The sequence below is a fragment of the Ixodes scapularis genome, unplaced genomic scaffold (genome assembly GCF_016920785.2).
Source record: "Ixodes scapularis isolate PalLabHiFi unplaced genomic scaffold, ASM1692078v2 ptg001274l_1___fragment_3__unscaffolded, whole genome shotgun sequence".
In the NCBI taxonomy this organism is placed as follows: domain Eukaryota; kingdom Metazoa; phylum Arthropoda; class Arachnida; order Ixodida; family Ixodidae; genus Ixodes; species Ixodes scapularis.
The window spans coordinates 325559-397647 of NW_024610131.1; the positions used below are offsets into that span (position 1 = coordinate 325559).

General features: G+C 43.9%; 1 protein-coding gene across 3 annotated transcripts; it reads right to left on the reverse strand.

Annotated features, from left to right (window-relative positions):
- Positions 1-18491: 18491 nt before the first annotated feature.
- LOC121834528 (tensin-1) lies at positions 18492-59712 on the reverse strand. 3 transcript variants are annotated; one of them, XM_042288231.1, is made up of 32 exons: positions 59676-59712; positions 57351-57394; positions 57128-57189; positions 56906-57003; positions 56226-56276; positions 55221-55343; positions 54297-54361; positions 53426-53509; positions 50921-51033; positions 50196-50256; positions 48744-48946; positions 45550-45615; positions 44770-44880; positions 44479-44514; positions 41983-42213; positions 41188-41422; positions 39354-39668; positions 38263-38446; positions 36309-36436; positions 35736-36148; positions 33489-33559; positions 32645-32795; positions 29386-29428; positions 26679-26830; positions 25037-25123; positions 24784-24909; positions 24094-24186; positions 23618-23695; positions 22587-22688; positions 22352-22520; positions 21265-21378; positions 18492-20145 (listed from the first exon to the last, which is right to left on the reverse strand). In XM_042288231.1, the coding sequence occupies exons 3-32, from the start codon at positions 57159-57161 to the stop codon at positions 19983-19985; spliced, it is 3900 nt and encodes a 1299-aa protein (XP_042144165.1). In that variant the 5' UTR covers positions 57162-57189; positions 57351-57394; positions 59676-59712; the 3' UTR covers positions 18492-19982. The 3 variants fall into 3 exon arrangements, with proteins under 3 accessions (XP_042144165.1, XP_042144164.1, XP_042144163.1); XM_042288230.1 differs by having other exon boundaries at positions 41983-42255; XM_042288229.1 differs by having other exon boundaries at positions 41983-42267.
- Between the last annotated feature and the right edge of the window lie 12377 nt (positions 59713-72089).

The following is a 72089-nucleotide window of genomic DNA, read 5'->3' on the forward strand; positions in this document are numbered from 1 at the left end:
TGTGAAATACCCGGTCGTTTTCACCACGCGCAATCGAAGTCCCAGAAAATAATAAAGAAAAACGAGCAGAGTTCACCCCCTCAATTCGCAGCCAGAACAAGCGGCCCCGTGATCTGGAGCCGATTATATGCCGCCAATGTTGATCATAGCCATGCGCTGGGGTGGCAAGGAACAGGACACGCGCTGAGTTCCAGACATTGTTATGGTTCGGCTGTGGTCGTCACTGCAGCGATTGGACACAGGACACTACCCGAATGTTTTTCGAGCTATTGATTATCACGAGCCCAAATCGAGTGTCCACGCCATGCTCGGGTCCAATCTATGAGCCGTATTCTAATATCGTCACTGGGCGGTACTGCCACCGCCCAGCTACGTCATCAGGTTCTTCGAAGGAGAGACTGAATGAAAACACTCGGTTTTGTCCTCGAAATTACAGCGCAACAAAGGAGTTTCTTGGTCAGTGGCGTTGCGTGCGAGTATCCTTGAGTCCCACTAGTGCCAGTAAGCTCGTGTAAAGTGAAAAACATTCCAATTGAATATCGTTGCACCGCCCCTTTAAGCTCCCGAATGAGAGAAATGAGGAGACTGCGTTAAACAGAAGACGTTATTGTAGTGTGCACAACAGTGTATGCAAGGGGCTAAACGCGCCTCCTGGAAATTTAAGACAGCATAACAACCAAGGCTCTATCTGCAATGTTAGAGGTTCGTTCAACACCATCATCTGTAAACCCATGAACAATGTCGTGTGCAGGGTCGTAAGTTAAATTATTTTTTTAAAACAATCTCGTCGAAAATCAACATGCACACACGTTCAAGTGCAGCCAGACAGCCCGGCAGAAACAACAGCGTGAGAAGCTCGAACCGATCGGCTGCACGAATTCACGCCGAGCATGCGAGCACGCGGGCGGTCATGCGTCACCTTGGTTGATGCAAAGTCGACCAAACATGATGCAGCAGAAAGCACAGATGGGCGGCACGCACGGCACAGACGAAAGACGCAGGGACGAGCAGAGGCCATGCAGAATGATGCAGAGGCGACGGCGTGCAGGCAGGCAAGCCGGCAGGCCATGGCAGGCGCCATTCATCACGTGGTTTTTGTGACGTACTTGATTTAAACTATTTGGTCGTTTTAAGTACTTTAAACATTTTTAAAGCATTGCCATTTAAAAAATAAATACTTTTCACAGAAAGAGTTCTAATTAATTTAAACCAAATTGCAGAAAAGCGCCACGTAGCGGAGGGTATGAAACACACTATCTGGGCCGCGAATCGGCTCCTGTGTCCTCTCTTTACGTTTACTATATTACTCTATGCCCGAGCGTTGTGACGCAGCACTCGTTTCCAATATGCGTCCAACGTTGGCCTTCGCTGGTGAGGCAAAAGTTTCAGCACTGCGGCCTTGTCTTCTAAGCGGTGTTGAGGGAAGTCCCGCCTTCCCCCTCTTTGCGGCAAGAGGGGAGAGAAAAAGAGGTTTTTCCATTCTTCGCGCGCGGGACGACAACAACCTACAAAGACGAAATCTCTGAAAAGTGTCGCCCATAAAGCTATTGCTTTAAAAACTCGCAGCGGGCGTTACGGTGCAAGAAATGGCATCCTTGTACAAAGACTCAAACCGAAACTAAGCCGGCAAAAAGCGTCCATGACGCCAATGCCTTCATTCTGTGCCAAGTGTGCAAGCCACTTGCGCGCCGCGCTGCGGCTGGCGTCAACAGAGCGACGCAAGTGCAGAGAGGAGCGAAACGTGTGGAACCGCGTCTCTTTCGTGATCTTCGCAATTAGCGTGTCGCGGTCCTCGAACGGATTGGTCGCGACTACTTGTAGCAGCAGGATGTTATCCACCGCCACGGTCAAGCGCGATCGCGAAACGAGCACATACGGAGCGGCGGACATCTTGAATAGACTACCGATATCGGTTATAACCGAAGTCGGTTATAACCGACTTCGGCTATATCAAAGCGAAATAGCGGCTATATCGAAATAGCGGCTATATCGAAGCGATCACGATTTCTCTTTCCCTTTTGCACCTCGTTATAACCGAAGTCGGTTATAACGGAATAGCGGATATAGCGAAGTGATTTCCGATTCCAGTTGACCTCGTTATAGCCGGTCTCGACAGTACTATCATAAATGCGTCACCGCGCTCGTTGCATTCTCGAAACCTGTGGGCCAGGGGCGGAGAGCGCATGGATTTTGCGGCCCACTGATTCCCACAATGCATAACGTGCACCATTACGCCGCCATAAGGCTGTTCGAGTTTTGGAGTAAATCTATTGCGACTGTTGAAAGGCTGGCGGTTGGCTCTCCCACACTCCCTAATCTCGAAACGCCGGTCTACGTTCCTCGCAACTTTCGTAAAATGCGCGTCTCCGCCGGCTTCCGTACCTCCACGATTTCTCCGCTAACAACGCGCATGCGCAGTAGTGGTGCCGCCCTAGTCCAGGCAATAGGCTGTTTTCACGTGACGCCAATCCGCCATTTTTTTGTTAGACTACGGATTTGATGGTGCCAGATTATCTTTTCAAACGCTCGCCTTCGGCATGCACCAGGCGGCTCCCAACAAAATACAGACGTCAATGAAAGCCTTTATAGTGTAGCGGGAGTACCAAAACGATCTACTAAAGCTCTCTATAAATACTTTTTTTTTTACGTTCAGAAAAAACTTGCTTCATTTCGCTTGCGATTTTTTTCACTTCGTGTTTTCGCTATTGGGGGTATTCACTGGACGCCATATTTGAAGGCGATGTCTAGCGCGCATGCTCAGAACGAGCTCACATTAATAGACCGCTAAGACCGGCAATCTTGACGGTGCGGAATGCACGGTGCCGAAGAACTGCGGAAGTTCGCTGTCGACACGCGCTCATCAGGTGCGCACACAGCTGAAGCCCCTTCATGTTTCTAAAGTAGCGCAAACTGCGTCGATGCAGGAGGCACGTGCAACGTGCAGCCCTTGAGAAGATCATGGCGGCACAGCTGAGCGCTGCACTGAGCTAGATTTCAGACGCCATGCTTTTCCCAGAGGTGGCGCGCCGCACGTGTCTCGAGCATTTCTACAATGAATGGCGTTACTTTTCCCAGGATAGAGGAGCTTTACACACAGCTGGGGCCCCAGTGAATACTCCATTTTGTGACATGTTACAACAATCCGGATTGTTTGCTATTTTTACCACGTCCTTTTTGTGCATACTGTTATTTCTTTAACCATTCCTACTACGTTCACCCTTAAAGGCCGACCAACAAGCAGAAAGGAAACTCTCCCTCAATTCCGTCGTTCCATTTGAGAAGGAGGAAGACCCTCCTCCTCTCTACCGGGAGTAGTTCAGAGATTCGCTCCTGTGTGGAGAGGAGGGGAAAAGTGGGCGAGAGGGAATGGAGAGAAGGAAACTGGGAACCGGTTTCTTCCCGGTAGAAGACGATTCTGGCAGGAAGAAATATTATTTCGCCAATCCTGAGGAAACAAATAATAAAACTGAAAACAGTAAAAGGTAAAAAAAAGTTTTAGAACTGTTTTCTCAGTGCGGGACGCTTGTCTTATCCACACCCTCTCATGTGAGCAGGCATGGCTGTTTCCAGTATCATAAACAAGATTTTCGCCCAGAATTTAATTGAGAACACCTTTCAATCTGGTACCATAAATCTTTATTGAGATAAAGTTAAGTTGTCATCATGAACAAACAAACAAAAAGGCGCAAAACGTGAATGATGCTTATAAAGAGCAAACTTTTTCCGAGTCGTGATAGATTAACTAATCTACAAACACGTCAGATCAATAAATAACCGATGCCATAAACAAAAATAATTAGAACACAAACAGAATAATTGTTTAATTTTACAGTTTCTTGTCAGTTCAAACCTAGAGACAAGACGTGACGACCGACGCGACAGGGTGTCAAGTCAGGATTTGAGACCAACGACGTCCTCGCTGCTCAAGTGGCCTAGCAAGCAGCAAAATGACATGAGCGACCTGGGTTTCAAGTGTTACCATGCCATGCTGGTTGTCTCTTCCCGGCAATAACTGGCGTGTATCTCAACCTAACTCAAACACACACTCGATTTAGATGATTTAGAAACGATCGACTCACTCGACATGGTCGCACGCCATGCTGCTCACGAAAACGATTAGTGCAGCAAGTGTGAGCATTACTTTAACGTCATCTGCTTTCAGTGATGATGCTAAGAGCCGCTATCAGCTCAGAGGGCATCTTTAATTAGAAACAGCTGACCCACAGGAAATGTGTCGGTGTTACTATGACGTCATTTAAGGCCCGCTACGAAGCAAAAGCACTCTCCAACTCTCCAATTAAAAACGGCTGACCCACGGGACGTGGCCCTACGTCACGCCAACAAAAGCCGTCGGTACAGCGAGGCCTATGACGTCATCTCGTTCCCGTGGTACAACCGCATGTGCGCAGACATCTGCAACTTGTGGGAGAAGCCCATCGAACAGACGCGACACTTCCACGGCTTACGGTCCCCGTGAGTCCGCAGGTGACAGACCAGGTTGTAGCTAACCGCAAACGACAGCCGACAGTACGGGCACTGGAATGGCCGCTCCCCGGTGTGAGTTCGCATGTGTCTTTTGAGGGAGTCGTTGGAAGAGAAGGCAAACGGGCAACACTGGCATGTGAATGGACGCTCGCCCGTGTGACATCGCATGTGCCGGTTCAGGTGGTCACTCCTGGTGAACAGTGCGAAGCACTGCTGGCACTGGAAGCCCTTGTTGCCGGAGTTCGCCTCCACAGGTGCATTGGATTCTGCATGCTTGACGTGAGGTTCTCGTGGTTCGCGCTTCACAAAGAAATCCAAGGCTTCAAGTAGAAGGGGATGGTTCTCGTCTGCCGAAAAAAAAGAAAGGCGAATTTATAAATAAGACCGATATTCTAACGACTTGTAGTTCAGCATTTCCAAAGGGCATTCGTGTTCTTTCTCCGTTCGTGAGATACGCCTGCTTAGATCAGGGGTGCATCTTTTCATGGGAATTTTGTATTTCGGTTTTTACTGTACTTGCTATCTCCCCAATTTTTCCAATGTCTCACGAAGGAGAAAATAAGCATCTCCAAGCATGCTAACACATGCTCTCGTAAATAAACCTTTGAAAACTGAAGTTGTTCTTCTTATCGTGGTATATCCGAATATGCGACGTCGACAAACCACGATCAGAGAAAATATATATAAAGAATTAGTGTGGTTCAGAATGGCGGTGAAGGACCGGTGGGGAGCTGGAAGCTCGAGCCGGCACCTGCTCTTTCACGGGCTCTAAAGCACAGAAGAGTCAGTATCCTGCAACAAAATTGCCCGACTTCACAGCCAAGGAATAGCACCATTTCAAAAATAACAAATCGAGTACCTTTATGATCAATTAAAGGGAGAACGAAATATTTAGGGGCCCAGAATTTTCCAAAGGTCCACATAGTGGAATGTGACACAAGTACAATAAAGCATAAAGATAGGCAAAAAGTCTCTTCCCTATGCTGTTTTCCATGCGGATACTTACCTTCAAAACTTAGGAGAATACATATCCGAGACAAATCCTTGTCGCATTCTAGAACAAGGTAACCCGAAAGGCATACAGAGGCTAAAAATAAACTGGTTTCTTTGCAGAGTACGCCGCATACTTAATCAAACTCTCCAAGTCAAGATCACAATTAAGGCATCGGCAAAACATGACATTATGCAAAATAATCACAATGCATCCATTCTTCAGCTCCGCTACCTACTGAGGAGCCACGACGAGCAAGTTAGAATTGTTCACCAGTCTCCAACTGCAAAGAGGTAGAATTAACGTGCTATATTCTATTTCAGAAAACATTAACAAGTTCTGTTCCCACTTAAAACACAAAATGTCTCACACTTCAAAACCAAGTGTCTCTACACTTCAAAGCCAAGACCAAAACTGAAAGGTTACAGCAGCACACCATGGGATCCCGGACAAAATGGTCACAGTTAAATTTTGTGGCTTGTTTTAATCGCTCTTAAATACCCACGACCAGTTCGCGCTTTCGACTTTTCCCTCGCTCCCTCCTTCTTCCCTCTCCACCGTTGCACGTTTCCTTCTCTCCATGGTGAGGAGGATATTCTGCCTTGCAGAATCTCGAGTCTGGTCATCGGCCTTTAAGGGGTTAGCCAATTGCTTGTACTTGAGGCAAATGAAACATAGCAAAATAAATGTTTTATAAAATATTTGTTACAAAATGTTGGTTATTTATAAAGTTTATATATTCACTTTAAAACACAGTGCAAGCCAGTAGCTGGGTCAAGGAGCAGAACAGATATCCTAATAACAGACAAGTGCTAATATCAAATAGGCATGTGGCCTATTCTTGTTACGGCCTGTTACCGGTAGCTTACTTGGAAGACGTGGGAAGCACAATAATGCACTAAAGTTACAACACAAGGCTGGGGCTATGATTAGAGAAAAACCGCGCACACGCGTCATCGCACAGGTAGCCCTGCGCGTGCTGCACGAGCGGTAACTTTGGCGCTCCACCGTGCTTCCCACGTGCTCCAAGCCTTTCTAATACGATTTAGCGCTTTTCGATGATGCTCAGCAAATTTCTAATCAGAACCATGTTTATTTTTAATAATTAAGAAGTTAATGAACATATTTCAGTTAATTAGCCGACTGGTCGTTACGATTATCCCCCTATATTCTGTCCCCCTGGCCGTATAATTCACCGCACAAACCACATTAGTATAGCTTTCACGGCTTTTTTTTTTTTTAACAAATCTGGTAAGCTTATAAGAGACATTCTGTATAATTTTATAGTTATAGGCAATTTTCAGAAATTTTTAATGGGAGAGTAGCAGCTGACAAAGCCCACCAATGGAAAGACGAATGGAGTCCGCTACCCGGAACAGGCCCCATTCTTCCATTTAAAGTTTAAAAAATGCATTTAAACTTCTGGATAATGTTAAGTTCTGAAACCTTGGAAACTGGTCCAAACCCCTAGCACTATATTTGAATGTATGCTGGACGCTGTGCCATGCGTCGCTGCTTTTCGTGGTGAAAAGCAGTGCAAATGTTTTTCGGGAACAAAGTAGCACCAGAATATGGCAATTTTATAATATCCTAATTCAAATGCCACTGCTCATAGTCACAGTGCTGCAACAATATATACTCGGACAAGTTCACCTTCCACGCAAAGTTCAACGCACAAAAGCAACATCTCAAGGGAATCATGTCTCCACGAGTTCGCAGGTGGCACACTAAGCCGTGGTTGACAGCGAAGCGCACAGGACAGTGCGGACACAGAAAAGGCTGCTCTCCCTCGTGGCTCTTAGCATGCTTTGTGAGCATAACCTGGGAAGGAAAGCTCATCGGGCACAACTGGCACAAGAATGGATGTTCAACCTTGTGAAAATTCATGGGCTTGGTGAAGTAGTCAATCTACGAGAACCACGCGACATGCGATACACTGGAATCGTTTTTTTCCGGTACCAAATCTCCCGCCGGCACGGAATCGCTGCATTCTGACTTGACTGGTCATCACCTGGAAAGGATATGTCTTGTTTAGTTGGGGGATCTGAGAATTGAACAAGAAAAGTCTGAACCAGGGTTACTGAAAGTCTAATCTGTCCTAAAAAGCCTTTGGCATGATTGACTGCAAGGTTAGCCAGAATATTTAGGTGCTGTATATCAATCACCACATTCCCAACTGAATGCAAATCATGAAAGAGGTGCACTTTTGTTCATATTCTGCATTATCAGCTCAAAAGTCTTAACCTTACATTTACCAGATGCAACATCTGCAATAAGAAGCTGTACTGAATCTCAATGCTTTTGGCCTACTACCTCATTATTATATATAATGGTTCAATTTTGCATGTTTCAAAAAGACGTCACTTCACTCATACTAAACACAGTAACTTTTTATCACCATATAAAATTAATTGGGAAGTTATTACACACAGAATAGTCATGCAAATATGAGTCTTTCACATCTTAAACTCGCTAAAACGAATTCTGAAAGAAAGCACTGTATGAAGCCTGGAAACTAGGCAAATTAAAAACACAACACAAGAAACATTCCACTGATTTATTGATCAACTAGAATGTAACAGGCTCTGTGCCGTGTTGTCCGAGTTTCTCCTTTTAGGTAAATGGTCAGCTAGAACGATAGGGACAAAACACAGACAGGGAGAAACAGAGGCATACACACCACTGATGTGTATGTCTCTGTTTCTCCCTGTCTGTGTTTTGTCCCTATCGTTCTAGCTGACCATTTACCTAAATTATGTACCAACCAGGTCAACTTCAGCCTGTTACTGGGTTTACACAAGTATGCCATTTCGCAACCAGCTCACCTGAATTCTTTCACTTCACACAAAGGATAGCAAGTTGTAAATAAAATGCCCACAAAAATTGCGGAGAACACAATACTTTGTTGCAGGTTTACAATAGCAAGACAGGCCCATCCTGCGAAGTTCTTTGCTCTCAATGACCGGTAGTTTTTTCCTCTCCTCTCCAGCATTTGCTCTGCTGAACTGGAAAGGGTGGAGGGCTTTGCAGGAACTTGTCCTGCTATTCTAAACCTGGAGCAGACTATAGCAAACTTTTAGTGCACAAATCAGCACTGTACAACTTTAAAGGAAGAAACACCCTTTCAATTTTTCCACTTTATTGCACAATTGACAAACACAGAAGCTTTTCTTCCTTCCTGCAGATATTATTTCCCAGACCTGCAGCATTCACGTGAGGGAAGAGCAGAAGGAAAAAGAGAGATTTCCAGCCAGAAAGAAAATAGTTCTGAACTCTGGCTTTGACAGAACTTTTATCAGAGTTCTCAGGTCCACAAAAGAATGTCCGGCCTTGCAGCCAGAAGCTGACGTTTTTCGTCGTCTTTGTGGGATGGTGTCTGAAAAAGAAGACGAGCATCTTCACCAATCTCAATCTTCTCAAGTATGTTAAAGGGATGGTGAACCAAAATGTGGACATGTAGGCGGGATGCTACAATTCCTACAACACTACTCGTAAGGCGATATCTCGAATGGACGGTCATATTTTTGGAAAAAGAGGCAGAGATTGAACCAGGCCAACAAGGCGCATGACGTCAAGATGTCTCATTTCGTCATCTCTTCGCTTTGCCCCCTCAAGGCGGCGAGCCGGAGAAGTCGCGAGGCCGTTCCCTCTCCTTCTCCGAGAAACAAGACGTAAACATATCTGTCAAACGCGCCTCCTTTTTTTTTAAAATATGGTCAACCGTTCAAGATATCGCTGTATGAGTGATGATGTGGTGTTCGTAGCACCTCATTGCACGCTTTTGATGCATGTTTTGTGGAATCCAGATTTCGGTTCTGCATCCCTTTTAAAGGCTCCTGGGAAAAACACCAGAAGAAAAATAAAAGCATTCACTGTTGTTATAAAATATTTCAAAACCTAAAGTCATCGCAAACCACAAGTGAGCACAGGCGAACTAGTAAAGAAACACTGATACCCCCCCCCCCCCCCCCCCCAACGTTTTTAAATTATTTGCCAGACAATTTGAAGAGACACCGACAGCTTCCCAAATTTTTGTTTTATTTTTCTCCAGGCGATTTGCTATTGTGTCACAAGACTACCCAATCAATATTTTGCTACAGAGTCAAGTATCTTTTAATAAAGTAAAAAAATGCAACTGCTCAATACCCAAACTGGACTAGGGAGGAAGAAATATAGAGGAGGAGACAGTTCCGCAAGTCACGTGGCTGTGCCACTTTTTTTTTCCTTCAATCAACATATTTGCAGCTTTTTAGAGGCCCTGAAAGATTGGTATCATATCTAATTTCTATTTTTATTATTGAGTGTGTGCCTTCGATGACCCACGACGTTGATTATATTCGGTGGTTGCGTCTAAACCATACAAAACAGCACGTGACCAAAAAGAGGAGAGTGAGCGCGACTCACACTGACCAGCTTTTGATCGGCGGTTTTCGGGCGGAAAGAAAACAAATTTCAAACCCCAAATTGCGTTCTCGGTAGTTGGGCTCTCATACGTCACGTACAAATAAAAACCTTGGCGAGCATAAATACCCTGTCAGTACCCCGTTAATATGGTTTCAGGAGGCTACCTAATCAATATTTTGCTACAGAGTCAAGTATATTTTTAATAAAGGCAAAAAAACTGAACTGCTCAAAACCAAAAAACGAGCACGGAAGCTCATGGCCGAAAATCATGTGGCAACACCCAACCACAATTTTTTTTTTTGTCTGCACTTCTTAAGCGTGTGAAGCAGACCATGACAACGATTAATTTGCGTGCGCCATTTGTCGTGTGATTCTTTCACACTTATTTCCCTTCAGCTAGATGTTCTGCAATTAAAGATGGATCGGCCGGTACCACGAACGACAGTTCCGAAGTAGCATCTCTACGTCCGTCACAACTTTGGTTCGTCGTGCACAGCCATTGCGTCGTCCAGCCCACGGCACATTGCCATATTGCGAATAACCTTTACATGTACTTCCTGTAATCTGAGCAACATTTTTTTTATTTTTTTTATTTCAATGTATTTGCAGCTTTTTGGAGGCCACAAAAACGAGGTTCATATCCTTTTGTATTTTTAATATTGAATCTGTGTCTTGGGTGACCCGCGGCTTCGAATATATTTGCACGCATAGTTTGAACATCACGTGACCATGGAAACGAGAGTGAGATCGACTGAAACCGGCCAATACTCGACCGGCTGTTCTTGGGCACTAAGAAAACGAATTTCGAGTCCCAAATTATGTTCTGGTTAGTAGGAATCTTATAGGACATGCTCAAATAGAAACTTCGGCAAGCACAAATACCCTGTCAGTGTCCCTTTAATAATGATGTCACGGTTCAGGGATCCAAAAATAATAGAATGAAGAACTACACAAATTTAATTTAGAAATTGAGCAGGAAATTCAGCTCTCATTTGAACTGATCAAGCGTTCTTGGTTTATGCGAGTGTTGATAGATCATAGAAACACCGAAGCAAACAATATTTAGAGATGGCCAACAGCAAAGTATTTGAAGCATACATCAGAGCCTTTTCACAGCATTTCTCACAAGCCAACGAACACAACAAATTATTCCATAACATGCATAACCCCCAGAGAAGTGCTTCACTAACTGAAAATCTGTTTAACCTAACTGTTCTGTCTTTAGTGCAGAAGTATAACTCTCTACCAGACATTACAAAACGTATGGTGGGACTGTGAGTAGATTAGCACAACTGAACAATGGTTGGATTGGTGTGATCACCACAAGTGGTGCTGCAAATCCCCTGGATGCGTGATAGGCATCCAGGAGATGACTTTAGCAGAAGTTTATCAGTTGCAAAAGTTATTCTTTCGATGTGGGATATCTTCCCCATGTGGACAGTCGGCTGCCAAGGTACTGTAGAGCACCAATTTAAAGGAACATATTAATGCTCTTAATCAGTATATAAAACGAGAAAAACATGTTCACTTTCACGCATGGCAGAAAATGCCCGAAGTAGCAAGTGGCATTCCGAAAGCATGCACCTCCTAAAAAGGCATATGAGTTCTCAGAGTCATGTGTTTTTAAAAAATTCTAGGACAACATCCATTTAGAACGAGCTAACCAATTTTTCTCAGATTTGTTTAACTTGCAAGATTTACGCCAGAATATAGTATTCCTGGGCGAGACATCTCTGAATGATTGCAAACTTTGCCCACAACCGACTCTAGTCCAAACGTCAGTAATAAAACAATTAAACTTGGCATTCGAAACTTCATTACCCTTTTCTATCTGCACTGGAACAAAATGTATCCAATCAGAACTGTTCCGAAGGTACAGGCCTCTGCATGAAATCTGGTGGCATGCGCCTCCAAGTTTACGCAAAACTCATTTTTACTGATCTCTCATGCCACCACCCACTCAGCTTTGTCGATCGACAAAGTTCTTCACTGGAGAAATTAACTAACAACAAAGTCTGTTTAAGCCAACTGTTCTGTCTTTAGTGCAGAAGTATGACTCTCTACGAGACATTACAAAAAGTATGGTGGGACTGTGAGTAGATTAGCACAACTGAACAATGGTTGGATTGGTGTGATCACCACAAGTGGTGCTGCAAATCCCCTGGATGCGTGATGGCATCCAGGAGATGACTTTAGCAGAAGTTTATCAGTTGCAAAAGTTATTCTTTCGATGTGGGATATCTTCCCCATGTGGACAGTCGGCTGCCAAGGTACTGTAGAGCACCAATTTAAAGGAACATATTAATGCTCTTAATCAGTATATACGTTCATGTCAAGAGACATGAATGCAACCTGTGCACAAAAAACTATTCACCAACGGATAAGACAGACTCCACACGTAAAACTCGGGAAGTGTCAACATTCAAACAAAACAATGTATGCACCACATGGTTTGATATCATCCAAACGGAGTATATTTGAGTAAGATCTCAAATAATGCAGAACTTTAAATCAACAGCATTGACAACAGTCCCTCCACAGTGATCAGACGGAAACCAAGCGCAACTCGTTCTGGGGCCCATTTTGGGGAGAGCTTGCTTTTTGTGCAGCACCGAAGAATGGGTATGTGTGTACCGTCTCCCACCCCACTTCAATTGGCTATTTCTGGCGAAGAACAAGAAGGACCCTCCTGCGATAATCACAGCAGAGAAAAGTTGTCATTGTCTGCAATATCACATAGGGCCATTCCACATTCCTTGCTTTGTTTCCCTAGATGCCCAGTCAAAACGCTCATTTAGGAGGAACTTTGGCTTTGAGTCCTAGTCCTCACAGTGGAAGACAACACAAAAAGGGTATGCAGCCTGAATAAGAATAGTAAAGGGGAAACTTGCAAGAGAGGCCAGAAAGCTTGGAATGCACAGCACAGGTGGAAAGTCGCACTGAACAGGAAAAGTAGGAGCTGTTAGGGTTTGCAATTATAATACTAGCTGCGTCATCATCAGCGAAATGGTGGCGGCCAACAAGCAGTTTTGTTGGAAATGTGCGAAGATTCAAGCAAGATTGTTTTTAATAAGAGCAGATATATTTCATCAGATAAACGAAAAGCATGTATTATCCTTTCTAGAGTATGGTATTATGCACAGTAAACATACATTTAAGAAAAATGCATTGACGTCACAAAAATACCCTTAAAAAAATGTATATTTTATTAGTTTTGGTGCACACAGGTGTTGGATTTCATGCTACTTGCCCGAACTCGTAACAGAGACGTCTGAATGCATCATTAAAGGGAGAAAAAATAAAAAAAAAAAGGGGGAGGAGAGGGAGGAGGGGCGATCAGCAGCACTTGAAACAATCGTTACACTGAAGGTGATCAACATGGGAATGTGAATATAGCAAGCAGGGTGTTGGAACGAAATGTTTTTCGTTCCGTTTTCATTTTCGTTCCATACAAACAAGCTCCGTTCCGTTCCCGCTCCGGAACGAAAAAATAATGCTCCGTAACGGTTCGTAACGGTTTCTTTCTATGAAAAAAATCGCAACAAAAATTAAAAAGAACGTAGCGTTTATTCTTACACAAAAATAGATAATTCAGGCGCTCTAGAGGAATCCGCGGAAACGACATTGCTTTTGAGATCATGTTCATTGCCTTGAGAATGAGATCATGATCAAGGCACCGAGCATGATCTCAGAAGCAGCACGTCATCAAGTGTGCTCGGTGAAAGGCAAGACCTCTGGTCCGATAAAATAAATTTCAGCGCCGAGAAGGCCCTGAAGGCCCATAGGGATGAAGAAGTACACTTTTGCAACAGAGTCTCAGACTGCCGTATCCGTAGAAATACAAAAGATGGACTTCTACAACGCCGGGTCACAAACTTCCCGCGCTTGCCGTGATCTGTTGTCTGTCCGTGTCGTCCGAAGAAAGCATGGAGGGAGCGGGCGCAAGAGCCAAGGAGAGCATTGCGAGCGTGTGGAGGCGTCGCGCCACCGCGCTCTCGTTGGTGGGAAGCAATGGCGCCTTGCGTCATGTTTTTTGTTTCTCGCTGTATTTTTTGTCTTTGTTTTTACTATGCTTGTTCGCCTGGAGTTTAGACGCGGGGGCGATGGCTTGCTTGTCTTCTCTTTAATTATGGTACAAACCAACGGCTGTCTCTTCGCTGCGTGAAACGAATTACTGAAATACCTGATATTTTCCCTTGAACCGAAAACCGATAAGAAATTATTCGGTTTCACTCCGGAACAAAATAATAAATAATGTTTCGATTACGTTTCCGTTCCGCCCAAAAATATCGTTTTTTTCGTTTTTCGTTTTTGGTTTTCGTTTCGTTCCGATACCCTGATAGCAAGTGATCAGGTGAACTTCAATGGGGTTTTAGCTTTCCGCGATGGCCGGTTTGTTTACGCGAGACCTAAGGCAAACCGGCAGCTCGTCACTACATGAAAAACAAGTCCAAGCTAGCAAACTCAAAAGACGGCGAGATCTGCTGAGCCGCAACTTCTTAATAAATAGCTTTCTCGAGTAAATCGCCGCATCTTTTGTTGTATCGGGCCCCTGTCCCATGCCGCACTAGGTAGTGGCGGATGCGCCTTCCGAACCGTACCCGTATTTGAACGTACACTTAACAACGTCTATCGTGTTCATTAGTTCCGCGCGTTAAGGTAAAATGAGACAACATAACGCTTACCTTGGGGAGTTTTTACTTACCTCAACGGTCTGTTTGGGAGACATCCGATGAGCAACGAAGCGCGAGCGTAGTCGTGGTGCTAAAGCTAAGATTAAAATACCTCAACATGTGGGCGACAAGAACTACTACTTGCCTCAGCAAACTTTCTATCTAGCTTCTCGCAAGAATAAGGCTGACGAAGAAAAACAGTAAAACACAGAGTGCAGCAACAAAAACGGTAACACGAGAAAACAAGCCAGCCAGGGCAACATCGGATTGGATTGGATCTGTTGAGTCGACAAGCATATCTCTGTGCAAACGAGGCAAACCACTGGTGCAAACGCGGTTGGCGCATTTATTGCACGGCACACCAAATATATAAGGAAAAATAATTTTAACCTTATTTAAGTCGCATGCGTTACAAGAACAGCAGGTAATGAGTATAATAAATATTTTGCACAAATAAAGAACCTAGTTTCGTTTTCGTTTGAGGCGTCACATACGGTAGCGCAGTTTGCACGACTATTATGCAAAATAGTACAAGTTACCAGAGGTCGGCATTTTAGGTCGCCCTCACTCACCCTCACCCTCACAGCCACACTCACCTAAGCCCCTCACTCACCCTCACCCTCACAGCTACACTCACCTTCAGCCCCTCACTCACCCTCACCCTCACCCTCACAGTCACACTCACCTTCAGCCCTTCACTCACCCTCACGCACTCACCGCCCTCACGCCCCTCGCTCACTCATGGCCCTCACGAAACTCACCGCCCTCACGCCACTCACCGCCCTCACGGCCCTCACCGCCCTCACGGCCCTCACGCACTCACTAGAGCACTATATAGCTCCTTCGGAGCAGAGTAGCGCAATCTAGAACGCCGTCTCTCGGCGACTAGCGGCGAACGCCCGGAGGTTCCAACTGCGGTCAGAAATGCATGGAGAACGTGAGAAAATCGTTGTTTCTGCAGTTTTGTGGGGATGTGCAGAATGGAAATCATTTTTGACATAATAATGAAACATTTTAGAATAATATGCGATAAGTTTTGTGCCATACAAGGACGTAACTTTTTTTTAAAAAATTGCCTGAGCGGCATCATGCAGCAGACGACACGGCGACGTCACACCATTCACGTGACCCGCTCCGGCCAACCCGAAAAGCCCATCTCCGCTGCGAGCAAAAATCGTCTGCTTCAAACGCCATTGCCTTGGAAATTGCCTTCTCAAAATTTGCACACGCATCCGATATTATTAAAACTTTGATAAAGTGTTTAGCGCTTTACTAACTTCACGACAGGCTAGTTTTGAAAAATGTGAACTCGCCATTAGTTTTTTAATCAGCGGTGTTATGTCGATCTCCATGTATTCTCCCATAGGGCGGGCCGCCTCCTGGAACCCTGAGTACCACGTGACTCGCGACGAACCGCTCTGTCGGCCATGTTGTCGGCAAAACACGGGGTTCAAAGGATTGCGCTACTCTGCTCCGTAGGAGCTATATAGTGCTCTAGCACTCACAGCCCTCACGGCCCTCACGCCACTCACGGCCCTCACGCCACTCACCGCCCTCACGCCACTCACCGCCCTCACGCCCCTCAAGCCCCTGCGGCCCTCACACCCCTCACGCACTGATGGCCCTCACGCCACTCAGGCCAGCTTCAGATGGGGCAATTTCGCCCAGAAACTACGTCGCAACACCAGCAACACGGGCCGCCCGCGATCACACGCAGCAACCAATTGCTGCAATTTGCCATCGTCATCATAAAATTTTATTTTTCTTGCACTATTTAGACACAATTACATGTTATAAACGTGTTTTTATGCATTTAAATCTCGTTAAGAATACTAATGCACCTTTCTGAAACAGTTTATTTCCAAAAAACGATCGATTTCAAACCAGAACCAAGTCTTCGGTGTCATCATCACCGGCACGAGGTATCACGTGAAAATTTTGCGTCCCTGATTGGATGCAGCCGCTTCAAACGTATGCAAATTGCTCCGAGTTGCTTGCTTATTTCGAGCCGGACCCGATCTCAGCAATTCGTGTCGATCTAGGGAAAGCTAGAGAACAACCCGCATTAACACCAAAATTGCTGAGAAAGATGCTCGATCTGAAGGGAGCCTCACGCACTCACCGCCCGCACGCGCTCATGGCCCTCACACACTTCATGCACTCACCGCCCTCACGGCCCTCACGCCACTCACACCCCTCACGCACTCACCGCCCTCACACCACTCACGCGCTCATGGCCCTCACGCCACTCACGCCCCTCACGCACTCATGGCCCTCATACCCCTCACCGCCCTCACGGCCCTCACGGCCCTCACAGCCCTCACGGCCCTCACAGCCCTCACGGCCCTCACGGCTGTCACTCACCCTCACTCATAAATTTTCCTGGTTCAGAAACTCACTCACCCTCACCTCACCTGTGAAGATGAGGGTGAGTGAGGGTCCTCATGAGTGAGGTTTGCCGAGGTATGCAAGTTACACTCGCGCCCTACCAGGCCTTGTACTAAACTAGCAAAGTTGCCACCTACAGTAGCTCTACACTAAACTAAACACAACTATTTTGTCTCGTGTTGCGTAACTTTTCCGACTTGCCTAGAGTGCAATAAAGCAACAAAAAAAAAATATACCGAAGAAGAAGAAATCAAGAACAGTACTTCTGCCAAACCAAATGATTAAAGGGGTACGGAAACGAAAAGACGTGACCGCAAAATATCTATTTCTCGCCTAGTCTGCCAGTGAGAAGCGCAATGCGTATCGCGCTCGCGACGTCATTAGTTCCTGCACTGCCAATTGGTTACTGTAGTTGCGAGCGTTGTCGCTTGGTGGCGTCCACGCGTGACAATCTCGCCTGGTAGTAATATCCGGGGACTGTACGCCCTAGCATGCCCACAACGTCTTTCGCGGCAACACCGGTATTTTGTGTGCCACGAGTTCACCGTGTTAGTTTTACACTGCAGTAATAATAATAATAATTTTTATTTGCACAGTTGCAATTTCCACTCGGCAGCGTGCAAGGCTAGGCAGAAAGGCTGAGAATTACGCAGGTGCGCCTGCTAGCCTGTCGCCAAGTGGGGAAAGGGATCGGGAGAGGAAAGGAAGTCGAGGGAAACAGTAAGTAGAAATAACCGTTAGTACCAAGCACTGGTGCGATACTTTCAAGCTATGGGGCCATATTTGAGCGCGCTATTCACAGCACATCGGGGGTGGGGTTTAGTTGCATCCTCAGATCAAGTCCCTACCTAACGTCTGAAAAGAATGGCGATCTTGATGGTCTGGAATGCACGTTGCGGAAGCTTTAACATATATAACGCAGTAAACGCGATAGCATTCTTCGCCAAGTCATATTCAGGACTGAGTAACTCCACGAGCGAGCCATACTGCTGCAAACTGGCACTGCTTCTAAAGAACTCATGACGCGACAGCATTTTAACAGAGCTTCACAGACTGCCACCAGACGCAATTCTGAAATCTGTTCATTTGTTTTCAGATTAGTCTTCTTGAAAGCTAATCTGTTTATGTTGTGCCAGCAGCCCAGAAACACTAGTCTAGGCTAGTGTTTCTGGGCTGCTGGCACAACATAAACTACATCTAAACAAAGAAATAGTAAGTGGGAAAACTTTCGTTTCCGTACCCCTTTAAAGCCGTTTCCTCTCAAGAAGCTTCATTGCACATCTGAGCTACTATATCAATTAATAACAATATGTGGGGATTGACTCCTAATTGAAGCATTTCATGCTTCATAATAATTTACGAGAGAATATCAATCTCTATCTGATGTACCAAACAAGCTGCTGTGCTGGATGATGATGATAGAAATAATTGATATTGCATCACAAGGACGGTCTTATTTTGTCTAGTCACTGAGCGTAAGAGAAGCGGAGTGTGGCAAGACCCTAGCAACTCACGTTCTTGCAGCACAGAGGAAGCAAAGCACAACACTGTTTTAACCACTTCACTTTATTAGAGGAGGAAACAAAATCTATGGTAAAACATGGCACTTCTAGGGCGTCTCGCAAAAAAGAAATGAAAAAAACACAGGCCGACTTATAAGCATGTAATATATATATATATTTATATATATTTATATGTTACGAAGGGAAATAATGCAGTGTGGACAGCCAGGTTTGATGCAGTACAGATAACACCTATACTTTTCCTGCGCTGCTCGGAAGAAATAAAAAAAGCGACAGCTTCGCCTAGCGAAACTGAAACGAGAGAGCGACAAAAAAAAAAGTTCCGCAACTCGAAATTTACACACCACATGTTGTGCGCAGCGACAGTACCGGGCTTCGATAGATCGAGGTGTGCACTTCTTTTACCGACAGTAAACCATTAGACCGTTACAAGTCGCGAAACAGCTGAACAGACGAAACGCGAGTCAGTATCGGTGTGCCGTTGTCGCGATGTGCGAGTGTAGAAACCAAAAGGAAAAATTAGCAGACGGGCTAAAACCTAACAAGCCATTAAAGGTCTGCGCGCAAACGCTACAACACGTAAAACAACATTAAACCTATCCTTCGTAAAGGGCCCCGTCACAGAAAACGCAGAGTGCTAAAATCTAGCTAGTCACGATAAAAACACGGTCTCTTTAAAAGCACATGCACTTGGGTTTTCTCTTCTCTTACTCATCATCCAAAAAGGCATCTGGAAGCTGCGCTTTACATTATTTAGCAATAGACGCTTCGTTTGCTTCGAGAAAAAGCAATGTGCAACGACAATAGGCACCTACGACGAGAGTTTGTGATCATGCTGCAAAAATAGACTACGAACTACGCCGTCGTGGGACACGAAAAGCTCTCACAAACACACAAACTGCACATTTCTCCCGTCTTTCTTTCAGAACGAGGAACTTTCGGACAAATTGCATGTCGACAGAAATCTGTGCATCGATTGCCATGCCTCCAACACTTCCATGTTTTAAGGCTCGTCGCTAAAGCACGGCTGCAAACTGCACCGTCTTTCTCTAAAACAATGCATTAGCCTTTTCCCCCCGCCAAAAACAACGGATTTCTTTACATTTCATTATTGTTTTTAGGAAGATATTGTACTCGGTGCAGGAACGAGGTTCGTGACACTTTGTTCCAAGGCCTAAACAAATAACATGTATTAGCTGTATTATTTGCACTAATAGCCCAAAACCAGCAATAAACTGTCAACACACCGATGAGTTCTTTTTTCTTTTTGTGTTTTTGCACACTCAAGTGCACGACATCAGTTGTGTTTTTGACACGCCCTTTTTCTGACACCTTTTGATCAGAACGATTCGTTTCAAAGAATCCTGGGCCCAAAACGGTTCTCGTTGTTACAGGGCGAGCGGCGCGGCCCGACGCAACGCTGACGTAATGCAGTAGCTCTACTTAGCCTCACTAACCTTAGAGACGAAGGCAAGGTTATATATTTTTTTTACAGCGCAAAAGTCGGCGCGGCAGCGCTTAGATAATGTTGGCCCGGTTGGCCGTCAGGCCGGCGGAGTCCATCACTTTGCCGACGAAGTTGACGATGGCTGAAGCCGGCTGTTCCGGCTCCAGTTCGGCAAAGAGGTGGCACTGGTTGTCCGTCTTGCTAGCCGGCTTGCGGGCCACAAAGCCGAAGCACCTGCGACAATGTAACAGACATTGGATTCCCTACTGATGCTCCAGCTCTCAATCACTACAACCTCGAGAACAGTCAGTATTTTGTGAGTGTTGTTTGAACGAACAAATTAATTTTCTATGGAAGAATTTGAAATGCCAACTGCATGTAATTTAGTTTTATTAAACTTTTGTTAAATGCTCTGGGGTTTAAAATGGCAGTGAAAAGAGCAGTTTCTTGGTCACATGATGGTGTAAAATTCCTACACAAAGCTGCATGTCAGCTGGGATTTCAAAAAAGCCTGCTCACAAACCTAATCTAGGTACTCAGAAACTTTCGTGTCTATGACGCTGCCTCCTAATTTGCAATTCTGCAACATGCAGTACATAACAAGGATTTTGTGTTTTAGATATTATTTTAGATTAAATATTTTCTAGAGAATCTTTTTGAATGGTTTATTTTTCATTGCAAGTTCAGAAATGACCAGGATTTACTTTTTGTTAAACTTCCAATTTTCCAAAAATTTAGCATTTGGCAGAGTTTAATCTTGTTATATTTCCAATTGTCCATAACCATGAATAAAAAGAAATTATATCCCAACACACAAGCATCAAAAGACACACAAGCGATTTTAATTGTGAGCAAGACATCCAGAACCCTGCAGGATTGCAAAAGCACATCCTCCACCCCTTGCAAAATCCCAAATGGCATGGTCTAAACTAAAAAACAAAACAGCGGTTAGCAGAATCGCATGTCTAGATTGGCTTGTCGTGACCAGCAGCAACATTCACCAGTTGTTTTGAAGGACATTGACAATAATTTCTCTTTGTCACCCCTCCAGAGTAAAAAGTGAGAATAGAGCAACTTCACTTCTGAATCACCACTGACCTTGCTCCCTACTAAGACTAAAGTGAACTGCCCCTGACAGTTTTTTGCCACGGCGACCTTGAAAAATAGAGTTCTTAGGAAAAATCCGGGATGACCAAACGTTTACTGTTCAATGTTTTTCCGATTTTTAGGATTTTATTCGATGCCTTGGAGCCACAGTATAGCACAGCCTTTCAATCAAGACGTCGATCAAATTGTATCTCCCGCGACCGAACGACCTCAGACGGGAACGTCTGCTCCAAACGAGGCATGTACCTGGAGGTGACCGTGACCCCAGCATCCTCGTCCTTCTGCGTCCAGCGGCGATCCTCAGGGTCCGTCCCGCAGAAGCTGATCGCATTCAGCGCATAGTGCCTCCGGAAGAACAGCCTGCACCAAATTGCCGTGCACCACACTCACTCATCTATACACAGCAACACATTCCAAATTTTGGCATTTCTATAAGTCTGTTCCAAGACACGATAAACAGCCTTAAGCATCCCACAGCTGAGACTGATTCTCTCATAGCTTGGAAGCAGGAGGGTTCATAACTTGCAGCATGTCCCACACCAGCTAGCTACAGCTGGAATGCACGTTGCGGAAGCTACTGCACAGAAGCGTTCATTGAGAACTCTTCGGTGCAGTGCGAGGAAGCAATACCTGTGTAATGTGGGGAAGCAACACCCATAAGCCGGCTTGCTAGCCGGCTTACGAGTGTTGCCTCCCTGCAGTGCACAGGTGTTTGGTGAGAAGCGTACTCAATGGAGTTAACCCATTGCAATAATGCAGGAGCATTAGTTGGCAGCGATGTCTTAACAAAACATGCTCATCATTCGTGCTTCTTTTGTTGTTGTTTTTGTGTCAAATTTGATATTGAAGAAAAAAACTTTCGCATATAGCAAGCAGGCTTATAAATCTGCCCGATTAGGATAGCTGTCACAATTTTGTCATTTCTATGCCATAGTTGATATATATATATATAGCTATAGTAAACTTAACTGAGCTTTGCTATAGTTGATATATATATATAGCTATAGTAAACTTAACTGAGCTAAGTGGACAGGTGGAAGTTTGGGAACAACCTTCACCGAGTTTAACTGAACTTTCATTTAAGCACAGTGCATGGTAGTGAAAGGCTTGGAGAAACTATTCAATATTCAGTTTGAAAATATTCAGCTAAAACAACAACCGTAAGACACCGGGCAAGTGCCTACTCAAAATTTGGAGACAATCGCGAAAAAATGAGAGATGGGTGCTTGTCCGGTCATCAATTTTACATATAAAGGACGACGGCCATAACCAAAGCAGACTTTCTGCACACACGTGAAACCGAAGGGCCCGCTTCCGAGAGGGCGAAACCCACTTTCGGTTGTTGTCGGTGAGTGTGATGCCCAGGGAGGAGACCTTGAAGTGGACCACCGTGGGCACGGGGGGCGGCGAGATGGCCAGGAGCTCGGCCACGGCCCGCCGCACCGCCTGGGGTCCCGTCAGGGACTCCATGTCCATGGTGCACAGGTAGAGCACGTTGCACGCTGGAACGGACACGGACATTCGTTTTGGAAGCGCTCGGGGCGTGGCGTTAGAAACGGGTGCCTCACCCGCTCCCTGCTGCATGAGGCTCGAGGCGGTGGTAGCCGTGGTAGGTGCCACGCTCCTGTCCACCACGTCGCCACCCGTCCAGAAGGGCTCCCCTCCGATCTCTGCGTGGCAAAACATGTCAGCGCAATGAGCTTCCCTAAAAAGCTTTTCCTCTTTCCTTTATTCAGTTCCTCTCCCTAAATGTTTAAAACTCTTCAATTCAGGGATCTCCAACTATCTCGAGGATCTCTTCTGAATGGCAGCAAAGTACTACAAAATCCTATGGACCTTGTAGAGAATCGTGCACACACTGGGGAATGTTTGCCATATAGTTATGCACTAATAGATGGCTTAGATATTCTACAATAGTGCTTACATGGAAGAACACATTACTTGGGGCAGGGACAACCACGAAAATTTAGAAGGGAACTCCTCAGAGGTGTTGGTTTCATCCCCTCCTCTTCGAGCAGAAAGCATGCAAAGCAGTCCACCTTTCGCTCCCCCTTCTCTACATTCAGAGTTTGAGAGAGGAGACTAAAAAGACTCTCTGTCTTACAGAAAACGGGGGTTGTACGTCGTCCTTTTAACTTATCTGCACACTATGTGCAGGATGGCATCTCGAAAAAGATGGGTCTGCGTTTTCAAAGAACAAGCACTGGATGGTTTACTTACTAGCTAGTCAAAGCAAACTTTAAAACAATAACTCTTTATTCTAATGAGGCATTGTATGGAAGGACATGTCATACCACCCTGCAGTAAGCTGGGTGTAGGTATCTAGTTGGTGCATTTATATGCCTAATTAATTACATTCAAAACATAAAAAACAGATCAGAGTATTACTTTAAAAAATCCTGCCTCTACTGAAAGGAGGATGAGTTGCATGTTGTATTAATTAAGTCATACCTAATGCGAATTTCAGGCCTAGGAATTGGTTTTATTAGGTACTTCCATAACTTATCCTTAGAAATAGTGCCAGATAGTTTGGCCTACACAATGTTAGGCTCTCGTGTCTGATTATGCACTGTCCATGGAATAAGCGGCGAGGACTCACCAGATTCCGGCAACAGCAATCGGCAAGGAAGAGCCAAAGGCGTGATGGAGTGCTGGTACACCAGAGCGGACAGGCTCCCTGAAATTAGACAGCACGCAAATGCAACACTGTAGAAATGAAACAAAGAACAGCTATACTCAAAATGCCAACAAATATTGGCATGCTTCGTGTCATATTAGCAAAAAAATTTGGGCAGATTGAGCGATCAGAATCACAGTTCAAACAGAATACTAAAAGTATGTGAATGGCTCAGTTCAATGGGGAATACACGCATGCAGGTTGCTGCCAGTCGGCAGAACCGTCCGAGTGTTGGTGGGCGGTGTAATCGACAAATCAGGAGTGGCATGATTATTTGGGTGGCCATCTTGTCTACGATTTCTGCTTCCTGTGTTAGACTTAAACACAGAATGCGAGGCCAACACTGAAACTCCGTAAACTGAGCGGATGTTGTTAACAGCCCGACGAAAAGCTCTTACCGAAGACGGGTTCGTTGGCGCAACCCTTGAGCCGAACACCCTTGGCGGTCGGCTCGATCAGGAAATGCCGTACCAGTTCGTTCGACAGGTCGCCTGCAGAGGAGAAAATAGAAAAAAAGGTAAATTGCACTGGCCCAACGTTGGGCTGACATACCCAACATATGAACCACATGGACCGGTATATGTTGGCACAGGAAAGTGCAAGAAGATTGGTGTGACAATGCCAACATTGGGCGGATACAGGCCAGATGCACGTAAGCTACGCTGGCACAAGAGGGTAAAAAAGAGCTGTCAATGTTTCAGGCCCAATATTGAGATGACATAAATCGATGCATGTTGGCCCAAGACAGTAAAAAGTAAAAAAAAACGTCGGATTGATGCAAACAGATGCGGAAAAATATATGCTGGCGCTGTACCTACTAGGATGGGACAACCCAGATCAAATAGTGCAGCTATCATGATCTTGTGACAAACGTTGACCTAACATTTTTCCTAGTAACAGTGTGAAATGCTTGCATTGATATGCCAGCGTGACCCTCTCATTTACCTAACAAAATAGAGGGCGTCTCTTTCGGATGCCAGGCACCTGATAGAGACGCCCTGCTGTTCTTGCTCTATCCGTAGCCATAGTACTACACATCAAAATGCCCACAAACACAAAGAGCCATTGGCCAATTAAAGCGTGCGTACCTGTTCGGTTCTGGACGTTAGGTGGAGGGCTGGCCACCTTGAGAGCAAGCCCAAAGGCACCTGGGAAGGAGTTGCTGTCTCGCACGATGAAAGTTCCCGGTGGCTTGCTTTTCAGCACGCTGATCGCTGGAGGACACCGAAAGAAAACATGCCCTGCTGAATATGCCCCCGCTTAGAATAGAAATTGAACTTTCTGCCCATTGTTTAATGGATCTTTGGGGAAAAAAGCCAGTAAAGATGACGCTGGACACACCTTCTTCCCTGCTGATGTTGGGCTTGTACCAATATTTGGAGGTGTCCTTTACAAAGACGGGATGGTGGTGAATCACTTCGGGGGAGTCTGCAAAATTAGAATGCATTAAGGAATCTGCCTCTCTTATTTTTTAGAAGACTAATGGATGCTACTATTGATGCTTTGCTTAACAACTGACACACCAAGGAGCACGATGGGTTTGTAGGTACTGCACTGCACATGCCAGACCCGTGTGTAGGGCAACATTCGAAATAAATGACTAAAATGAGGCAAAGACGAACCCACGCATGAAGTGCAATTTGGTTTAGGGTTTGGCTTAAAAAAAAAATTACCACTGAAGATGCCGGCTTGTGCAGTGGGAGTAACTATGAACCAAGTGTGCTTTTTGGAGTTCTAATCATTTAGCAAAAGGTCTATTGACTGCTGCAAATTTTGGATTCTTTATCACCCAATTCGGCACTTGAGGAAAGCAAGAGGAGTTGCTTTCCTTTTGAGATCATGAGCAATTGTATGATTTGAATTTTACAATCTTGACGGACTTTGTAAACTCGAAGAGAACATCGACTGCACAATCTGGAGGGATAAAGATCGTACAGTGGGCATCAATATGAGCCGGCTCAACAAAACGGCAGTCGGAGCAATAAAAATCCCGCATGGAGCGCCTCTGATGCGATAAGTTCTTGGGAATGAGACTGGAATGAACTGGCACGATTTCATGCCAGGAAGGAGGGAGGGTGTCACCGCCGGTAAGCCGTGAATCGGTGGTGAACTTCATTCATCGTCCAGAGTGTAGATTCTGAATTTGATTAATGGTATTCACCACCTATGCACGGGTGATCGGTAGTAACATCCTGCTCCGGCAAGCGTTCAGTCGAGCCAGCTCATTTGATGCCCACCCTATAGCCTTGAATGAAAGAAACGCGAACGACGGAGCAACAGTCTCCCGCCCTCATTTCGTCACAAAACAGTTGTTAAAAGAAGCCCTCGTGCAGTTTATTTTGACAGCTTAAAGCGCACCACAAAGCAGCTTGTGGTGCGCTTTAAGAGTAGTCACGGTGCCAAAGGGATGACCCTTTCGGTAAATAAAATATGTAGTGTTGCGCGAACATAGAAATTTACAAATAGCAGCTTCGAGTAATAAGCTGTTCGATGCTCGCTTCAAGATGACCTGCGATATTCGTATTTTTCGAAATGTTGATCGCGGTGGGTTAGCCCTGTTGAGTGCGCTTCCTACCGTGCACCGCTGCACTGTGGAGAAGCAGCACTCGCGAAGCTCGCTTTCGCAGTGTTGCTTTCCCACAGTACATCAGAACTCGGTATTGGACTTTTTGAGGCTACAGTTCATAAATATAGTCAGATTAACATTAACTTAGCTTAGAAATGGACGAGTGAAAGCTTGGGAACAACCTTGTCGAGTTAATCTGGGCTTTTGTTCCAATTAAGCACGGTGCAGTAGTGAAAGGCTCATAGAAAATATTTGATATTCGATTCGAAAATATTCAACCAAAATTCACTCTTGGTTCACGATTAATTTATGCCTATTTGCTTCAGTCTTCCACCACACACGGTGCTAATCGCGAAGTTGACAATACAGTACATGCGTTTTGAATGATGGTGTCATGAATCCGCGACAGAGAGGTACCTGCGAGGGAGAGCATGCTGGACCGGCGAGACTGTCCAAAGTAGACGGTCGGAGAGCTCTGTCCGTTGGGGCTCGTGGGCACCGTCGACGAGAGCGGGAGGCTCTGCTGGAGGGCGTTCAAGGTCGCTGGCGATGGGCTTCGGTCCCTCCGGCTGAGGATGCGCAAAAGATACCCACGTTAGAGTCACGCGTGAATAGGGGATTTTGAGGTCAATGCAAATGGTAGTTTTTGTCGAATATTTTCGGATCAAATAGTTTCTCTACTCCATCGTGCTTAACTGAAAGTCTTGCTGAACTCGTAAAGGTAGCTCCTGAGCCTCCGCTTGTCCATATCTAAGCTAAGTTAATTTCAGTCGAGCCATACTTATGGTCTGGGACCTCTAAAAGTCCACTGCCTACATTGGAATGGCAAGCAAATGATGCATTTGACATCAAATTAAGCCTACAGAAATGCCCAACTATACTTAATTGAGGAGATTTGTAAAGTGTCCTTCTATATGCAAATATCCCCTCTTAAATCTCTAATATATAAAAGAAAAGGGCAATCGTGAATAATGAACGCAGGTTGTCGGGACATCTCTGCCTAACATATACTCTCGCATAATAGCCAGAGTTTAATTTTAAAAATTTTACTGCAGTGTAAATATCAACACTCACAGTTTCCACTTTTTTTTAAATACATAAGCACACAAATGCAATATTTGTAGTTTTCAAAGTGTTGATTGCGGCGCATGAGCTAAAAAAACAGGCACCATGCAGATTCCATGGCAACTTACGCGGACACTGTGACGTGGCGGAATGGCAAAAGTCTGCATAGCAGCGTGCAAGGCAGTTGTTACGGAAATTGCCGCGTGGCGTTTGCTTTCGTCGCTCATGCGTCCCTGCTTCAGCCCCGTTGAGCGCGCTTCTTACCGAGCACTGGTGTAATGCAGAGAAGTAACACCCGCGGAGCTCGGTTCTGCATGTATTGCTTCTCTGCAGTACACCGGTGCTCGGTAAGAAGCGCTCTCAACTGGGCTAACCCGCCGCGGTCAACACTTCGAAAAATATGAACATCGGAGCTCATCTCAGAGCGGATATCGAATAGCGTACTATTCGAAAATACTATTCAGGAATTCAAATATTCGCAAACACAACCATGTTAACATTTGGTGTGTACTAACTGTCTCTTAATTTATACAGTGCAAGACCAGTGAGTAATACTGCAAATGACTTTATATTCAAGATTTGTGGGCTGAAAATTTTGCAAAGTGTCAACTTTTAAAAACTTTTCGTGCACAAAAGTTTGTGATTTAGAGTGATATGCTATGCATTTCTGCATTTCTTAACGTGGGCTGCTATATTCATAATAAATATTGTTTTGGCAATATTTTTCAAGTATTTTTTATTTGCAAAAATTAAGTCAATTACAGTACTTGCACATATCTGAGTTGAAAGTTTCCAGCACTTGCATTATCAAGAGGAGAGTACCATATTTCAATATGAGAAGCTTAGAAGCGACATAAAATTTATTGGGAAGCAAAGACGTTGCTTTAACAGAAAGCAGATAACTTTTACGTGAAAGAAGTGTAGCTTTTTGTTTCCAGTTGGCAGAAAAAGCGCTTGAACTTTTGTTTCTGGGTGGCAGGAAACTTTCCAAGTGGCAAAAAAACAAAGGATTGCGATTGTGTGAGAGATACCTTGCTATTCCCGCACTGAATTCCAGCTCTCTTCAATCAGCATGCCAAATGACCGTTGTCCATAAGGATGACAGATTCCGTTTAACCATTTTCTGCCCACAAGTATTACATACGCAGTTATAAAGATCTGCCATAATGGCAATGTGATCCACTCATCTGACCAAAGTCTTGCAACTGTGACATGGAACATCTGACAAGGGGTCATCTGTTTGCATTCACGAGAAAGAATCACGTGAAACATTATATTGAATTCTTAAACAAGGGCCCAAAGTCTCACAGAACCAGCATCTTTTTGCCGTGAAACTTTACCTCCTGAAAAGATGGGCATTTGAGAAGCAGCGCCGTCTCAGCGCTGGCCTCATAGCGAAAAATTCCCCGTGAAAAGAAGCGCTCAAGTTCCGCAGGCGTCTGCGTTTCTCGTGCGGGAAAGCAAGCGGTAGTCCACAAGTCCAGCAATGCAAAATGCAGCAGCAGTGGGAGAGAAGGAAAGAGAGAGAGAGGGCAGGCAGGTTGAGCAAAGGAAACTGTTAAGGCCTCAGTCACAGACCAAGGATTGTTTATGCAGTTTAGCCATTAAAAGTGCCGAATATCACTTGGTTAGAGGAAAGTTTTATAGCCCTGGAAAAAACGTTGCAAGCTAAGAGTCTTCACCAGCTCAAGCATGTTCAGACAAACAAGCAAGCTTACAAACTCAACATCACTATCAGATCACAGTAGCAGAAAAAGTAACAAATGTTCAAAACCTAAGCAGGCAGGGGTATCTCCAAGCAGAGCGAAAGAACACAATACCAAAGACAATGTATGGCGTGCCGCAAAAACAAACAGAAGCTACGAAACTACAACTTGAGCTTTAAGCACCCATATCAATGTAAGCTAGCTGAACAAGCAAAGAGAAAAGTCAGAAAAGCTACGAAAGAATGGAAAACAATCTGAGACACTTTGCCACCTATGGGGACTGCAGCACTAGGCAGATAAAAGAATATTCATAGCAAAGAAAAGATTATAGCGAAAAGTAAATAAATACTTACCGTGAAAGAGTTGGGCTCTTTGGAGGCAGTCCACCTGAAGAGTCTGGAAGGAAAGAACATGAACATCTACTTATTAACGTCACATCTTGAAGCTGGTTCCGCTAATAGCATTCCTTTATTAAATCATAACAGCCGTAGGCAAACGTCCACCAGGTAGCAACACCACTCTCCTGTTCCCACTAGTAGAATGTAAGAATGTAGTATAAGCAGTGACGGAAGCAGCACTTGACTTTTTGTAGCAGGTTTTGTAGCAGGCATAATATTGGTTTGAAGCAGCCACTGACGCTTTTGGAGCAGATGCCAACATCTGTCTGCTCATCACTTAAAAGAATGCAAAAGTGATTGCATCGCAAAATGGAACACACAGCTTTCTTAGAAATAAGGATCAGATTAGAGTATGTCCCATTTAGAAGTGGTTTTAAAAAATGTTGTAAGCTGAAGCACCACGCGACACTTCAGTTGTCATAAAGTCTCTCTCCCCCCTCCCTTTTTTCACTCGATAGCTTATTTAGCCTGTAATTGTAGTCCCCATAAATTGCGAGCAAAAACCAGAATATCTGCTAAAACGTCTAAAAACAAGAATATGTCCTCCCAAGTTCTCCGAGCCTACAAAACTCAAGATTCCGATATTTGTGGATGGTCGTTTTTGCAGTTCATGATTCATAAACAGACGACACGAAAGCTGTGTCGTCTGTTTTGTCCTCTTGCATGATGCGAAAACGACCATCCACAAATTTATTTATTTATTTCCAATACTACTAACCCCATTCGGGGTTGTTGTAGGGTGGTACAGTTTGAGATATTACAAGCAGAAAAATAATATTCAACACACAATTTGCAGGTAAATATTCAAAGCAAATATAGAAGTCGCGAATGAAAAATTAGTAAACAACTTCAATACAATAGATACACTGCACTTTTAAAAACAGCATAAAATGTTAGTTTATGATGAAAAGTGGGCATCTACGTAATCGAGGAAGATTTCAATAGAAGAGGAATGAACAACGTTTTGAGGCAGGTGGTTCCATTCGTTAATGGTTCGGGGAAAAAAAGAGAATTTAAAGCAGTTATTATGAGCGACGTCTTCCTCGTAAAGCTTGCCATGGTTGTACCGTGTTAATCGTTTGCTTGTATGGATAAGATAATTTTCTTTTGGTAGGTTGAAATGATCGTTGGCTAATTCGTATAGAAATTTAAGTCTAGCTGTTTTTGCTCTTTTTTCTAAAGAGGAGAGACCCAGTTGCCTGCAAAGTTCAGAGGGAGAGACGTGCCTACTATACTTATTGCAAATAAACCTCGCGGCCATTCTCTGAACTCTTTCTATCTTATTGATGCCGGAGACTGTGTGGGGAAACCAGACGACGTTGGCGTACTCGAGCATAGGACGTATTAAAGTTTTGTAGGCTAGTAATTTAGTGGCAGGAGATGCAAATTTTAAGACTCGTTTAAGGAAACTCAGTTTGTTTAGAGCTTTATTAGTTGTGGAGTGAATGTGTGAGTCCCAACGTAAATTTTGACTTATATTGAGGCCGAGGTATTTGTATTCACCGACTTGTTCCAAGAGGTTATTGCCTATCTGGTAAGGAAAGGAGTATTGTTGTCTTTTATTGGTTATGGTCATAAATACAGTTTTATTCGAATTTATTTCCATCTGCCAGTCGTGGCACCAATTTATGATGTGTTGAAGCGCATTATTTAGGTTAATCTGGTCATTTGGGTTATTTATTTGTGAGTAAAGTATGCAATCATCAGCAAAGAGGCGAATTTTTACGTTCACATCTTTGACCAGGTCATTTATGTATATTAGGAACAAAAAAGGTGCCAGTACTGATCCCTGGGGGACTCCCGATGAAACTTTGCCTTTGAATGATGAGTGCGCATTAAGTGCTACGTACTGGTAGCGATCTGAAAGGTAGTCTTCAATCCACCTGAGAATTTTTCCTCCTCCTAGTATAGATTCTAGCTTAAACAATAGCTTTGGGTGAGATACCTTGTCGAAGGCTTTTGACAGATCGATGAATATGGCGTCAACCTGTCCTCTATTGTTTATGACAGTGGAAAAATCGTGAATGCTTTCAACAAGTTGCGTCACTGTTGAAAGGTGACGTCTGAAACCGTGCTGATATGGAGTAAGTATTTGATTATTCTCGATGTGGGTGGAGACATGGTTGAGAACAATGTGTTCGAGCAATTTACAGCAAGTTGAGGTAAGGGAGATGGGCCTGTAGTTCGCAAATTCGTTTTTGTTTCCAGACTTATGAATGGGGATGACTTTCGCTAACTTCCAGTCTTTAGGAAGAAATATTATGAAAATCTACAGTTCCGCCTTAAGAAGTATCACTGTGCTTTAGCATTGTACGAACCAGAGCTGAGTTGAAGTTTGCTGCCGTTTCGATTAACTACTGCACGGAGATATATCCCGATGACTACTGTATTTATTCAAAAATTAATTCATGTTTCCTTTCATTCCCTTTCTCGTTACAGCTTTTTAAAAGCAGAGGTCAGTCTACGATCAAGACCAAAGAAGGTCGACCTTTCGTAGTACTGAGCATAAATAAAAGAGCCAATCCAGGCAATCCAGGCGCTCCCACATGTCAGCTGCTACTCCTAACACACTGGTGCATAGCGGTGAAGCTTGACGAACGCGCACTCGTGCGAGGCAGTGAAGGTTGACGAGAACGACACAATGCAAGGCTAGATCGTAGCCAGATCGTAGTCACGACATGGAGGAACATAGCAGACAGGTTAATTAAGTGATCTCATCGGGAGTAAAAGGCCCTTGTTCCGTCTATTACAGTAGCCGTCGTTTCACTATTTTGCACATTTTTCTCGCGACTTTTAGCTACTGACATCGCCGACATCATTCGAAAATTCGGACGAAGACGGGATCAAGCGCGGTTGATGAGCAATCTCTATACTTTGTTTTGTCTTAACCCTTTCAGACGCTATGTACACGAATGTGTACATCTAAAACACTCACAAGTACAGCGAATGCCCCACCCCATCACTTGAGCTTTTAGTGTGAGTGTGCTGGGGGCTGTGTGTGTTCGAGCCTTCGACTGTGCTCTTACCCAAGATAAAACGAATTATACAGTGAGTAGAGATGTTGTGGAATACATGTTTGTACCATTTTCCCTTTCTTCTACTTTTCAAAATCGACAAAAAGTCTTTATTGCTGCATAAAATAATTGCTGCAAAAATAAATAATTGGTGCATGAAATAAAGAATATCATCATTATCATCATTATTAGTCTCTGACCTTGGTTCATGTAAGGCGTGCGAGGAGGCACGGGGAAGGCGGGGGTGGCCGGCCGGTCCGCCCCACTCGCCGGACTAGCCGACGGACTTTCGTCCGCTGCCCGCGTAGTCCAGGAAGTGGACCCTTCCAGCGATCCGTCGTCTTGGAAGTACTGCACAGAGATTGCCGTCAGTTAGGCTGGTTTGCTCGTCTCAAACTGCTACAGGCATTTGCGAGATAGTAAAGGGGTATGTACCGAAACAATAAAAGTAATCTTGTTTTGTACCAACACACTTTTTTTTTCTTCTTTTGTTGTATTTTGAATATTGAATGAATTTTTATTGAATTTTTTAGCATGTCAAAACGCAAGTTTTTTTATTTGTTGTTCTTTCTAGCTGCCGTCGAGTAAGGGGGCCAGAAATCCGTCGAGTTGCTTTGCAGCTTTTTTTCCCGGCCTCTACTTCATCAATTTGATGAGAAAATAGAGTTGCTGTTACTTGGGCTAGTCGGTAATTCATTGTGCAGGTAGAAGAATGATGAACACCACAGAGTTCAACAAGTGCGAGGAATGGTGTTTGTCATTCTTCTCTTTTAAGCATTAAATTTGCTCCCCAACAATTATGGTTTCCGTTATATTACAAAATATGTCACCCAATTTAAATTTTTGTACAACATAAACGTCTTCCATAATGTATGATTCTTCAAAGGAGATGCAGAACATTTTAGACAGGTATATTTACTTCCACAATAGTAGACTTTGCTACAAATATAAATCATTGCCTGATTTATATTTGTAGCAATCAGAACATCAATTCTGTAGAAATTTGTGGTCAGCATTGCATCCGTAATGAACAAGTTAACTGACCTTGTTGGGAGTTGACTGAGCAACTGGAACCATTTCCCTGAGTTGCACTGGCTCTTCAAACTTGTACGGACCTGTTCAAAGCCAAAGACAAGTGAGTTAGAGAAATGCCCAGCCTTCTATTTCAAGTACAGTTAGTCAGCCACACGTGCATGCAGACATTCAATGCTGGTTACATTCCTGTTTATCCAGAGAAGAAAGAAGAGCCAGCGAAAAGGCCCACCAAAAGTGTGAAGAAAATAATAATTAAATAGTCATTTCAATTTCATGCAAGGCATATGAAGAATAATATACATGCTCGGTTAAACAAGCAAGAAAAATGCAAGCGAGAATGCATGCTGAATGAAGGCTTTTGAAATAATTGTAGCATCCGAGAGCATAAGTCTAGAGTTACAAAAAGAACAAGTTTGCCCACTACGGCGTAACTCACTGCACAGTCCAGCTGCATCAGATTAAAGCCCATTACATCAAAGCTCGCATGCCGTGTTCTCGCAAACTGGTTTCAACAGTTAAGAATGTTAAACATATAAAAGAAAGCTTTTTGTATTAAAAGACGCTCTTAACCTTTCTTCTACAATGTTTCAATTTATCTGGTATCCAAGTCATAATAGTACCGATTGCAGAAGTTAGGAAATGCATATGTTACATGGCAAGAGATAATAGACCTAACCCATTGTTTATAAAATATTAAGAAGAAATTTTCTAAACTACTGTTTTCTTATCTAGAGCTTATTCCAAGTAAGTATGATACTGTACTTTCCACAAGAAATAATCCCAAAAGAAAGTGCCGCAAACTCTATGCTGCCAAGTTCAGAGACATGTGCTCACAACTTCACGTAAAATTTTAAGAGTTTTCATTCCGAGGCATTTAGAGATAATGCTAGATCTATCACAATGGTGCGACCATTTGGCGGAGCACTGTTGCGACGTTCAAAAAAGGGCGACATCCACACAAGACGGGCAGACACGCAAACGAGCGTAACAAAATCCCAAACATGCCGCCTCCTAGAGACCGGATACTGTAGGCACTAAGAAGCTGTTCAGGGGCAATGAAATAAGCACCAAAAGAAAACCCGCAGTACGCAGGTCTATACGCTGGCACGATCGGTCGGCACTAGAGAGCGTAACAGAAAGTGCCAGTGGGACTTGGAAGAAAATATCAAAAAGGGGAAGGTTAGGAATAGTGTTCAACGAAAGCAACCTCCCTTCACCCACCCGACCTCCCTTGGCTATTGTTCCATTTCCTCCTTTATGGATACTATTAAGGTTCCAAAGCTCAGTAAAGGCAGGTACAATCACTCACAACTTGATTGAAATGGAGGATGTGGATTATTATCTTTGTGCTATTTGCACCGCTGTTGCACTGACATTGTAACACTAAAAAAATGACGGTTGATTGTACTAACATACTCCTCCATAGCTAAAGTTCTATGTTTTCGGTGTTTAGTATATTTTTTTTAAATTCAGGTTTCTTTAAAAAGAGGGTTCTGGGCTATTTTTCTTTTTTTACACATTCAGTGTTTTCTGTGTAAATTGGCTATAACATAACCAATCAACACAAGAAACACTAAATCTGCTAAACACCCCCTCCACCACCCCTCCCCCTCCCCCAAAATAAAAACCCTGAATTCGAAAAAGAAAAAGAAATGAACGCTGACAGCACAGAACTTTATCTGTAGCTATTGCATGATCTGGCCGATGCCAAAAAGCGGCCCTAAAGTGGAGTTTGAGGTCGCCTTTTTACGGCGCAAATTTAATCTACACATCATAAGCATCCATGAAAACCGAAAAGCACAATTGTGCGGGGCCTTTTTTTCTATTAAGAACACAAGCATACATCATGTTGTGTCCCTTCTTTCCGATATGCGTCTCAGAAAAAGACGGTGATCTTTTCCCACGTTTTTGGTAAGAAAAAAAAAAGCCATACACAATAATAACTAATTCCCAAGGATGCTTAAGGCATGCCTATTAAAAGTTTGACGGAACATCGCGACGTGCCCATTTTATGAGTAATAAAAAGGGTATAACAAAATTTTCTTGTCTATAATAAGAAATAACGTCAGAAGCAAGCTCACAATTTTGTGTTTGCCAGAATGCTCAAGGTGCGCAGACCGAGTTTGCACCGTAAAAAGACGGTCTGAAAATCGGCTTTAGCACCCTTTCAGGCACCCAAACGGAGCTTCCTAGTGCCTACCTATCCCGCCTCCAGGAGCTCCCTCCACAATCCCAAAGCGATCTCCATCCTCTAACCTGAATCTCTGGCCGGCCCTGGCCTCGTCGTCGCCGCAAACGGCGGATCGCTCAGCAGGGTTAGTATGTGGTCTCTGCTTGGGGTAGTCGGAGCGCCGGGCACGGCGCCGGGCGAGTACGGTGTACCGGGGGTACCGTAGGTATAGGGGGTACCGTAGGTGCCCGGCGTACCGCCAGCGGAGCCGGGACTACTGGGAGTGTGCCTCTTGGCGTTGCTGGGGTCGCCGTAAATGACGGACGACGCAATGACGTCGTGCGGAGACGTACCTCCCGCCGCGACTTGGTCTCGGGCTTGCTGGTGGGAGCGGCGTGCCGCCACAAACGGGCGTTCCCGGTCGAACGAGGTGTCGGACTTTTGGCGCACGATGGGCTGGCTGGGTGCGGGCAGGGGCTGTGGCTGCCACTGGGGGTACCTGCGTCGGAGCGTGATGTTTTGCGGCCGACGTTGTTTTACGTGCGGTTTAAACGTCGTACATCATACGAAGCGTTAACACAACCGGCCACTAATTAATTCCCCGCCAGAATATGTCCGTTTGGAGGCACGGCTCGTGGAAGAAGGCAAGCTGGCCTGACCTGCGCAGAGTGACATCCCTGCTGCTGCTCCTCGACGGTATGATAGGTGAGGTCGGAGCGCTCAGGCCACGGTGAATCGGAGGCTTGCTAGCCGTGTGAACGTGCAACGGCGTCGAATAGCTGCTGGCCTGTGTAGACACAAAAGCAATATTATTAACACTCCCTCGTGTCGTCTATCCCTCGCTAAAAATTTATTTCCCTCTTCAGTAGACTTCTCAGCTTGAACTAAACTTCGGTGTGGGCTATCTTTACCAAATGTAACCGATCTCAGCAACTTTGCGAATCCCATCGCTTCAATTCGCTCATATATAGGCAGTCAATAGGCTTCAGAGAATATGGACATATCTCCACAGCAATTTTAGATAAGAGCACTTTCGATGGTAATACAGTAAAACCTCGTTAATTCGGATCTCATGGGACCGGCAAAAATGTCTGAATTATCCGAAAGTCAAAATATCGAAAGAACAAAGAAAACTGTGCGAAAACGTTTCCCTGTGACATACCTTTATTTTGAGAAGAAATCCGTTATTACCGCCTGCTTTCTGGACGACACTTAAGTGGAGACAGCAACTTTCCTTAGTGCGGTCGAGTGCTCTACCGCACTCGCACTGCCGGAGCTACGCATCCCGTGCGCGGACAATACAGCACAGCAAGGCCTCTTCTAGTTTCGGGTGCACCATCTTCCAAGGCCGCTTTCTTTTCGCGTTGAACTTCTCGCTCTCGAAAACCCGTAGGATGTCGGCCTCAATTTTCACGTACACGGCCAAACTGCTTCTCTTGACGTCGTAACTTTCCGTCCCTTGTCGAGAGACGCCGTCCTCCAAGGCCCTCAGTATTTCCCCTTTCGTCGCTAAATTCTCAGCCTAGTACAGCTGCAACGGAAAACAAGTAGCACAACTGACCAATAATCGGAGCGGCGAAATCGCGACACCCGGCACTATTTTTCCCGAGCGAGCCGACGGCGAGAGTGCCAGTCACGTTGCATTTTTCAATGCGGGGGTGGCCGGCGAAAAATTGAGGGATAAGATAGCTGTTAAAAATGGCGGGCTTTAGGATCCCCGCGTCGAGGCATAAAACGTGACTGTCACTCTCGCTATCGGCACGCTCGGGAACAATAGCCCCGCGTGTCGAGATTTCGCCATTCCGGTCGTCGGTCACTTGTGCTACCCTTTTTCGTTGCAGCTATGCTTCTGCCGCTTCCATGCCAGGAGAGTAACGCGCTGAAGCACGGCAATACAGAGCAAAACTGGTGCGAAACACGGAGAACCGGAAGAGCGAAGAACCATGGGAAAACCGGAAAAACCACGTGTGCACCTCGGATGGATAGCGGTCATACCCTTTGGAACGGACGGTAGCTAGCGCCACCTGCCGAATTCGTCCGAATTAACCGTACTGCGCCGCGTTCCCTCCGAATTAATGAGCGTTTGCTGCTATTGACTAATACATACGTTTGACGGGACCGGATTGGCAGTTCAAATTATCCGAATTTCCGAATTAGCGGGGGTTGAATTAACGAGGTTTTACTGTACTATCTACCGAGATTTAAATATTTATAGACTAATACAAATAATAATTTAAATAAGTGAATTTTAGACAGTAGTTTACTTTTGAAATCTTACTATCGAAATACCATCGTATTATTTAATTACTATCTGAATAAATATCTTTAGATAGTAATATTATCTCATACTACTATTCACGTATCTAGAAAGCGGACATAAACATGGGAGTTGTGTCTGTCCGTCCATCTATGTTCTCTCAATAAATATGTGAATAATACTATCTCTTCACCATCTACCTATTAGAAATTCAGTACTTTAGATAGCAGATAGGAGCACAGTTAGCACTTCAAGATGAAGTAGCATTGATCCATTTCAAAAAGATCTAATCAAATTTATAGTCTGCTGCAATAACGGACTATAGCAGCATTTGTTATCGGAGTAGGGTGTCCCACCTTGAATGAGGGACTTTCGCCGTTCAAAGGCGAATCGCCGCCTCCGTTCTGAAGCTCGGGACTGCGCATGGCAGTGGTCGAACGCAGCTCGGCCATGAGCTGCGCCTCCTTGCGGTGACGGTCGTCCCAGGAACTCTCGCGCCGTGCACGAAGCTTCTGCTGCTGCTTCTGCAGCCACGAACCACTGCGACCACACAAAAAAGGAAAAGCAATGAAAGTGACACACAGTGGGATCTTCCCCAAACACATAGTACCTGGAAGCAGCTCTCAATAAAGTGAAATGGTAAATGAAACAAGAAAGTTCAAGTGCTCCTCTGGTCCCAAACGTCCTGTACGCAGAATGCATTAGCTGTCTATACAAAAATTTGGGCAGTGCTATTACGTAAGGTCACAGCGTCAAGTTGCGATGTCGCACGACCTCCGCGATGGGGTCATGTGACGTGACCATGGCTTCGGGCTGCGAGTCACGTGACACTGCGTGTCTAATGACGTCACGCAATGTGGTCACTTTATGGGATGTCACGTGGCACTGCCACTTGACACCCAATGCTACTACGAGAAGGAATGATGTTGTTGACGTCGTGACATTACGTGACACCACAGCTTCTCACTGTGAGTCACGTGACATTGCGATGTCACGTGACTTTACGTGGCCCAACGCACGTTGCGTGTTAATGTGACCAGATGACCTGTGGTGGCACCGACCATGTGGCCCATGGTGGTGTCCTGCTAAATTCAGCAGGACGTTGGACTGCTAATTACAGCCGATAACAGAACAGCATGGCTATGACTACAGCGATGCAACAGCTACACAGATACGAGCTTCGTGCGCACAAACGATCTGGCACAAATTGAACATATTTACGAAAAACCCCGAGACCGGGACAAACACGAAATCTCAAACACAGTTCCGTCCTCCTTTTTTGTTACAGACATTTTTGTTTGAGACTTCACGTATGTCCCCTTCCCCTTTTTTACCTTACACCCGGAGTTTTTTTCAATTACGCTTAACTTTGCTTCCGTCCGAATGCCTTCTGCATTTAAAATGTGCTCGTAGATCAATGAGGCTGTTCCCGTCAGGCACGACCCACCTGCCCACAGGCTCTGGACTGACGGAGGAGTCGCGCAGCGTCCCATAGTTCCGGTCCTCGGCCGAGTGCCGGCCGGACTCCGACTGCGCCCTCCGTCGCTGCATCGATGGACTCGACGGATTGACCCCGTACGAGAACGGGGAACTGGTCCGTCGGGTGTGGTACGGCTGGTCGTCTCCGCCGTGGTCCAAGGAGTGTCCGAAACCATCCGAAACCGGCTCTTGCCACCGGTAAACCACGTCGTGGTCGCCGTTTCGCTGGGGCTGGTCCGCGGGGCCGGTCCGAGACGTGTACGAGTAGTAGATGGTGCCGTGGCTGAATGGAAGACGAGAAAGGAAGAGATCATGCTTGTGGCCTTCCCTTTTAACGCAGAATGTGTATTACGAGTTGTTTTTTATGAGAAAGCTGAAACGAATGAGCGTCATGAACGATCTAGATGGACGTGCGACATAGACAGGCATCATGGACGAGCGTCGTGAACAAGCAACATGCACGGAGTGTTACACGACGGTATGGTTATGTATAAAGTAACGTAAGAAAGACGCCCCAGTGAGGCGTCTTTTTCACGTTACTTATAAATAACCTTTTTCGTTGTGCATGGTGCTCAACAAAGGAAGCTAGCACAAACGACACACGAAGCATGGTTCGTGCGGCACACAAGCGGTGTTCCCTGGTCCTCGTCAGCACGTTCGAGCTTGCATAATTTGATTCCTTTGTATCTTTATTCCTTCTTATCTACAGGATGCTTCTGAGTGCTGCTGGAACAGAAAATACATTTGTATAAATATACCAATGACCACATTGAAACTTTGCACGTAGATGTGCTTAGGTGTTGCATTTATGGTACTATAATTTCATATGAGTGTCGGTTTTAGGGAAAAAATTTAAGCCTAGAACAAAACTCCCTTTTCCCACGCAAAGGGAGGAAAACGGTAAAAACCGTCTGGTTGACACTGCTCTCGCAGATGGCACAGCATAAAGCAACGAAGTCAAAGCTTCTTTGAGACAAACACCCGATAGCAGAACCAGCAGATCCAAGCCTGTGTGGTACCATCTATGGATAGCAGCGTCAACTAACGTGTTCTTCTCTTTGTGCATGGGAAAAACAAAAACAAATTTCTTATGCTTAAATTTTTCTCCTGAAAACTATACTCTCTGAAAACTAAGGTCGCGAATTGGTACTCATGAAATTAGAGTAAATGCACTACCTAAAGGCATCCATGGGAAAAGTTTAAATGCATTCCAATCATTGGCTTATTTACAAAAAAATGTTCCTAGGCCCGAAGAGCACTCAGAAACACTCTGTAGGAAAATCAGACAAGCATAAGTAATAAATTCTCGAGTCTTTACTCAAGTAACATACTATCTGATTTGATCTCTAAATTAATTTGTTCTTTTTTTCATTTTTACATTTATTATTTTTATTATTACGAATAAACCTGTTAGTAGGGAGCTTTGGAAGTTCTGCCCAAGGCATTTCTCTGAAGGCATCGGTGTACCGCAGAGAAGCAAAACTTTGAAGGGTGTAGCTTACCCACGGTGTGCGGGGAGAAAAAACAAACTGCATTCAATTCTTTAGGTCATTCACCTTAAAAACGCTAAAAAGCTAAAACTAAATAGATTTAGGAAGAAATACCCTTATTTCATCGCACATCATAAAGTAATTTAGGGACATTTCATACCTACGCAAAAAAAAATAGCTTCGGCGTGTTTCAGTCCACGTTTTCCGCATGTTTTCAAAACAGTCTGTCTTCCGGTGGACTTCTTGAGCGTAACACCTGGTCCCATAAAGATTTTCTTAGAGAATTCTAGCAATACTAGAGGCAATACTGACCCGGGATTCGAATAGGACGACCCGGCAGTGGTGTGCGTTGGGAGGGTGTGGTACGCCGGATGGTTCCTCAGGCCAGGCTGGTACGAAGAAGTGGATGCCGGGTGGTTTGGCATGGAGCGTATCTCGCGAAGCATGCCATCCAAAAGGCTGTCCAGTTCGGCGTGCTCCGACTTCAGCGGATCCCTCGGAGACGACTTGCGGGGGTTTGAGTCGGTCGTGTGGTGGACCTCCACCTCTGCACAAGCGGTTGGTCGGTGTCGAGCGAAACGCTGTTACTCTCACGCGAAAGGCAAGGCTGCAAGTACACTTTTCTAGTGAGGCAAGTGTGAATAAGTACTGGGTGATTAAGGGATGTCTTAGTGGGGTCACCTTTCACTTACGATTTACACGGTTACCTTGACACGAATGAGTTGTAGGAGAAGTTTAAAGATGAGCCCGAGGTCAGACCTGTGAAAAAAACTAGCTTTGCCCAAACAAAGACGTACAATAAGCATAGTAATTTGTAGGTAAATTGCCTCGTGTATACACTGCAGGGGTTCTCAAAACTTTGCGATCTTGAGGAACCCCCTTGTAAACAATAATGCACATACTAGATGTTTGGCTCATAGTTTAGGTCAGATCTGCCAAGATAGTGCTTAATCTCTGGAAAAACCCTCGAGGGCACTTTGGGAAACCCCAATTCGAGAACTAAAAATACCCTAAATCGTGATGACTAACATTTGTTTTTTCGAGTCTTAACACTGCGGTTTTCTCTTTAGACACGCCAAAGTAAACCGACGCATCCCGCGCGCTCACCCACGGTGCCGCCGCCGCCGTTCACGACGCCCCTGTGGTGCCCGGGGTTGCCCGACGTGTGGCCCGGCCCCCCGGGGTTGCCGTAGTTGTGCAGTCCCGACGAGGACGAGATGCCGGAGTCCATGCTCACGGTGTGGGGCCCGTCCAGGACGTCGCCGCCGGCGCCGTCCTGGGTCGTGGGTGGCGCCAGGCCGGCTCCGGGGTGGGGGTCCGCCGGGGGGCGCTGCTTGCCTTTGGACACCATAGCATAGAGGTTTCCGTCAAGGGGCCCCTCTGCGTGGGACACTGGGGGTCATGCCGGGAGGGGTTAAGGGTTAGCGTGTTAATGGCCGTCGGATGGGTGGTTAGGAGGGCTGAGTAGAGAGACCGTGCCACACCCCGTCATCGTTAGGCAAAGCTAGTAACTTGCGGCAGCCGAAAGCTTGCAGGTGAACTGAAGTGGTTTCAGACTTTGTCTTTTCTGTAGATCTAACGCGGCAAGTATAAAAGTTTACATATTAGTTGGGTATGAATTTAGTTTCTAATAAGACGTGCAATAAGAAGGTGGGAAGGATTCGTCGTCTACCGTTTCTTTTGTTACATGTTTCATGTAAAAGTGTGGGTGCATATGCATATAATCTGCAGATATTTAGGCTTCATAAAGTGGGTAGACTGCGCTTGAGCCATAAAAGCCCAAAACTTAGAACCCCCTTTTTGTTTTACAAAGTATATTTTTTTTAAAGATAAAAGTGATCTTGTCTATATTAAAGGAATGCATATCTCCTGTTTAGATAGGAAGTTCTGTGTTTTTATATAAATGCCTTATATCTAAAAGAATCTTTTTTTTTTATATGAAAGATAATTTTTTTTACATTTTCATGAAAAGTTACTTTCTACGGACAAATGATCCTTTTTCGAAGATTTCATTTGCTGCTTGGCAAGTCAGGAAAAATTTTCTACCAATAGACAAAATGTTGCCAACTCTATTCTGAAAGAATATACTTTTCACTGAGACAAAACATTATTTCTCGCTTCCAACTACGATGATTCATGCTTCAAATTATGACCATAATTCATTTAATTTGTTTCATTATTATTCTTTGCTACCTTACAGGGATCCAGATATTAGGTCCTTCTACTCTCCAACTGTTAATGACTACAGATCAGGGTGGACAATAAAAATTCATATGACTTTAACCATGACTAAAATCGTGATTAAAATTGTGATTTATATCAGACCCGTTTTACTATAATTTAAACCAAACCTTTCCTGCAAAAATAATCCTAGAAATATTTCTTCATTTACCATTTGTCAATCAACTGGTGCTTCCAATGTGCATTTGTTTTAAATTTAAATCAAGGAATCTTCAAACAATAAAGGTTTAGAAAAGGCTAAATGCGAGCAAAAATAATTGCTCTTCTAAGCAAGTCGGAGCGGTGAGCTTAATTTCTACCTTCCATTCCGTTCGCAAGCTATGTAACGTCCAATTGCAACAAAACCAGAACGACAAAGAAAGAAACGATAACTAGAAAAATAATGTCCTTTTGCAATGAAGTCAAGACTCAGATAAAATCAAATAAAGCTTTTTCTTTGAGCTAACAGAAAAATTGGGCTGTTTTTGTTCTACTAGTATGGCGGAGAATACAGACATAAAAAGTTAATTAAAATTGACATTTACAGTAATTTTTTTCTCCATATTATCAGTGATCGGACAAAGTGATAAATCAATTTGCCACATATGAAATACATCTAGAGGTAAAGAATCACTATTTTCTAGCTACAGTGATTTCTATTATAATAATGTGATTTAAATCAAATCAATTTTATTTAAATAAATGAATTTGATTTAAATTCAACAAATCTGACTTACTTTATTCATTTTTTTTTCACATTGTTACAGATGATTGAAGCATAAATTGTCAGGGATTACATCGTACGATTATTAAAAACAATGTGCCTGCTGATACAGATGATTGAAGCATAAATTGTCAGGGATTACATCGTACGATTATTAAAAACAATGTGCCTGCTGACAGAAGGCTACGCCATTTCTTCCTCTTTTGCAACTTAGGATGTCTAGTTTCTGTTGAAACGGTTTAGATCTTTGCCCATATACCTCAGCTGCCCGACTGATGGCTTACTAATATTGATTTTATTTTAGAAACTCACCTGCCTTCATAGTGTTCTTTCTCAGCCAGATCGTTTAGCCCAGTTTGGCACTCTGCGAATACTAACACTAGCCCTACAGCAGCCATCAAGTGACTACCGCATAAAGCCTGCGTTACTGGGTAGTTTTAGTAGTACAGTAGTACTAGTATTAGTAGATAACCATCACTTAGTTTCTTCGTGTAGTTTAGAAGCCCAGAGGCAATTCGATCAAAGGGTTCTAAGAAGACAAAACCCACACCAGAAAAATGGTAGTCATTAGCAGCACCCAAGCGTGTTAATTTAAACAATTAAGCAGTTATGAAGTCGTCCAAACCAAGAACCGGGTCAGGGAGATTGAGAACACTCACCAGCAATGCTGTTAGACTCGAAGAGGTCATCCAAGTCTGGAAAAAAATGTCAGCGATAATTACGTTGACCGCGTGTCAACGACCGAAACTGACACTACAGACTGGATGACGAGCAAGACAAGCGGTATAGTCAATGACTGCATGAGAAGCATGGGCTATGGCTTATCATGTCCATACTTCTTGCTTCTTGATCGGCTCTTTGGAGTTCTTATCGGTTAATGCTGTGATTTCATTGGCTGCTCAGCATTTCTCAGAGCGTCGGAGACTACAATAAACGAAACAAAAACGCACCGCTCAGACTATCTTCTCGGAGAAGATCGAAGTTCTCGTACGAGTCTTGCTTGACCAGGGGGTCCTTGGTGTGGTCGACGGGGACGACGACTTCGTTCACGGCCCCATTCCCTGCGTGACGACCGGCAAATAAAGCCCCGTAGTCGTGACCGCGAGAACTTGTGACTTATGGATGAAAAAATGGATGGTGGTGGCACTTTTTCACAATCAGGGTGCCAAGTCAGAATAAAAAAAAGTGAATGGAAAAAAAATCATGTTGGCTATAAGTCGACCACATATTTTAACTGTCGATAATTTCAACTTGGCTATACCAATCAGGTTTTCAAGTTCTCAACTTGATGACAAAAATATAGAAATGCTGACACTCCCTATGCACTGCCAGCTACCGCGTGATCATTAAATAAATGTTGTCGAATGCGCCATTTCTGATGTGCAATGTGCAGTTTGTAAAATGATAAAAAAGAAAGGATCTAACTCCAAGCACGCAAAAACATAAGTACTGGCACTAGGATGCAAATGTTCCCAACTAATATGCCATTGCCATCAGGATGAGACGTCTGACAATGTCAACACGCATGCAAATTGGTATGTCAATAGAATGCTCAAATCCATATCCTGAAGATATTTTCTCTCGAGCACTAATCATCAGTAAATATCCCAAGAACCTAAAGAACTGCAAACAAACATGAAAACATGTATGCAAGAATCAACATATAAAATAGTATATTATAAAAATTAATCAGCCAACATTATTGTGCTAAAAACAAGTAAAGCACTCACCTCTAAAATCGTTTGGTCGCTGAGAGAACTGCAACTCCACCTGTCCTTCATCAGGAAACCTTGGATCTGTTGGGGAAAGTAATTGGTAATTTTGAAAAAAATCTAAACACCCAATAAAGAAAAACATTATCATTATAGAACCCACAAACTCAAAAAAAAAAAAATTATAATTTAAAACATATTTAGACGAAAAGACATCATCTTTGCAGGAGGGCTGTTGTATCGTCATCAATTCGGAGGAACGTATCGATGTTACATATTGATGTCGAGTCAATGTTATTTGTTGTTATCAAGTTAATAACACACTTCTGTTATGGCGCCACAAGTGTGGGGTTATATCTTTGGGAGTTCAGGGCAATAAACGTTCATTATGCACCTGGCACCAATCAAGAGTGTTGCTCTGAGCTCGTAGCATATTTCGTGCGCCCGAGTGCAAGTCGAGTAGTCGCTAAGTTGCAACAGGGGTGATAAACAGCACCTTTCGCCTTTTCCCGGTGAAGTTATGGTGGCATGGATCACGACTGGAACAGCCCCAATGGTTGATTCATCAACTGTTTAAAGGGATACTTCAACGAAATTTGAAATATTCCCGTCGTGTTCAAAAATAGGTTGAATATGATCCGCAATATCCGTAAATGACAATCGCACGTTTGTATTTTGATCCTGGTGGCTGTATTTTTCGTTATAAATGGCCCACTCTGGCAAGTGCTCGGAGAAGGCCCAGCTTAGAGCACGTGACATCCAACGCAATCGTGACGTAGGTCGTCTCAAGACGAGCAAAGCTACGGCGAGGCTGACGTCGAGAGGATGGCCTAGTCGTTCCAGTAACCGAAGCGGCTGCTTTTGTACGAATTTTGAGTGACGGGTTAATCTTCTATAATCTTCTAGGGGGACAGTAGCGACTTCTGCGACACACAAAAGGGATTCTCGGGAAGAGGGGAGTTCCTCCTTCCCCCTTCTCTCGTCGTGGCCGGAGACGAGACAACCTCCGTCACTAGCCGTCAAGGTTCCTAGACGAGCATTACAAACGAGAAGTTAGCGACATCCACCAGGTGCTCTTTGCTAATCGTTTAATTCGTTTTAAAATTCCTTTTCGAGACTTTTTTAACAATATATTGGTATGTTCCATGTGATACTGCTCTTTTGAACACATATAGACCAAAAAATGAGCGCCGAAATTTCGTTGTAGTATCCCTTTAAGACCTTGGAAAATGAAAAGGTGCGCTCTGCCTCAAGCAGATAGTTTTGATTTGGACCAACATTGTGGCGACTTGAGGCCGCGTAATCACTACAAGATGATGCGCATAAAACATCTTGGGTCAGCAGTCGTACCACACTGGATAAAAATTCCAGATCAGCAGTCACACTGAACTGGCTAAATTCCTAATCTGAATGATATTCAGGATCTCAAGGGCAGAACGACCTTTCACAGCCTAAACACTCAATGTCTCATTCACTTTCCTCCCAGCCACAGTACAGATAACTAGAGGCCCTAGCTTTCTGCGATTCCGCGATTCCGCAAAAAATCGCAGAATTAAAGCTTTTTCGCAGGAATGCGAAAAAAAAACGTTAAAAGCGTTGCTTTTGGAAGCTATGGAGAAACACGGTAGCTTCCGAAAGGTGGCGCTAAACGTCCTCAAAACGAAAAATTAAGTGAAAATTGCAAAAGTTGACGGAAAAGTAGTATTTTCTTAATAGTTAATGACAAACGGGTTTCTATGGCCTCGTCATCTTTTATTGTTGAAGAAATTTAACTTTATATTCACATATATTCTAACCTTATCAATTAAAACAATGGCTAGGTGGTGCAGCCGCCACCAATCAAGGAGCTCAACCATAGTGAAGAGAATACAAAGTATCACCTGACGCTCAGCCACAACAGCTTTTTTCAGTTTTAAATTATTGCAAGCATGTTTGGAGCCTGAAATTGTTTCATAAATAAAGTGTTACATGTACCTTATGTCTGTTCAATGTTACCGCAGAATCGTGCAGATTCCTCTGTCTGAATTTGCAGAATTTCATATTTTCCACCGCATAAAGTTAGAGGCTTTACAGATAACTGTCAGTTTGCTAAGTGTAAGAAGAGATAACAAAAGTCGTTTGTATGAGGTTTTTTGTTTTTTTTAGCCTTCGATGAAGTGGGTAAAAAAACTTTCAGCCTTTCCACTCTGGTGAAGAAGGAAGACCAGCGGAGCTGTACCGTGATGGAGCGACCTCAAGAACGACTTCTTGGACGACCTCAAGGACGACGCCTAGAGGACGACGTCTATGAAGACATCTAGGACAACCTCAAGGATGACGCCTAGACGACCTCAGGGACGATGTCTAGGACAACCTCAAGGACGACGTTTAGAACAACCTCAAGGACAAGTTCTAGGACGACTTGGAGGAGTACGTCTAGAACGACCTCAAGGACGACTTCTGAGGACCACCTCTAGGACGACCCCTAAGGATGACTTCTAGGACGACGTCGAGGATTTTTTCCTCAAGGACGACGTCTAGGATGACCTCAAGAATGACTTCTGGGACGACCTCAAGGACGACACCTAGGACGACGCCTAGAGAAATTCAGCGTGGAAAGGCTGGAAAGGTTGCCGCCGTCTATGAGCGAGGCTGGCAAGCCGGTTGTCTAATTGCTGCCATCACTCATAGATGGCGGTAGCTGTCCAGGGTTTTGTGTCGACACTTGTTTGGTACTGGACACAATCCTGGGGAACCTAGCCCTTAACAGCTCCGCTGTAAAAAAAACGTCACGAAAAATCACCCCACAGATTTAGGCCCTTATCATGACGTGGCACAAGCTTTTAACGAGACTGCCAAGTACCCCAGACATGTTATGCGAATAGAGAAAACTGCATGAAGCTTTGGGGAGGACAAACAGACGTCAAAGATGGTGGGGGTAAGGGAAGAATATACGCGACGACTGGCAGTCTTGTCGAATGTGTGATAGAATGACAGAGAACCAAGGCAGCAACCTTCTTTCAGGAGGACATGCAATAGCTTGTGCCTCGTCGCGATAACTGCCCAAACACGCGCGGTGATTACAAGAAGGAATAGCTACAACGTGTATCTACATTCTGTAGATATAAAAACACTTTTCATCGCTCTCGCTTCTTGTACCCAGTTCGTCGGTGGCTGAAAAAATAAAACGGCCCTCGTATTTGGAGAAATCGGGAAGGTGGGGACAGGCTCACCTGACACGGCATCGTCGAGCTCCCTCTTGGTGAAGAGGACGCGATCTCCGGAGAGGGTGCAGGTGTGGAACTGTACCCTGAAGATGGGCGACCGTCCGGCGGGACGCTGCTTCTTGTGGTAGCACTTGATCAGGATGTCCCCCCTCAGGGCTTGGCCCGGCTCCATCGAGACCACCACGCGCCTCGAGCCGTCCGTCGCCAGGCTGCGTGCATCGAGCAGGAGCAAATTAACAGTCATGATCGTTGACAGTATAAGAAACACAGGGCCTATTAGTATGTTAACACTTTTTGCTTCGTGACTCAGCGTTCTTAGCAGCATATGTGGCAATCTCATGAACTGCGGATCGACAATAAGGTGCTCAGAACTTGCCGCAGCCTTCGTTTGCTAAGCACTAACTTGCATAATGACTTTTATTTCCGAAGTACTAGTTTTGGCATTGACTGCCTTATTTATTGTCCTGTTCTGTAGAAGGGTGTGAATTATCAAACTGAGGTGTCGCAGTTGTTTCCATTCCAAATAACCGAGAAATGGTCAGCCTAAAAAGGTTTCGAATACGTTAACACTAATAGATGTATACTAGTTAAAGCAACTGGGTAACTCTATGCAGTATTGTATTTGCTGCTTAATTTTAATCTGCTTACCAATTTTTATTCTATGCTTCAAAGGGCTAGATTAACATTTGATGTTCACTAGAAGGTGAAGGAAGTGTTTGCTGATTAAGTATGTTAATGCGATAATGTAACCTACATACATACAGAGGCACCTGAACTATTCGGGAGAGGGAGGGGGCAATAGTGTTGGTGGGGCAAACGAGATTTCTGACCCCTTCACCATACTGCTTACATTAAATTTTTTAAATGTCTGGAGGGGACAGTCACCTTCGCCCTCCCCCCATCTCCTGTTTTGACGCAACTTTGAAGTAGTAATGTAGTAGTAGTCTTGTCAAGTAGCATGTTTCTGTTACTGGTCAATATATTAACTGAGACCACAATAATAAGAGCAATAAAACAAAAAAGTAAAAAAATTAAAAAAGAAAAAACAGATGTAGTAACAATGGGCCTTTTTCCAGTAAGCCTCTATATGCATGTGTACTGCCCCTCCACTGGCCTTGTTTCTTGCCCATTTTCTCACGGCACAGTTGCGCACGACCATCGCGGTCAGCGCCAATCTTTGCGAGTATTTCATACTTTCAACGATTCTTTCTTGAACTTGCTTTGCTTTTTATGCTAGTGCATAAAAAGCAATGAAAACCGATACAACGACACAATGTCAAGCTGTTCTGACAGGCGGAGGCATGTTGGCCTGGCTTTCATTTGCAGCTCGTGGGCAATCCCCCAGACGGTGCTCGTAACTGGAAAAAGGTTCACTGTGTGTAGGGTTGGATTATCATCACCAAAAAGTAAGCATACCAAGATTGAATCACTCAAACAAGGTAAAGACAGACTACTCACTAAACTCCTGAGGTGTAAACCGGTTGCATTCCTTGGTAGATCTTGAAGAAAGGTTTGCATCCTTCGAGCAAAAAGCAAAGAAAAATGTTAGTCTTTGAAACATTCCCCTACTGTAACGGGATTCAATCGAGAAAAAGAGTCAAAATGCACCTAAAGAAAAAATAAATCCACGAATTACCCCAGAATCTTCAGCTTTCCACTCATACTGACAAAGAGACTATATACTGTCATGTGCACTGCAGCGAATGAAGTGTTACTCCATATGCTCTATTCTTCCTTAGCTTTGTACACAGACGAGTGGTAAACCAGCCTCGAAAAGTGTAGATATGCGTGCTAGACCGTGCAGTGGAAGTGGCTGCCAAGGCTAAGAACCCACACCCCCAGCATTTGCCCTAATCTAGATGCACAGTTTTCACCTTCTCTGCGAGCCCAACCAAACAGCCAAATGGTGCATATAGTTGCCAAAATAATGAAAAAAGCCTGTGTTTTTTCCAAGTGTCTGTAGCATGCCAAAAGTAAGCATGGTGCAACACGTAATGCTAATACTTAGCGCGGCTCTCCAACATTCTCTAGTTTCTTGTGTTCCTGATAATATGAGTACAGTAACATACTCACCCCAAGACGTATGGTGTCATAAAATTAACCTAAAAAATTTTTAGTGGCATGTGGTGATTGTGTGATACATGTGGTGACACAACCGAGTGAAACCTCCTTTTGACACTTGCCTCCTTTGTTGTCGAAATTGGGAATCCCGTGAAGGACCAGGTGGTTCAGGTACAGCGCATTGTTGTTCATTCGGATGTTGCCAGACAAGAGCTCGGTGAAGTAGTGCACATACCTGAGTGGCAATGGGAAAATGTTTATGTGAAACTTTGAAGAAAAAAAAGAAACATTTGAAGTTGGGTATCAAGTTTTAAATACTTAAAAGAACATGTGAAAATATTTCATAATTATATAATCAAATTCTCATTGTGTGTTTCTTTTTTCTCCACCATGTGAATCTGTCAGAGCTAAATTTGTACTCATTATAGGTAGTGACCTATACTATTGCATCACATACTGTACATTCTATGTATTGTACTACATTGTTCTACATTCTTATCATACAGTCTACCTGATGTTATTCATACTTTCCTCACTGCGTGCCGAAGGTGCCGAACCTGTATTGTATAAAGGTATACGGTTCCAACTACTGTAAAATACAGAGCATCAGCCCATTCTACAATAAGCGCCCACCCCTCAATTTTGTAACATTAGAAAAATACACAAATGACATAGCTTTACATATTGTTGACCTAAGGTGCATCTATTTATCAGTTTTCCATGATTAACTTTAAATTTTGAGTCAGGATATCAGGGTATGTTTTATCAGCATATGTGCTAATATAATTTCTAATTGAAACTTTGCTGCTTGTATGAACTCTTAGACATCCTAACGCTGTCTGTGACAGCTTCTTGTCTGAAAACCCCCAACATTGTGTTGAAAAAAACATTGATTTGAATTTAATGAATTTAACAGGGTTGCTTTGTTCTGAAGATCAGTTTTTGGCTAAAATCTAAATGCATATGGTTAATTTTTAATAATAATAATAATAATCACTTTATTTTTCATCAAACAATAAAGGGAAAGTCAGGAAGAAAAAAAATGCTGTAACACAGTTTCACAGGTCCCCGGCCTTTACAGTGGCAGAAGAAGCAGACTTTTATTTCATATTTTTGCGTGCAAACATAATGGCACTGTTGTATATACAAGTGACGAAGTTCATTTATGGTAAGCGAGTCAAGGTGCAAATCAAGACTAATAAGGCTGTTTAGTAAACAAGGCAGTGTATATTTACTAATAAATATGTGTTCCGTAGTTTGTCCTATCCCACGTAGCATCCAATGTCGTGCGAACATTCCCTGGGTGTTCTGAATGTTGAAGGAACGTTAAAACACCATTCGGAACATTCTAGGAACGTTCGTATGCGAACATTCCTTACAAGGTAAGATGCTCAACATTCTAGTAACGTTTGTTGGCGAACATTCGTATGCACAATGTTCTCGGAACGTTCCCCTTTGAACATTCATATGTGCAACATTCTTGGAACGTTCGCTTGCGAACATTCCTAGAATTTTCGCAGGTGAAGCCAACTTTACGGAGCTTTCAAGCAACCTGTGTTTCAAAACACCATCCACTATATGCCACCTTGTGCCAAAAATATGCAAATTAAGTGGAGGTTTTGGAAACTTAGCATAAGGGATCAGTTTTATCTTATACGAGTCTACCAAGGAATGTGAGATAAGGTGGTAGGAGAAAAGCAATGGTCTTCAAAATTTGATAATGAGCTTGGCACTCACTGCGTATGTAGAGGGGCAGTTTTGAATAGACCCGATTTTTAGCATCTCCGATTCAACACCTTGAAGAAGGTATGTCCCGCTTGAGTGTGGGATGCTGTAGGTATCTGTTCTTATGCTCGGAGTGAGTAATCGGTTAAGTATGCAGCAGGTATTGATAAGTAGGAGTAAACTGCCGTTATAGTACAGGCTCTGGCTAATGTGCTAGAAGAGCAGGCTAGATTGTGCTAGGCCTGGAAAAAATGTATTTCGATTAAAAAATATTTATTGCTCTGTCAGGAGATTTATTTTATCAATATATGTAGTACGGCTCAGTACGGCTCAGTGGGGCTGTAAGCTAAGCAAGCCATAATTGTGGCATCTTCGAAACATTCCTCAGAGAATGTTGCAGATGTTCTTTGGATGTTTTGGGAACATTCTTAAAACCTTGTTAGAATGGTGATTAAATATTCTGTCGTGCTCAGAACGTTCCAAAAATATCCCCTAGAAAACATTCCCCGAATGTAGCGATAAGTGCCTGCGCCACATTCTGACAACGTCGATAGAATGTTCTTACATAAATTTGCAACATTCAGAGAATGTTGCAGAAGGTCTTTGGATGTACTGAGAACGTTCTTAGAACCTTGTTAGGATGTTTCAATGTTGATTGAATGACCTGGTAATGTTCTATGTCGTTCTCAAAACGTTCTAAGAATATCCCCTTGAAGACATTCCCCGAATGTAGCGATAAGTGCCTGCGCCACATTCTGACAACGTTGATAGAATGTTCTTACGTAAATCTTCAACATTCCAAGAATGTTGTCTATGTTATTTTGAACATTCCCGGAATGTTCTCAGAACGTTCTCGTGCTACGTGGGATGAGGGCCCATCTCCCAACATTCTTCAAGCTTACCTCCTCTGGGAAGGATGCATGTGCGAGTAAAGCTTGTCTTCGTAAAACCTCTTCATTGTAAACCGGTCCAAAGCTTGGTCATCGCTAAATGAAGAAGTGCAGAAAGTCAAAATAAATTACATGCAACAGTTTTTACCCAAGGGAATTCAACACCCTACCAAAACATTTATCGCCACTGACCTAATATGTATCTTTGTCACTGTAGTAGAACTGAACAACCACACATCCTAAAATTTGACTAGTATGTTTACTAATTAATTTTTATCTGTCATTTTTTAACAACAGCAATACACCCAAGACCCATTAACATTTCTAATAGCCATCTTTAAATTTTACTGGTTTCTGGATGGTCTTTCATATGAATAAAAGTTGAGAAGTTTTGAGGACCCACTTACGTTTCTCATAGTTGTCCTTAAATTGTACAAAATCCTGATTTGTGTTTTTTTTCTTTTTTTTCATATCCATAAAAGTTGGGGGGCTTGGAAGATCCACTAAGATTTCTAATACTCTTCAAAAAAATGTTTAGTTTGGGAATATTTTTTTTATATTCCTAAAAGACGGTGAACTTACAAGAAATATGCATTTATCGCCGAACCCCTCCTTTTGAAAGAAAATGAGATTATGCTTTATATAAAATTTCTCCCTAACTGGAGATACTTTAACCTGGTGATCAAGAAGAAAGTTATGCTAACAGGATTTTGATTATAACAGATGTCTTTACAGGTGTCTTTCATTCCCCCTCTTTAATGTATTACATCATGACAGCCAGAAATCTTGAACTGAATGCTCAATATGGGCATAGAAACAATAAATCAATTAACCCCAGAAAAAAAAATACAAAGCAATTTATGAGAGGAAGCGCAAAGCTTACCTGGCACAGATACTGCTGTAGTGCAGATATGCCGCCAACACAACTCCAATGCGGCCTTTGTCCCCCTGTAAAAAGGCAGGCAAAGGTTTTTGCAAAAACGCTCGCCGACGCCGACTCTGCAAAAACCGTGCAAACACTTCCCGCTACGCCGCAACGCGTGCCAAGCACTACGAGAGAAAGAACATTGTAATCTAAATGTTAGGATAGAAGAGCAAATGTGCAGGCTTGTAATGAAGCACGAGGCTTTGTGGAAGTACCGTACCTATAACCTCCTGAATTTGCTTTCAATGGAGCTCAATTTCAGCCGAATGTATTGAGGTAGTGCAGTTTCAAGGTGCTCCCGGGAAAGTTTGCAGGATGTTGACAGGGAATTTACGGTACAGCACCTAACTATTGTGGATGTGGTATCAAAATTCTCCTAAGGTTAAAGGCACGCACTATTGTGTGCTTTACAAGTATCATCTTTCTCTGCAGTGTAGCACGTGGTTATGTAGAAGTATTCAGGTAGAACAGTCCCATTATACTCCCAGTAAAATTTGCAGTATGTCATTGAGAAGAGTCTGGTATATGTTCCAACCTAACTACTGTGTCTGTGCTATTTGAACGCTCCCCAATTCAAGTCGTGCAGTAATGTGTGCGTTATGAGCATCATCTTTTTCTGGAATGTAGGACAAGGTTAGGTAGACATACAATATCTTGCATTTGCATTGATAGAGCTCAGTTACAGCTGCTTGTATTTGGTTAGAACAGTTCCTTATGCTCTCAGTAAGGTTAACGATATGCTGTCAGGAAATGTCAAGCATTTCCTCCAATCTGGCTACTGTGTCCGTTCTATTATAACTCTCGCAAGATCGAACCAGTGAATTCGAAGTTTGCATCTCTTCCCTGGAATGTGTGTATGCGGGAAATTGCCAGCTGCCTCACCTTGGAGTGTAGGACAGCCACATTTTGCGGATCGGAGTGGAACCACGCGTCTAGACTCTTGCAGATGGTGCAGAGTCGTTCGAGAGGAGGGGACAGGTGGGCTGGCCAGCCCAGCTCCAAGATCTGCAATGTAGGGAAGTATCAAAATAAACATTTATTAAAAAAAAAAAATACTTTCCTTTTTTTTTCATTTTTGAATTACCCTAGTTTTTAGTATATAAACTTTTAATATTAAAATCTTTACTACCATGGTTTTAATATCGGAATTTTCGAACTTTGAAGTATCTGAATTTTTGAGCATTTCAATTTTTCAATTCTTGAATGTTTGCGAAGTTGACTATTTCAATATTTGAAAAGTTTAACTCACAAATATCTAAGTTTTCTTTTTTTTTTTTTTATATGACTGAGAACTTGGTTGTTTACACATTCTAATCTTTAAACAGTAAGATATCAAATTAGCTTAATTTGTTTATATAACGCATTGGTTGGTGGCTACTGCAAGCCCCATACTGAACACAAACATTCTGATGTTGCAAAGAGCCATCGGTCAGGGATAGCTTACTATGCAAGTGCACAAGGAAAGTCACTAGGATGTCATCATCTTGTTTACGGTAAATATGAGACAAATTTTCTCCAGAAGTTTATCGAACAAAGGTCATCAAACTCCCTTCATTCTAAAAGATGTTCTATTTTGTCAAAAGAACAAGGTTACACGCTGCAGGTATAATAGCAATCTTAATAATCCTTACCCAACAAATAGCTAGAATGACAGATTGGATTAAGAAAATCATTGTCGCATTACATCCAGCAGTCAATCAAAATTCTGCACGAAGTGAGTCAAGGTCTGAAATTTTAAGAGGGAGATATGGAGCCATTAAACAAAACTCTGGAAGGGTATTTCAGCATGCTCCAATCAATCACCGGTCTTTGTAAGCAATGTTACAATGTATATTCTTCTCCCACTGGGACAGTCCAACAGAGAAAAATTGTGAAAAAAAACCCTACCTGGTTGTTCAATTTGGCAAGGTCATGTCGTTTCTCAGAGAGGTTGAAAACCTAAAAGATACAGTGAAAAGAGAAAATCAAGCATTGAAAAAAGTAGCCGTCTACACAAGCTATTTAGGATCACACTTAGAAGCAAAATATTGAAGCATTCAACTTCTACGTATAAAAATTTATTTTTCTTTCTCGAAGAATATTAACAATTAAAAAAAGCTCCCAAAATGTAGTCAGAAGTTGATCACAAATATCGGAGCTATAACAATACCAATGTCAGAATGTGCATCTCAACTTCACTACCCAATTTTAGAATCTCAGTGAGAAAGTTTGCAATAATGCTACAAAGAATTTTTGTTGCATGGATGCATTACACATATATTTTGGTCTTTAAACAAAATTGAGGAGTCTGGGTTACACCAATGCCAACATCAGATCAAATAATGCAAAGCATAGTGCATTTCAACTTCATAGCCCAGTGTTCAAATATTCATGAGAATATTTGACGTGAAGGCTTCCATGAGTACATTAGATGAAATTAGCTGCTTATTACCAAATGAGAGTTAAGCAGCTCTTTTTACAAGATGTCAGATCGATTAGTACATTATTTCAAATAAGCTACTTATTACCAAATGAGAGCTAAGCTGCTCTTTTTACACAAGATGTCAGACCTGTTTGAAAATTCCTACCGTGTACTTGCTCCCATGTTTAGTGCGTAGCATGCGAGTCACTTCCTTCAGGTTACTCCTGTAGGTTGTGTCGAGCCCACTCTCCGGGAACGTGACCACTGGCAGGAAAAAAAGACAGTTGGTCATTCATTCTTTATGACACGAGGAAATGTTTTCAAGGGAAAGGTCCTCTCTGCAGTTTCAAAAGATAAGATGATATTATTTGTTATTTGTGTGACATACCGATTATCTTCTCTGTAACGTATGTTACGTCCATTGCGAAACTCAGTTGTCGTTCGAGGCTCCTGCAAGTGGATGAGAAAGATGTTCCAGGTGTGAGACTTTGCACGTTGGTTTCACAACTTAAGAACAGAATGGAACAGTGTAAAGAGTTATGACTTGGGCAATAATTAGTGCTGTTGTTAAAATTGCTATTATTATTATATAATAAAAGTCAGCTGATTACCTCGGGGTTCTCGTTCGTTCAAGAGATCGGGATCCAGGACTTTTCTACAAGAAAAAATTATACAAGGTAACACTTTCTTATCAGCAAGAACATTCACTGCAGTAAAATGCCTGTGGTACATGGCTGCAATTTTCTAGAGGACCTTAAAGAAAACAATCCGAGAAATTTAAACCACAACTCAGTCAAAATTAAAACAAGACAGCTGCCAAACTCACACTGCAACGTGATTTTAGTTTTACTTTTGGTTATTTTTCATGCCCAACTTCGTTGTACTTTGTAGCCAAAAAGTCAGAATTCACACAAATTACACCTAGAGCACGAAAAATTCCATTCTGCTTTCCTTTCAGTGATGCAAATAGACCAAGTAACTCTGAAGCACCTTTTTAAAGCAGCGAAAAGTTTATTTGGGAGAAGCAATAAATCTTTTAAAGCACAAACATACACTTCATTCTCATTCAGTCCCCTGCGACTACTACATTGGGATTCATGCACTGACCTGCCCAACTAAAAGACAATGCCTACTTTAACTTCCCTTTTGTGTGAAACCCCAGTCTGGTTCCCTAAAATGCTCAACTAGCTGTTTAATTCTATTTAAAACCACAAGAGACGACAACAAAACAGTTGTGACAATACCCATTATTCCTCTTTCAAAAGACTCATTGCAAAAGTTATAACATATGGTGACTCATAAAAGATATAATATGAACATCTGTGGATGGCTATTTCAAGTATATAATCGAGCCAAAGATTGCTCCATGGAAATAATGTTAGAATACAATCATTTTGAGTAATAGATTTGAATGTGTTATTCAAATTCTGGAAGGCGGCAATAAAAGAGCACTTATTACTAAAAAATAAGAGAACATCTTTTGACATTGAATTATGCCCATTACTGGCATTTACACATAGAGTTTTATAATTACGCAAAACCAGCATGTGGGCAGTAAATTTACCCACTTATATAATCCAGCCAAGCCCATTAAGGCTATTCCAAATCTTCCACTTCAGTGTTGAAGTTAGTTTAATTTTAGTTTAGACTTTATTGACTATGCCCTTGAACATTCGAGGACCTATCTAGAGGTGATAACAAAAGAAACAATTCTGCATAAAAATAATAATAACGATAATCTTTATGGGTTCAGGAGGGCCGCGACACTGCAGAAAGACAACAGCCCGTACCATGGATGCCGCGTCTACTGATGGTGATTATGCGATGATGTAACATACAAGATCGAAAGTGACGGTGATTATGAGATGGTGCAGCACATCTACACCTCAGCAAGGCTACTAATAGATCAGCTTGCTATGCCCAAGCGTCCTTAATTAATTCTCAAACCCCTAAAAATACTGCAACCAATGGTGCACGCAACTTCTCGAAATATTGCGATCTATCACTAGCTGCAAGTTTATTTGAATTTTTTTTTCTGCAAAAATTAATTAATGCATCAAACTTTTTTTTCTTTTTTTTTTTTTTTTTTTACGAGTGCGCATGCCTTTTTTTGCTTTGGAGGAGCGCTTTTTCCAGAGCACACGGCTGCACTGCGGCGAAGCGAGATACGCAGATCCACGTAACGTTGCTTCCTCTGCGCAAGTTGCCTTCCCGCAGTTCTCCGGTGCACGGCGACAAGCGCACTCAACGGAGCCAGAGCTTTTGGGCCCCCCAAGCAGGTTTGGGGCGTCGCACCGGGCCTGTGCAAAGAAGCTTCTGCGCTTGCGCAGCGCGCTATTTTAAAACTGTCCAATTGCGAAACCTCCGAGGAATGTCCGTCGGTGTTCGATACGAAGAATAAATCAAATCGTACTTTACTCGGAGCGGTTTGAAAGTTCCGAAAATTTGCACAACGCTATCGCAACGACTCGCCAGCGAGACAACGCCCGAGCAATTACTTTCCACATCGATCGAATGAAATCAACTTTTGGCGAAATGTCAGCGGAAATTCTTCACAGTTTGGTGAAATACCGATGGATGTAGCGGGATGTATAAGCGCTATAATGCAACTTAGCGAAAATGGCGCAGTGATCTCATAACATTCCTTTGAGCATGTTCCTCGTTTTTCGGAGGGCACTCAAATTATTTCCAGTCCAATTTTATGGGTGCCACAAGTAGCAGAGGTGTAACCTTACTCGAGCACTAATCCATACAGGTTACTTCTCTGTGACCCAAACGAATTACTACATCGACAACCTCCCTCTTTCTCTCACCTTCAAAAGTATCATAACAATTAGCAACAGAGTCGCGAATACGCGACTCTGCCGCAAATAATTAATCGAATACTAATTAATCCGCGTCGCCGTCAAGGCGGCACGCGCAGGCGCGCAACTCACCGATCTCCTGGAATGTCGGAATTCTCGGCTTTCGCTGTGATTCTGAAATCGAGAGGGCGACACACGGTTGGTTTCTGCGAGCGCAAAGAAAAATCCAAGACAACAACAAAAAAAGAGTAAAAGGAAAAAGGATGCGTAAGACAAGACTAATTTCCAGCTTTGAAATCGTCCACACGACGATTTCTGTTCAAACCACATATTTGCACGCGTATCTGCACACTTAACATATTTTACATATTTGCACGCGAATAGGTGTGCTTTTTTAGGCTGAAGGTTTTGCAATATTCACGAGATCGAATCTAAACGCTACCCAGGAGGTATTACGACCATTAATAACTAGGGTTCCGTGTTTTCAAAGAAATTAGAAAAAATCTTAAAAAAAAAACACTCGGCGGTAAAGTTTTTATGAATTCGGATTTATCCGAAAAAAACTCAAAATTTCAAAATCACGAAAAAAAATTGTCTTACAAAACTTTGCAAAATTACTGTCAGTAGTCTCAAAAAAACAAACAAAAAAACGCCACTTCTCTTTTTTTTTTTTTTTTAGTTTTGCACTTTTATTGAGGCTTTCCTTTCAACTCATCAAGGCTTCTTTAAAATTCAGAAGCATAGATGAAATTTGGTACCCAAATTTCATCTATGCTTCTGAATTTTAAAAATTGGGAAGACGGTAAAATAAACACCGAATTTCAGAGAATTTAGAATCTAACAAAAATAAACTCGTATAAACCCCGATTTTTCGGCGGAAATCCGAAAAACACTCCCTCAATTTCACGAGAAATAAACTCCGAAAACACGAAATACTACTTAAAACGCTGCCAGAACAATCTCAAGCGCGTGGCCATATAATGGCGCTTAAAATACAGGTTTTTTTTTAAGCTTTAGAGGTTTGTTTAAAAACAGCCGCGAAAGCTACACCTATGCGGTTTGTGCAAGTGAGTTATACGGCAAAGGGGACATAGTATATAGGCAGCCAATCGTAACGATCAGTCGGCTAAGTAAGTAAAATTTGTTAAATCACTTTTTAATTAGTGAAAATAGATATGGTTTCAAACAGAAACTCGCTGAGCGTCATCGAAAACCACCAAATCAACTATTTTTAGAAAGATATAACGCAGAGGAAGCATTTTACGGCGTACCATAAAAACGTTCCATTTTTACGCGTTTCTAGGTTTCGTTTTCCTATCGGAGCGCATCTCTGCGCCCGCGGTCCTGCTCCCCAGCGGCATCTCCCGACAAGGGGGGCGAGGGTAAGAGGTCGAGAGGGGTGGTTTCGCGCCGCGAACACCGGGAAGCATAGCAGGACCGCAGGCGCAAAGATGCGCTCCGATAAGAAACCGAAACCTAGAAACGCGTCAAAAATGAGCGTTTTTACGGAACGCCGGAAAAAGCCTGCCCCTGTCTTTAGAAAAACTTGCAAAACTATCTCTAAAAAAAAAAAAAAAAAATTTTGGATCTGCAGCTTAGAGTTGTTACGAGGCTTCCCGACAGGTGGCGCCAGGAGCTTGTTGCTTACTATAATAGAACAGGCGAATTTCCCGATAATACAAAATGGCGTTACTTATGTCTTTTTTTTTTTTTTTTTATTCCTGAGAAATCGCATACAATTCTCGAGTCAGAGCCCCGAAACGGCGGACGGAATTGTCATCCGCCGGTCGTCAGTCAGACTATGCCACTATGATTGCCAGACTTAATATCTCCTTAAAGACTCAAAATAAATGTTCGCAGTTTTACCAATATTTGTGTTGCAATACGAATTTTCCGATTTGCGGGCGAAACCGAAATTGTACCCTTGTGGGATGATGATGATAGCGTTTGTACCAAACTAGGGTGCGCTCAGAGGTCCAGCAAACTCAGAGCGCACGCTATATACTCAATATCCCTTGTTAACACCGCAGCTTGGGCTAGATGGTTTTCCATATTTTGTACTTCATAGCGCATAAACGTCTCACAAAAACATACACACAGCGCTGAACTAACAACTCTTTGTATCCCAAATACTGAGCCAAAATATGTTTCTTTCGCGAAGTTATTGAATTTACATTTTCGGTCCTCACCGTGTTTTTTAACGTAAAAAAACTCTACTGGCAAGGAAAAAAAAAAAGGTGACATTCGGGGGAGGCAGTGGTTCACTGTTTGGACAGTAGATTTTGTTCCGAACTGATTCCGAGCAGTTCCATGGTGTCAAATGAATACTTCGGAAGCTCGCTTCAGCAGCTGCACGAAACACATGCCCGGCAGAGTCCACTTTTTAGACTGGCCGGTCGACCCGCAAGCCTGCCTTCCCTCAACGTCACGGCACTGAAAAGCGCGGGTATAGTTGAATATTGGTTTTGGCATCATTTTCCCTCGCCGATTTCGCCACAACTATTCCGACTTTCGCGATACTAAATAGCGTACCGGAAAGGGTAACGGCCGGTTGATTCCGAGATACAGTTAGTTGGGCCGGGCGGCTCAGAAAATTGCCGGAGTATAGCCCTTTAAATGCACTAATCAAAGAAGTTAATTACTAAAAAATAATGAATGATTTAATCCTTTCCAACCATGTTAATTTTCCTAAATAGGCCTTAATCAAAAACCAAGAAAACGTCCACTTTTTTGTGTGTGTGTTGTGTGCGGTGCGTAGTCTTTGCAAAATCGAATTTGCCGGAGTTTCCCGAAGCACCCCGTATATCAATCAGCCACAATGTATACTCACGAATGAATCGCAATTACTAAGCCATCACAAGCAGTCGTAGCGCAGCCGACCCCAATCAAACGCAAGTGTGTGAACTATAGCATCATGGGATGGTGGGAAAGTGGCGGACGCGCAACAAACAAGCAAACATATAGCAGTCCAGACAAATACCAACAAAAACAGGATTCATCGCGGAAGTATAGTCTACGCACAATACAAACCATGCATGCTTTCCACAGTAATTATACATGGTTTCCAGACCGGGGCCCAGGCGGCGGAAATGACAGTTTCGGCGGACCAATCAAAAGAGCCGCCAGCTTCCACGGAGTTCTATAGACCCACCGACGTCTCTACCCGCGGCCCAATTAATCGCCAGACAAAAGAGGCATAGAAGTCAGAGAAGGGCTTCCATGGGACAACGGGACGCCATTGTAGGGGATGGAAATACGAGACGCGCAGAGTCAGTCCCCGTCCCACATGTAGATCGTGCGTTGATCCCCGACTACGATATCGTAATAGAAGGAAGCGAGCCGCCAATTGACAGCGATGGGAAGTGGCCCTGCCGACGTCGACCCGAGCACTTCCGGTTTCGCCGGAGAGGGCCGATTGAAGGGAGGGTAGACGTCACTTCCGCCAAAAGCGCTCGCGCGCCCATGGAAGGCTGTTAGGATGGCGTAGAAATAAAATGCATTATTTGGGCGCCTATTCGTTTTGCGCATTTTTGTGACAAAGAGGGATACGGAAAACATATTTATCTTATATTTCATTAAAGTATATTGAAAGTCTATTTCAATAACGATTTATAAATACACTACAGTGTGCACAGCCATAATTGCCAGACCCGACAGACGCGGGCAGCTCACTACCAAAACTGAAAGTACACTCGAAAATGAAACTTTCAGCGTGGAGAAGGAAATGCAGCGGAGCTGTACTAGGTGCCGCCGACGCTCACAGATGGCGGTAGCTGTCCAGAGGGTTGTGTCGAGATTTATTTCTCCACGGACACGAAACTGGGGAAACCAGCCCTTAACAGTTTCGCTTATTAACATACAAAAGTATATACATATACATGTTAAGTGTACTTTTTGTAGAAAACATTTTGTATTCTATACGTTCTCGAACCACACACTGTCACCGTTAATTCGCATGCAAATTTTAGCGAACGACGTAGCGTTTCGATATTTTTCGTGACTTTGTTTCCTTCAAGCGTGACCTTGATACGCTGTATCATGTATAGGACACTGTCTCAATGAGTCATTCTTAATTTTTTTTTTCTTTTTTCTTTTTCTTTTTTTTTTTTCTGGGTACGTTCCACCACATCAGAACCTCACGGTTTTTCCGGGGCACTAAAGAAATAAAGGATTATTGCTGTTATAATTATAAAAGTACCGAAAATTAGTGTATACATTTATTATGTCCCTTTTTGCCACGGAGAACTAAAAGGGAGAGAAACTAAAGGTCAGGACTGATAACGGAAGTTTATTTACGTATTTACTTGGCAATACCACTAGCTCCTCTCAACGAGCCATAGTAGAAATGGTTACGGGCACAAATATCAAACAATGGCAGAAACGCAAATCCACTGCCTTTTCAAATTGACCAAAATATGTGAGTGGCGATATCATTTGCTAATTCGCTCCAGTCTTGAATAGCCCGAGGGAAGAAGGAATATCTAAACGGGCGTCCTTTAAACTGTCTCCGTGAGGACCCGCGGACAATAGGGAGTTTTACTAGACCGTGTTTCCCCTCCGCTAACGCTCCGCGACGAAAAAACCGCCCCTGCGCCTGCGCGCCGATGGCCTTGGCTGTAGAGTTCCGGGTAGCGGAGGGGCTTAGCGGAGCGGAAAACACGGCCTACTAAAACTCGCTAATAACGGTTTAAAACCATTAGTACTTTCGGTGCGGAGGCTGGCGTCGTTGAGGATGTTGTGAGAGAGCTGTCAGTTATATTCCTCATCCGCAACGTCGGTAGTCCAGCTAAACTCACCCAACTATCTTTGTGGGAGAAGACTTCGTGCTACAGTTATCAAGAATAAACCCAGTTAATTGCCAAATGAAAAATTCAGTTTTTTTTTTCTTTTTTTTAACGTAGGGCTACAGGTTTTTGAACAAGAAAAACATCAGCGTTACTCGCAGATGTAGATCTCGTGTAAGCGAGGAGATTAATGGGTCATTTAAAACCCGCGCTACTTCCTTTGGTTTATCCCGTTCCTTTATCTTCTTTTTTTTTCTAATTTTCTAACTTCCTCATTTTAATATTAACTTATTACCTTACGGTACATACACGGTACCATCATGGTACACGATAACATAGTAGATTATCGTCTGCTGTGTTGTCACCGTTACTGCCCGTTTTCCTTCGTAATCAATATCCTGGTCAACGCCCTTCGGGAGCGTGAAACAGACGAAAACAACATTCAAGTCAGAAGCATAAGACAATATAAGTACACACGCTCGGGCGGTTAGTATTTGGGCCCGTGTCGGCGCCGACCACGCGGCGCATCAAAATTCAAAATGGCGGCCCCCAACTACTAAATCGGCGGAGCGGAGCGTTACGTGGTGCGTGGCGCCCTCTAGTTCCAATTATCACGGGCATTTTCTTTTTTAAACGCCGTCGGGATGCCCCTTGAAACGTCCGCTGCTGTGGGCGTGGTTCGACTCTAACAACCGGTAGCGACGAGACACCAATATATATCCTCTCAAAAAAGCCAACAACAAGAAGAAAAAAAAAAAAGATAAAGGGAAGGCATAGGTGCCTCTCTTCAACGCATGAATCCATGCAGAACAATAATGCACTTCGTTTATAGTATACTCATACCAGTTATAATAACAAACGAACCAAGAACCCGTAGTTAAACTTCCTCAAAAGTTTCACTATACACGGGTTCTTGGTTCGAGATTAAAATGACATTGTCTAAATGATCTAAAATCCCCCCCCCCCCCCCACCAAAAAAAAATGGCGGGTAAAAAAAAAAAAAAAAAAAAAAAAAGGAAACACACAGGCGATCGACAAAGCCAAGTGCGCAGCCTTCAGGCAGCGCACCCGCGATTGTCCAACAAAGAGGGCCGTTCAAGTTACGAAGATGTCCCGAGACGTTACCGCATCCCACCGGTGGTCATCCTCGTTCGTTTTTGCCGGGAATACCTAATGGGGTGGCGCGAAACGTTCGCCGCAGAAAGGGACGCCCTCGCTGCAGCAAAGGTCACCACTAGCGCGAGCCGTGCCAGAGTTCCGCAAGTGACACAACATTCAGCTCGAAAGTCTCATCGGCCAATGACGCTTCTTGTAAATACAAATTACGCAACGACCTTCATTGCCTCCGACCAATCGTAGCGTCCGCTGCGGTACTACATATACTAGGCTATACAATTACTGCTAACTTGTTTATTGTTCAAGTATATGAAAAAATAAAAAATACACCCTCAAGGGTGTAAGCCACCTCGTTCAAGGGCTGACACACAGTCCCACTGCACATGCATCATACAGGAAAGACACGGTGTTGGCTGCACATATATGATGACATCTGCGGACACCCCTCAATTAAGCATCTCATGTTTGCTTAATACAATACCTATTTTATTTAAACATGTTTTCCTTTTTTATTATAAACGACCGTGGTGCCAACACAAACCGGAGACCGCAATGGACGGCTCTGGCCTCCGTTCGTCTTGGTCAGGGGTTGTTAATTTTCCCGTGCCGCCCGAATGACTGTGCTGCTCGCCTCAAGTGCGATTGATAGCCTGTCACGGTACAGGGTTCGTCGTGACGAGCCACTTTGGCGCGCGCGCTCGCCGCCGGATCCTGCCGGGTTCCGCCGACTTCCGCTAGGGGCCGCCTCCGTCGCCGTATGTACGGCCCGTGACGTCACGCGCCAAGTGGCCGCTCACGACTCGGTAATGGAAGTGCCAGATCGGATTGGCTATTCGTTCGGTCACGCTGCGGCCGGGATACAGATATGTGCCCGAGTTTATTTGTGGGGAAATGTATACGAACGGGTGGCCTTCAACTTGTTCATTTCGAATATAATTTTTCTGTTTTTTCTTCGGTGACCGATAGGCGTTTTTACGTTCATTGACCTTATTTTTTGTTTCTATTAAGTTTTAACATTAACTTAAAGTAAATGTATATGGCCCGCCGAACTAAAGCCTGCGCGGTGGGTTTGTGGATTTTTGCGGTACAGCGTGAACACAGCCTTTTCCGTGTTCTGTTCATCGGCGATTCTAAAAACAAAAAAAAAAAAAAAACTTTCAAATTATCAAACAATTCTCTTTCCGGTGCCTTTTTTTTTTTTTTTTTTTTTTTTTTTTTTACGTCGCAACGGTCTAAAATGAGTTAGTCTAAACCCATGACGTCACAATGTCGCGTGACGTCATAGCGTAACGTAACATCAATTTCCCCGCCAAATTAAGCGAGGAAATCGGCGTCTCAGTTTCGAGTAGGGCTGTCACGTGACCCGCGGTCGTACGACGCGTTCACGTGACACGAAGCAACGTTACTAGATTACCTCAGTTGTGGAACTCTCGCGGAGGGGGGTTCCACAACTGAGCTAATCTCACTCACTTCAGTTCGCCTCCCGTCGTTCGAAGCGCCATCTAGATTTTCGTTTCATAACTGTGCGTTCCATAGGGCAGAGCTGCCGCGGTCACGGCGTCACTTGGCCCAACATCACACGACGCCAGGTAACGTGACATCAGCTCCCCCGCTAAATTTAGCGAGGAAATTACGGTATCACGCGACGTAATGTCACAACTTCCCCTCTAAATTTAGCCCGGAAATAATATATCCGCTAAATTCAGTTAAAAAGTGCCACTCGTTGAAAGCCCTGGGTGCCGCCGCACGTTCATTGCACGGGGTAAAACTGCCAATGCAAAAGACAGCTTGCAGACACTGTCTAAGGCCTCCCTTGTATGACATTGGTCATACAAAAACTGTCTGCAAACATTATTCATACATATGAAAGAGAGCCTTAGTCTCTTCGGACTTGGACTAGGTGGCGCAACCTACCGCCCGTTACAAAGAGTATAGCTATTAACATCCATCCATCCATGCAAACAAACGCCTGGAACACGATTGAGGCGTATCCGCACACTGTCATCATGTCTGTACCAAACACCGTGTTTTTTGTCGTTTTTTACAGCAGAGCTGTTGAGGGCTAGTTCCCCCAGGATCGTGTCCCCCGCAAAGAAATGAAAACACCGAACTCTGGACACCTACCGCCATCTATGAGCGACGGCAGCAAGCCACGTATCTGGTTGCCGCCGTCGCTCATAGATGGCAGCAGCCTTTCCACTCTGGCTTGCCGACTTGCGGCCGGCCATTACCTTCCATTGTACAGCTCCGCTGGTCTTCATTCTTCACCAGAGTGGAAAGGCTGAAAGTTTCGTATATAGTGTACGAGGAGCGGGACTGCGAGTTCAGCTATTTGGCCATATTTTTGCCCCGAGTCAAACGGTCTCGCTGTCAACGCTGAACTTTCGTCACTTCGTCACGCGAGGCGCGTGACAAATCGATTGCGCGTGACGCCACCTGGCGACCGCAGCTTCCCCCCGGAAACCTTGCACCAAACGCCAAATTTAAAATAGATTTTAAAAGGCAGAATCGGGGGGAAAAAAACAACAACCACGGCATAAATTGCGTTACAAACGTGAAGACGAAGTTTATTTTTTTAAACCGCATTCGCAACGCGCCTCTGCAAACGTCACAATTTGAGGAATGCCAAAGAAAAATATCCACGCAAAAACACTGAAAGAGTAAAATGAAATAAAAACACGCACAGAAAAGGGGCTTTTGTTGATTTTTCTGCGTGCCTTTCTGGTATAAAAAAAAAAAGGAGGCACCCCGTTTTCCAACACGGAACCACGCGTCAATAAAACACGCGCAATAATGAATAACACAACAAAAACTCCATATAAAGACAACAAATCCAGTTCCTCCTAAGCAGAAAATAGGGATACACGACGTGGACAAAAAACAGACGAGGGGAACCGTGTCTTTACCCCTTCTTTTTTTTTTTTTTTTTTTTTGTCGTTAATTTCCGAGGGGAACCCCAAGAATAGCGAGGGCCGCTTAGCTTCCAAAAACAAGCGTCCTCTCTATCCTGCCCATGGAAACAGCGCGGAGGTCCCCCCAACGTTACCTTTGCTGCGCCTGTGCTTAGGGGAAACAAACGATAAAACGACAAGGCCCCAACTTTTTCGATAGGGTCCTTGTCACATCGGAGTCAAGGAGTTGCGGACAGTTTATAAAAGAAACGCTCCCCAGATACCCAGGAACGAATCGCAATGCAAGATCGGCGGGATCACAGCGACAAATAGGTGAACATAGGACAAACACTGCTCGATCGTATAACAAGAAATGCCTCCCTTTCTATGTATCTTCCTCGCGTTTAAGTACTGTTACCAACACGCTCGTTTTGCACTTGACTTGACCCTAATATCCTTACGCAGAATCAATGCTTCACAAACATTTTCTTTTTATGGCCTCAAGCTTTTTTTTTTTTTTTAAAAAGAAGAACAACATTAGCTTAGTTACGCGTTTTACGGCTACTGTACGGAAACGTATAATCGCAATAACTGAAGAGATTTTTTTTTTTTTTATGCCCAGTTTAAAAATATTATGTTTATCACAGGCATTTGTAATGCGACTTGTTGGCCCTGTCTTTCGGGTAAAGAACTTGTAGCGTTACGTATTGCCTGTACGAAGGCTTTCGCCGTGTTCAAGTTGAAAGAGGGTGGGTGTGTGAGCTACGAAAGTTGATTGTTCTCGTTTCCGAAAATGCATCCAAATTCAGCTGAATCTCCAAATGCCAACCCCCCCTCCCCCTTTTCCTGGCCCCCCTCCCCACCTCGCACATAAAAAAATGGTTTTATTTTGTGTGTGTGTGTGTGTGTGTGTGTGTGTGTGTGTGTGTGTGTGTGTGTGTGTGTGTGTGTGTGTGTGTGTGTGTGTGTGTGTGTGTGTGTGTGTGTGTGTGTGTGTGTGTGTGTGTGTGTGTGTGTGTGTGTGTGTGTGTGTGTGTGTGTGTGTGTGTGTGTGTGTGTGTGTGTGTGTGTGTGTGTGTGTGTGTGTGTGTGTGTGTGTGTGTGTGTGTGTGTGTGTGTGTGTGTGTGTGTGTGTGTGTGTGTGTGTGTGTGTGTGCGTGCGTGCGTGCGTGCGTGCGTGCGTGCGTGCGTGCGTGCGTGCGTGCGTGCGTGCGTGCGTGCGTGCGTGCGTGCGTGCGTGCGTGCGTGCGTGCGTGCGTGCGTGCGTGCGTGCGTGCGTGCGTGCGTGCGTGCGTGCGTGCGTGCGTGCGTGTGTGCGTGTGTGTGTGTGTGTGTGTGTGTGTGTGTGTGTGTGTGTGTGTGTGTGTGTGTGTGTGTGTGTGTGTGTGTGTGTGTGTGTGTGTGTGTGTGTGTGTGTGTGTGTGTGTGTGTGTGTGTGTGTGTGTGTGTGTGTGTGTTCTTAAGAAGACAGTTGCAGATAAGGCCGATGCACTAATTCAAGGGAGCGCTTAGAGATACACTTTCTCTTGCAGCCGACAGATCCCGGCACGACTGTTCTAATGTCGAAAAACTGAGACGGGAGCACAATAAGCCGCATTTTTGTGAACTATACACTCCGTGCGGGAACTATAGGGGGCGCTTTGAAAAACGCGCGCAGCGCCGCTAGCGGAGGAGCTGGCGTTCGACTGTGAGGCGCGTTCAGCAGCCTGCGGCGCCTTTTCGCGTGCCAAGCTGTGGCGGCGGAAGCGCGCACGGACGGAACTTTTCTTTTTTGAGCCGATAAGTTGAGGGTGATGGTTGCATGAGTGCTGGGGCAGAAGGGCATTTAGCTGTTCTCCACTTCTTATATATTGAGTTTGAGTCGTAATTAGGGGTAATTTCTCTAGTTGCGGCCGAAAAAGGAGTTGGAGTAATTTTCCGAAAAACAAAGACGGCCGCCACCTTAATTGCTCTAAGTGGGAAATTTATTTCGCTCGTCGCTGTAAACCTAGGACTGCTGCAAAGATGATATTTGGAGGCGAGTGAGATGTTCACTAAGTTTGTGCACGAAGAGTGCCAAGTTTCTTTAAGACAGCAGTTGTGAAAGTTATGTTTCTAACGAATAAAGAAATAAAGCTGTGCAGGATATCCAATATTGGACCCAAAATGTTGTGTTATAGCGGGCTGTGCAAAGTGCAGATTTGGGCACACAGGTGCTGGGACTTGACAGTAACATGACACAGCACTTATTATACAAAAAAAAAAAAAGGTGGCATAGGGAAACCAGGTGAAAATTTGGTTTGAGCGGCGTAACTCAAAGGGAACCGGTTTTGATCATGAAAAGGCTGTCAAGAGAATACCACTGGTCGGGGGAGGTGGAGACGTTAGAAGTAGGAAGGGACTAGTGGGCTGTACTTCCAATTGAAACAACTTTACGAAAGGTGATTCCAAAGCCGAGAAAACAAAGTTGTCGGCCAACACACGGTTTGGCCGCCAAGGGCTTTTGCGGTCAGCTGTTGTGTAATAACCTCTTGTGCGAGGTGCTGATTTTCGGCGCACAGGTACTTTGACATGACCGTCACTTGGCACAACACTTATTATAACAAAAAGAGTTTTCATAGCGAAACCAGGTGGAAATTTAGTTTGGGCGGCGTAACTAAATGGAAACTGGCTTTGACCGTCAAAGGCTGTCAGATAATACCACTCATCGTGGGAGGTGCACACTTTACAGGGAAGGGACCAGTGGACGGTACTTCCAGTTCGAACCACTTTGCGATAGGTGGCTCTAAAGCCGAGAAAACAAATGTTGTCTACAGAACTCGGGGTATCAGCGTTTCCACATCCAAAAGGAGGCTGGTCAAGAAAGAAAGCACACCACATAAACTTTCATACTTAAATGTCGATTCTCCAGTGATTCCGAGTTTCATTGTTGTATTTTTTTAGATTTATATTTGTCACTTTTTTTACCTTTCGAATCTTTCTTCATAAAGTACAGATTTCGTGCCATACTTGTCCGGAAATATCATCGACACGTACGATGGGGACGAAACTTCTTTGGAGGGCATTCCTCCAACAAAATTGGCAGTGCATACCTGCGAGTGTGGGTTCGTCCCATCGGCGCTGACACATGTAGGCGTTACTGGTACGAAAACAAACGCAGAGCGCAAAGCGGCAGTGTAGAATATGTCAGCCGTGCCGACACAGAGGCAGACATGATCGGGACACCAAATTTCTCGCGTCGTACGGCACGGCTCCATCGTTGTCGCTGTCCCACAAAACATCGGCGAGGTGAAAAACTGTGAAACTTTGTCTCCACGAGATACGACGCATAACTATTGAAGCACTTAATGACGCAGCACAGCTTCATGCTGTGAACCCAGCGCTACCGCACCACTCCGACTTCAATGCGTACCAACGTACGCGGCGTGGTTTCGGTTTCGTTTTCTCTGGGGTTCTCGCTGCCTACCTTCGGTACCGGCCGCGCGGCGGCGCGCCAGTCGCGTCGCACGGAGTGTATACACTCCACAAAAACAAACTTCAATAAAAAAAAATGTGGAACGTTCAAAATTATATTTAAAAAAATCTGATACACGGCGCACCTTGTCGGATATCCGGTTTATTAGCTTACAAAGAAGCCCGTAGCATACAAAAGTCATCATCATCGTACTCTGTCATTCGTGCAAATATACACCAAAAGCCAGGGCAAATCATAGTGAAAAAGTTTACTACCGCTAGACGTAAGGACAAAAACTATGGTCCCTGGCAACTCAAGATGG

Excerpts from the sequence above, each read along its gene's own strand:
- LOC121834528 (XM_042288229.1), bottom strand. The coding sequence starts at position 57,161 with ATGGACGTAACATACGTTACAGAGAAGATAATCG. Across the intron at positions 24,910-25,036 it reads CAACATCAGCAGGGAAGAAG|CGATCAGCGTGCTGAAAAGC; the intron begins GTGTGTCCAGCG and ends GGTGTCCTCCAG. Across the intron at positions 21,379-22,351 it reads CTCACCGACAACAACCGAAA|GCTGTTCTTCCGGAGGCACT; the intron begins GTGGGTTTCGCC and ends AATTTGGTGCAG.